At 41.6% G+C, this 63,795-nt stretch overlaps 1 protein-coding gene across 1 annotated transcript; it reads left to right on the top strand.

The window, feature by feature from the left end:
* The first annotated feature begins 16,483 nt into the window (after positions 1–16,483).
* On the top strand, positions 16,484–57,544 carry LOC129828771 (lutropin-choriogonadotropic hormone receptor-like). The gene is made up of 15 exons (XM_055889967.1): positions 16,484–16,852; positions 17,128–17,199; positions 29,632–29,706; positions 30,138–30,212; positions 30,406–30,463; positions 39,355–39,374; positions 40,646–40,723; positions 41,091–41,159; positions 42,925–42,999; positions 47,863–48,051; positions 50,406–50,471; positions 50,627–50,851; positions 51,180–51,291; positions 52,311–52,568; positions 55,511–57,544. Exons 1-15 carry the CDS (start codon positions 16,647–16,649, stop codon positions 56,069–56,071), a joined length of 2,139 nt encoding a protein of 712 aa, XP_055745942.1. The 5' UTR covers positions 16,484–16,646; the 3' UTR covers positions 56,072–57,544.
* The last annotated feature ends 6,251 nt before the right edge of the window (positions 57,545–63,795 follow it).

Genomic DNA, 63,795 nt, shown 5'->3' on the forward strand with positions numbered 1-63,795 from the left:
TAAAACCTTGAAATCAGCCCTTGACTTAACAGGAAGCCAGTGTAGGGAGGCTAGCACTGGAGTAATATGATACAATTTTTGGGTGCTAGTCAGGATTCTAGCAGCCGTATTTAGCACTAACTGAAGTTTATTTAGTGCTTTATCCGGGTAGCCGGAAAGTAGAGTATTGCAGTAGTCTAACCTAGAAGTAACAAAAGCATGGATTCATTTTTCTGCATCATTTTTGGACAGAAAATGTCTGATTTTTGCAATGTTACGTAGATGGAAAAAAGCTGTCCTTGAAACAGTCTTGATATGTTCGGCAAAAGAGAGATCAGGGTCCAGAGTAACGCCGAGGTCCTTCACAGTTTTATATGAGATGACGTTAAAACCATAAATATTAATTGTCAGATTTAACAGAAGATCTCTTTGTTTCTTGGGACCTAGAACAAGCATCTCTGTTTTGTCCGAGTATAAAAGTAGAACGTTTTCAGCCATCCACTTCCTTATGTCTGAAACACAGGCTTCTAGCGGGGGCAATTTTGGGGCTTCACCAAGTTTCATTGAAATGTACAGCTGTGTGTCATCCGCATAGCAGTGAAAGTTAACATTATGTTTTCGATTGACATCCCCAAGAGGTAAAATATATAGTGAAAACAATAGTGGTCCTAAAACGGAACCTTGAGGAACACCAAAATGTACAGTTGATTTGTCAGAGGACAAACCATTCACAGAGACAAACTGATATCTTTCCGACAGATAAGATCTAAACCAGGCCAGAACTTGTCCGTGTAGACCAATTTGTGTTTCCAATCTCTCCAAAAGAATGTGGTGATCGATGGTATCAAAGGCAGCACTAAGGTCTAGTAGCACGAGGACAGATGCAGAGCCTCGGTCTGACGCCATTAAAAGGTAATTTACCACCTTCACAAGTACAGTCTCAGTGCTATGATGGGGTCTAAAACCAGACTGAAGCATTTCGTATACATTGTTTGTCTTCAGCAAGGCAGTGAGTTGCTGCGCAACAGCTTTTTCAAAAAAAATTGAGAGGAATGGAAGATTCGATATAGGCCGATAGCTTTTTATATTTTCTGGGTCAAGGTTTGGCTTTTTCAAGAGAGGCTTTATTACTGCCACTTTTAGTGAGTTTGGTACACATCCGGTGGACAGAGAGCCGTTTATTATGTTCAACATAGGAGGGCCAAGCACATGAAGCAGCTCTTTAAGTAGTTTAGTTGGAATAGGGTCCAGTATGCAGCTTGAAGGTTTAGAGGCCATGATTATTTTCATCATTGTGTCAAGAGATATAGTACTAAAACACTTAAGTGTCTCACTTGATCCTAGGTCCTGGCAGAGTTGTGCAGACTCAGGACAGCTGAGCTTTGGAGGAAGAGGAGTCGATAATTTGCTTTCTAATGATCATGATATTTTCCTCAAAGAAGTTCATGAATTTATTACTGCTGAAGTTAAAGCTATCCTCACTTGGGGAATGCTGCTTTTTAGTTAGCTTTGCGACAGTATCAAAAAGAAATGTTGGATTGTTCTTATTTTCCTCAATTAAATTGAAAACACTCTGTTACATCTGCATCTACCTGCCCCTAGTAGGGGAGAGTGGGGTAAATTGACCCACCCCTTGTTTCTAGGAAACCATACACAAAATGAATAATGTGAAAGTGACAAAATATTTAGGAAGAGGTCATCATTTCAGTAAGAAGGAAGAAACCACATGGAAAAATTGTTAAGCAAGTTAGGTCGACCTTCTTAAGGCTTAACGGAAGTTGAAACTGGAGGGCGCGCAATTCAAATAAATAATCATACAAATTATGGATATTAAACATTTAGGTACATACAAGTGTCTTATATCGGTTGAAAGCTTAAATTCTTGTTAATCTAACTGCACTGTCCGATTTACAGTAGGCTTTACAGCGAAAGCATGCCATGCGATTGTTTGAGGACGGCACCCCAACTCAAAATATTTTTCCACCTGCACAGGTTTCATAAATTCACAAATAGCGATTAAATATTCACTTACTTTTTGAAAATCTTCCTCTGATTTGTCATCCAAAGGGTCCCAGCTATAACATGTAGTGTCGTTTTGTTAGATAAAATGATTCTTTATATCTAAAAAAGTCTGTTTAGTTGGCGCCATCGATTTGAGTAATCCACTCGTTCAACATGCCAAGATAGGAATCCTAAATCTATCCCTAAACTTTGTTTCAACAAGTCAAAATAAGTTTCTAAATAATCCTCAGATACCCTAAAATGTAATTAAACTATAATATTTCATACGGAAAGAAGTATGTTCAATAGGAAAATGATATTGGCAGGTGCGTGTCCTCTTCATCGTGCCCGCACACACAAATTTCCTAGACTGTGTCCCTGTAGTAAAACTCATTATTCTTACTCGTTTAGGAAGAAACAAGCCTGAAACCTTGAACAAAGACTACTGACACCCAGTGGAAGCCATGGGAATTGCATACTTGGAGCTAGATGTAATTATTTCCCTATTCCTTCCATTGTAAGGGCATGGGCTCTCAAAAAAAACTATTCCGGTTGTTTTTTCTTTGGATTTTATCCTACCATATTGATTGTGTTGTAGTCTCATACATTATTTAAACATTTCTACAAACTTCAGAGTGTTCATTTTCCAATGGTACCAATTATATGCATATCCTTCAGGGCCTGAGTAGCAGACAGTTTACTTTGGGCATGTCAGTCAGTTGAACTACATGTATTTCACTACTCCCCAACACTGTTGGTAGGTTAAGAAGTTACAGTTTAATTAATGGAATGGGGGAGTGATATATGATTTATTTTAAATGTATTCCTACATTTAGATATAGATCTCTCTATTCAATTTCACTTACCCTTCCATTTTTTGACCAGTTGTCTGGGAAGGGATGTTGTTTCGATGTGCCAATTTGTAGGCACGCTCTATGTAATGGAAGCTACGGTACTAAGCCATGGAATTGGTCCGCCAGATTCTTGATATGTTTAGCAAGGTCAAGCACAATGTCATTAGATAATACCTTGTGTGCATCTGCTACTATCATTTTCTCTCTTTCATCGTTGTTTTCTTTATGTCAATATATCTCTTCAGTGTCATTCAGTAAATGTTATCATTCCTTACTGCTGCTTAAATTGACTTCTTCCCTCCTCTCAATTCCTTGGCTGCTGGCTAACAATAAAATGCACTTGAGTTCATATGCTTGACACATTGCAAAAATACTATGCATATTATGCATAAAACTGACTAAATGTAATAATAATCTGTATGGGGTATGGTTGCCAATGGTTCAACTTACCCATGGTCATTGGCTCAATTTACCCCAAGGCAAACATTTGAACTATATTAGTCCACACAGCTACAAGGATGCACTTTCATGCCAGGTTTAGGATCTCATATTGTAGCTTATAGAGACCCCAACTGATGTATAGAACAATCTTAAAACGATCTACTTTGGTTTAAATACAAGCATCATGAAACCTACAACACCATGAATTGATTTGACTTCGTGAAAATATATATATTTTTAACTGTTCTTGCAATTTATAGTCTACGACATTTCAGATTTACATATGATCATTTTTCACCAAGTGGTTTGTAGGTAGTTAACTACTTTTTCAAAGTAACTTTAGTTATGTTAAACTATATTTTTCGTAGGGGTAGCTTTAGTGTAGCTTGACTTCTTTCAGTGTGAAGTAATTGGTAGCTTAGTAAACTATCTTCCCCAACACTGTCACAAGACACCATCACCCACTTACCATAAGGCGGCTCAAACCCTGACCCTATGCTCATTCTGATTATTTCCAGTGATACACAGCACCCTGAAATATATTTAGATATCTTTGTTAGAAAGAATACTATATTTCCATTGAAGTAGTAATGCTGAATGTAAAATATGGCTCAACTTACCCCTCTCTCCTACCAATCTCTGACACGGTATGTACGTGTTTGAATCTACCTGTCCCTGATATTGAGTAAGTATTATAAGCAAGTTACAGGTGGATTGCAGTCTCACCATTTGAACACACCTCCCCAGTCTCCATGAATTGAACACACAACCATGGTGTTGCTTATGCCACACTCTTAACAACTGAGCCACACAGGACCAAGCACTAAAAATGGTCTCCCTGCTCTCCACATGAGCACATGTCAGTCTTCCAAACACACACGCACACACACACAAACCACCTCGTGTAACACCCCTGGTGTCCTCTGATTATCAAACAGCAGGATACTGACATGTCAACAGCCATCCAGGGAGAGGTGCCAGAAAGCTCCCTAAAAAGCTACCTTTAGTGACATTAAAGAGTAAATGGCATGAGAAATCAGACCTGGGTTCAATTACTACTTGAAATCATTTAAAATGGATCAACCACCAAAAATAATCAAATCAAATGTTATTGGTCACATACACACAAAAATGCTTATGTTTCTAGCTCCAACAGTGCAGTATACCTAACAATAGAAAACAATACACACAAACCCAAAAAAGAAAAAGAAAGAACTAAGGTTCAGAGCACTGGGCCGGTTAGTAACAGTGACTAAGGTTCAGAGCAGGGTACTGGGCCGGCTAGTAACAGTGACTAAGGTTCAGAGCAGGGTACTGGGCCGGCTAGTAACAGTGACTAAGGTTCAGGGCAGGGTGCTGGGCCAGCTAGTAACAGTGACTAAGGTTCAGGGCAGGGTACTGGGCCGGCTAGTAACAGTGACTAAGGTTCAGAGCAGGGTACTGGGCCGGCTAGTAAAAATGACTAAGGTTCAGGGCAGGGTACTGGGCCGGTTAGTAACAGTGACTAAGGTTCAGGGCAGGGTACTGGGCCGGCTAGTAACAGTGACTAAGGTTCAGAGCAGGGTACTGGGCCGGCTAGTAACAATGACTAAGGTTCAGAGCAGGGTACTGGGGAAGTTGGTAAGGGTCTTAGGGGCCAAGACTAATTTCTTCAGCCTCCTGAGGTTTCTGTTGCACCTTCTTCACCACACTGTCTGTGAGGGTGGACTATTTTAGGTTGTCAGTGATGTGCACGCCGAGGAACTTGAAGCTTTTCATCCTCTCCACTGCGGTCCGTTGATGTGGATGGGGGCGTGTTCTCTCTGATGTCTCCTGAAGTCCATGATCAGCTCCTTCACTTTGTTGACATTGAGGGAGAATTTATTTTCCTGGCACCACCTCCTCCCTGGGGGTTGTCTCATCCTTGTTGGTAATCAGGACTAATACTGTTGTGTTGTAAGCAAACTTGATGATTTAGTTGGAGACGTGCGTGGCTATGCAGTCATGGGTGAACAGGGTGTACAGGAGGGGGCTGAGCATGCACCCCTGTGGAGCCCCCGTGTTGAGGAAGATTTTGAATAGTGTTTGAACCCAGGTCTTTATGGGAGAGAGCCCCAGTCAGAGACCCGGCCTGTGGAACATAATGAAGACGGCTGCTAACCATCAGGGTCTGCCTGGGGATGTCAGGATGTCTACTGAGGCAGTGCAACAACAGAATCACAATCACACACTGAATGACACTAACAAGAGAGAGAGAGCGAGCAGCTGGGTAAGTAGGAGAGGAGGGAGGAAATGCACAATCAACAATCTAGACAGGACAAGCAGAACAGCAACAGGAGAGCTCCTCCTAAAGTCATGTTTTCTCTCTAGCTCTCTTTGTATGAGATACAGATTCAATCTACAGTGCAAAATGAAAATGACCTTAAAAAGTACTGGCAAGCTGATTTAGCGCAGATTCAAAATGTACAGTTGAAGTCAGAAGTTTACATACACCTTAGCCAAATACATTTAAAGTCAGTTTTTCACAATTCCTGACATTTAATCCTTGTAAAAATTCCCTTTCTCAGGTTAGTTAGGATCACCACTATTTTAAGAATGTGAAATGTCAGAATATGAGTAGAAAGAATGATTTATTTCAGCTTTTATTTATTTCATCACATTCCCAGTGGGTCAGAAGTTTACATACACTCAATTAGTATTTGGTAGCATTTAGATTGTTTAACTTCGGTCAAACTTTTCGGGTAGCCTTCCACAAGCTTCCCACAAAAAGTTGGGTGAATTTTGGCCCATTCCTTCTGACAGAGCTGGTGTAACTGAGTCAGGTTTGTAGGCCTCCTTGCTTGCACACACTTTTTCAGTTCTGCCAACACATTTTCAATAGGATTGAGGTCAGGTCTTTGTGATGGCCACTCCAATACCTTGACTTTGCTGTCCTTAAGCCATTTTGCCACAACTTTGGAAGTACGCTTGGGGTCATTGTCCAGTTGGAAGACTCATTTGCGACCAAGCTTTGACTTCCTGACTGATGTCTTGAGATGTTGCTTCAATATATCCACATAATTTTCTTGCCTCTATGCCATCTATTTTGTGAAGTGCATCACTCCCTCCAGCAGCAAAGCACCCCCACAACATGATGCTGCCACCCCCATTTTTGTTTCATCAGACCAGAAGACGTTTCTCCAAAAAGTAAGATCTTTGTCCCCATGTGCAGTTGCAAACTGTAGTAAGGCTTTTTTATGGCTGTTTTGGAGCAGTGGCTTCTTCCTTGCTGAGCGGCCTTTCAGGTTATGTCGATATAGGACTCGTTTTACTGTGGATATAGATACTTTTGTACCTGTTTCTTCCAGCATCTTCACAAGGTCCTTTGCTGTTCTGGGATTGATTTGCACTTTTCGCACCAAAGTATGTTCATCTCTAGGAGACAGAACTCGTTTCCTTCCTGAGCGGTATGACGGCTGTGTTGTCCCATGGTGTTTATACTTGCGTACTATTGTTTGTACAGATAAACGTGGTACCTTCAGGCATTTGGAAATTGCTCCCAAGGATGAACCAGACTTGTGGAGGTCTACAATTTTTTCAAAGACATAAATGAAACAGGAACCCATTTTCCTTGATTTATGTGTACTGTAGATATACACATGTAAATGTGATATTTGAGGTTCTCTCACACTAATTGATTGTACAACGTATACACACAATATTATATTATGATTTCAGTTTGTGAGTGTGTGATATTGTCACGACTTCTACCGAAGATAACCCCTCTCCCGATTCGGGCTGCGCTCGGCGCTCGGCGTCGCCGGTTTACTAGCCGCCACCGATCCCTTTTTCCTTTTCTGTTTTTTTTGTCTGTGTTCATTTTCACACCTGGTTTCAATTGCGTTTATTTCTGTGTGTATATAGGGCCCTTGTTTCCTGCCTTATTTCGTGCGGGATTAAGCTTGTGGGGGTTTTGCGCTCGTTTATCGTTGATATTTCTTGTTCTAGTATTTACGCACGTGTAGTTTATTTTCGGAACTGAGTTTGTTCCTCCGTGCATTTGGCACGAGTTTCGGTTTTGTTTTCACTGATCTGCTCTATGAACTGTGAGACCTTATATAGAGGGATCTGTGCCAATTTTGTATTGGTGGACTATATATATATATAATTATTATATTAAACACGCTTCTCAGTTCCCTGCTCTCCTGCGCCTGACTCCTACACCTCTCACCGAGATGCACCTTATCACAGATATGGGGTTAGAAACATGTTTATTTCGACTTTAGAAAGAAAACCTTTTATAAACAATGGCAACACTGCCATGTTGATCTGCGGCTTGCTGTTGGAAAACCACATTAGTGTCCTACTTCTGGCTGTCACAGATGCACCTACCTCTACTTTACTCCTTGACTTTCATCTACAGTCGGTTGCATTAGCCTTACCACTCAAATGTGACCAATATCTGTAGTGATGCTCGTGGCATCTTGTCATCTTGCTGAGCCCCATTAGAAAAAAAGCCTGAACACCCCATTGAAAACCCCATTTCATTTTGATGGTTTTTATTTTAGTTCGTTTTGGAGTGAAAGATAATAGTTTCAGTATAGTTTTAGTTTTTCAAACAGTTTTGTTAATTATTTTATTTAAGTTGACTAAATTATTTTCTTATGATTAGTTTTAGTTTACTATAACAACCTTGGTGTGTAGCGACTCAAGGCATTATAACTGGATAATGAGAACTGGCATTATTGGTCAGTCATTTTAGATGAACCTATCAGAAGAACTAGGTGAACCTGCTCAGGTGAAGGCTGTGACTGCCTCGCTCTCTCTCCATCCCTCTCTCTCATCCACTCTTCACCTCTCAGATCCTCTCTCTCTCTCTCTCGTCCACTTTTCACCTCTCTTCACCTCTCTCTCTCTCTCTCTCTCTACATACTGACAGGCTCTTATCTTAGCATGATCGATGCCTTCTGACAGGATGAGAAGTAAGAACTTCCTGCTTTCTCCTTCCCGCCATCAATCCTCCCTTCCATCTCTCCTCCCTTCCATCTCTCCTCTCTTCAACCTCTCCTCTGCCATCTATCCTCCCCTTCACCTATCTTGCTTTTTCCAAATGGGTCTCAGCCATCTGATGCTCACTGCCTACAGTGCCTTGCAAAAGTATTCACCTCTTGGCGTTTTTTGTAATTTAAATAGATTTTTACTTGGATTTCATGTAATGGACATACACAAAATAGTCCAAATTAGTGAAGTGAAATGAAAAATATATATATTTTCATAAAATTCTAAAAAATAAAAAACAGAAAAGTGGTGCGTGCATATGTATTCACCCCGTTACTAAGAAGCCTCTAAATAAGATATGGTGCAACCAATTACCTTCAAAAGTCACATAATTTGTTAAAAAACATCCACCTGGTATGCAATCTAAGTGTCACATGATCTGTCACATGATCTCAGTAGAAATACACCTGTTCTGAAAGGCCCCAGAGTCTGCAACACCACAAAGCAAGGTGCACCACCAAGGAAGCAGCACCATGAAGACCAAGGAGCTCTCCTTACAGGTCAGGGACAAAGTTGTGGATAAGTACAGATCAAATCAAATCAAAGTTTATTTGTCACGTGCGCCGAATACAACAGGTGTAGATACAACCTTACAGTGAAATGCTTACTTACAGGCTCTAACCAATAGTGTAGAAAAGGCTATAAAAGTAGCGAGGCTACATACGGACACCGGGTTGGTCAGGCTGATTGAGGTAGTATGTACATGTAGATATGGTTAAAGTGACTATGCATATATGATGAACAGAGAGTAGCAGTAGCGTAAAGAAGTGTTGGCGGGTGGTGGGTGGCGGGACACAATGCAGATAGCCCAGTTAGCCAATGATCGGGAGCACTGGTTGGTCGGGCCAATTGAGGTAGTATGTACATAAATGTATAGTTAAAGTGACTGTGCATATATGATAAACAGAGAGTAGCAGCAGCGTAAAAGAGGGGTTGGGGGGGGGGCACACAATGCAAATAGTTTGGGTAGCCATTTGATTACCTGTTCAGGAGTCTTATGGCTTGGGGGTAAAAACTGTTGAGAAGCCTTTTTGTCCTAGACTTGGCACTCTGCTACCGCTTGCCATGCGGTAGTAGAGAGAACAGTCTATGACCGGGGTGGCAGGGGTCTTTGACAATTTTTAGGGCCTTCCTCTGACACCGCCTGGTGTAGAGGTCCTGGATGGCAAGCAGCTTAGCCCCAGTGATGTACTGGGCCGTACGCACTACCCTCTGTAGTGCCTTGCTGTCGTAGGCAGAGCAATTGCAGTACCAGGCAGTGATGCAACCAGTCAGGATGCTCACGATGTTGCAGCTGTAGAACCTTTTGAGGATCTCAGGACCCATGCCAAATGTTTTTAGTTTCCTGAGGAGGAATATACTTTGTCGTGCCCTCTTCACGACTGTCTTGGTGTGTTTGGACCATTCTAGTTTGTTGTTGATGTGGACACCAAGGAACTTTACGCTCTCAACATGCTCCACTACAGCCCTGTCGATGAGGATGGGGGCGGCGTACTCGGTCCTCCTTTTCATGTAGTCCACAATCATCTCCTTAGTCTTGGTTACGTTGAGGGAGAGGTTGTTACTCTGGCACCACCCGCCCAGGTCTCTGACCTCCTCCCTATAGGCTGTCGTCGTTATCAGTGATCAGGCCTACCACTGTTGTGTCATCTGCAAACTTAATGATGGTGTTGGAGTCGTGCCTGGCCATGCAGTTGTGGGTGAACAGGGAGTACAAGAGGGGACTGAGCACACACCCCTGGGGGGCTACACCGTTGAGGATCAGCGTGGCAGATGTGTTGCTACCTACCCTCACCACCTGGTGGCGCCCGTCAGGAAGTCCAGAATCTAGTTGCAGAGGGGGGTGTTTAGTCCCAGGAGCCTTAGCTTAGTGATGAGATTTGAGGGTACTATGGTGTTGAATGCTGAGCTGTAGTCAATGAATAGCGTTCTCACATAAGTGTTCCTTTTGTCCAGGTGGGAAAGGGCAGTGTGGAGTGCAATAGAGATTGCATCATCTGCGGATCTGTTTTGGCGGTATGCAAATTGGAGTGAGTCTAGGGTTTCTGGGATAATGGTGTTGATGTGAGCCATTACCAGCCTTTCAAAGCACTTCATGACTACGGACGTGAGTCCTACGGGTCTGTAGTCATTTAGGCAGGTTGCCTTTGTGTTCTTGGGCACAGGGACTATGGGGATCTGCTTGAAACGTGTTGGTATTACAGACTCAATCAGGGACATATTGAAAATGCCTGTGAAGACACCTGCCAGTTGGTCAGCACATGCCCGGAGCACACGTCCTGGTAATCCGTCTGGCCCTGCAGACTTGTGTATGTTGACCTGTTTAAAGGTCTTACTCACGTCGGCTACGGAGAGCGTGATCACACAGTCGTCCGGAACAGCTGATGCTCTCACGCATGCCTCAGTGTTACTTGCCTCGAAACGAGCATAGAAGTGATTTAGCTCGTCCGGTAGGCTCGTGTCACTGGGCCTACCAGACGGGCCACAGAGCACAATTAAATTCATTATTAAAAAATGGAATGGCACCACAAAAAACCTGCCAAGAGAGGGCTGCCCACCAAAACTCAGTTAACCTGTCTAGGATCAGCGTGCCGCTAGCGGCACCCCCCCCCCCCCCCCCCCCCACTGAAAAACCAGTGCCGCGAAATTCAAAAAAAATATTTTTTTTAAATATTTAACTTTCACACATTAAAGTCCAATACAGCTAATGAAAGACACAGATCTTGTGAATCCAGTCAACATGTCCGATTTTTAAAATGTTTTACAGGGAAGACACAATATGTAAAGATGTACATCTATTACCTAAAAACACATTAGCATAATCCACCATCTTTTATTTGTCCACCAACACCAGTAGCCATCACCAATTCGGCTAAACTAAGATATTTATAGCCCCTAACCAACAAAAAAACTCATCAGATGACAGTCTGATAACATATTTATGGTATGGGATAGGTTTTGTTAGAAAAAAGTGCATATTTCAGGTAGATGGCATAGGTTACAATTGCACCCACCGTCACAAATGGAATAGAAAAACTACTTAGAGCAACGTGTTTACCTACTTACTAATCATCAAACATTTCGTAAAAATACACAGCATACACGAATCGAAAGACACAGATCCTGTGAATACAGACAATATTTCAGATTTTCTAAGTGTCTTACAGCGAAAACACAATAAATCGTTATATTAGCATAGCACATAGCACATAGCAGCCCAGCATTGATTCTAGCCAAAGTGAGCGATAACGTCAACATCGCCAAAAATATATTAATTTTTTCACTAACCTTCTCAGAATTCTTCAGATGACACTCCTGTAACATCATATTACACAATCCATATAGAGTTTGATCGAAAACGTTTATATTTAGCCACCAAAATCATGGTTAGACAATGTGAAATGTAGCTCAGCTGGTCAGAAAATGTCCTTGCGCCACTTAGACAGTGATCTACTCTTATACATAAATACTCATAAACGTGACTAAAAAATATAGGGTGGACAGGGATTGATAGACAATTTAATTCTTAATACAATTGCGGAATTACATTTTTTAATTTATCCTTACTTTTCAATACAGTTTGCGCCAAGCGAAGCTACGTCAAAAAACATGGCGTCCTAAGCCACTAAAATGTTTCGACAGAAACACGATTTATCATAATAAAAATGTCCTACTATGAGCTGTTCTTCCATCAGTATCTTGGGCAAAGGATCCTTTCTTGGGAGTAATCGTCTTTTGGTGGAAAGCTGTCCTCTTGCCATGTGGAAATGCCAACTGCGTTCGGGATGAACTGAAAAGCGTGCCCAGCTATTCACATCGTTTCAAAAATAAATGTCCCAAAATCGCACTAAACGGATATAAATTGCTATAAAACGCTTTAAATTAACTACCTTATGATGTTTTTAACTCCTATAACGAGTGAAAAGATGACCGGAGAAATATAACAGGCTAAACTAACGCTTGGAACAGGAGCGGGTCGGTGTCTTCCACGCGCGTTACGCACCAAGAAAAGACTTGCTAGCTACAGGGTTTTTTCATTTGTAGTGCCTGTGAACGCGCAATCGACCCCATTGGAATCGTCATCACGTAAAGGCATCCAGGGGAAGACGTAAGAAGTGTCCGTATAGTCATAGCAATAACAGTGCCCTTTTAACTGACTTCAGAACAGTGGCCAACATTTCTCAAATCTGACTCCATGTCAGGGAAATTGCTGTAGAATGGGCTCTGTTCCACTTAGAGACAAAATTTCAACTCCTATAGAAACTATAGACTGTTTTCTATCCAATAATAATAATAATATGCATATTGTACGATCAAGGATTTTGTGGGAAGCCGTTTCAAAAATTACCCAATTAGCATAAATAGTCTCAACAGCGCCCCCATCCTCAACAGGTTATGGAGGGCATTAATCAGAGAGACAACAAAGAGACCAAAGATAACCCTGAGGGAGCTGCAAAGCTCCACAGCGGAGATTGGAGTATCTGTCCATAGGACCACTTTAACCCATACACTCCATAGAGCTGGGCTTTATGGAAGAGTAGCCAGAAAAAAGCCATTGCTTAAAGAAGAAAATAAGCAAACACGTTTGGTGTTCGCCAAAAGGCATGTGGGAGACTCCCCAAACATATGGAAGAAGGTACTCTGGTCAGATGAGACTACATTTGAGCTTTTTGGCCATCAAGGAAAACGCTATGTCTGGCGCAAACCCAACAACTCTCATCACCCCGAGAACACCATCCTCACAGTGAAGCATGGTGGTAGCAGCATTATGCTGTGGGGATGTTTTTCATCTGCAGGGACTGGTAAACTGGTCAAAATTGAAGGAATGATGGATGGTGCTAAATACTGGGAAATTCTTTAGGGAAACCTTTTTCAGTCTTCCAGAGATTTGAGACTGGGATGGAGGTTCACATTCCAGCAGGACAATGACCCTAAGCATACTGCTAAAGCAACACTTGAGTGGTTTAAGGGGAAACATTTAAATGTCTTGGAATGGCCTAGTCAAAGCTCAGACCTCAATCCAATTGAGAATCTGTGGTATGACTTAAAGATTGCTGTACACCAGCAGAACTCATCCAACTTGAAGGAGCTGGAGCAATTTTGCCTTGAAGAATTGGCAAAATCCCAGTGGCTAGATGTGCCAAGCTTATAGAGACATACCCCAAGAGACTTGCAGCTGTAATTGCTGCAAAGGGTGGATTTAAAGTATTGACTTTGGGGGTGTATTGACTTTGGGCGAGTGAATAGTTATGCACGCTAACAGTATCAGTTTTTTGTCTTATTTCTTGTTTGTTTCACAAAAAAAAATTATTTTGCATCTTCAAAGTGGTAGGCATGTTGTGTAAATCAAATGATACAAACCCCCCAAAAAATCTATTTTAATTCCAGGTTGTAAGGCAACAAAATAGGAAAAATGCCAAAGGACTTTCACAAGCCACTAAAGATGCTCACGATGGCACCATCCCTCTTTCCTGCAGCTCATTCTGTTTATTCTCTCATTTCTATTTCTCATTACTTCCTTATTTTTCCTTCTGTAAAAAAATGGATTGTTTAAGTTAAGTGCAATATGGTAAAGTGTATGAAGATAAATAAGATAATATAAATGTTATTTATATATACTATTATTTATATAACAAGTGCCCTTAAGCTTGGCTTAACCTGGAATGTTTGCCTTATTAAATCTTTGTTTTGTCATTTATATATCTGGCCTGCACATCTGTTCCAAACCATTAAACTGTTGTATTGCACAATAAAACTGCTCTCTTAACAGTGTAAATTAGGAATCATATTTTTTTTTTACTAAGTGTATGATCGCCTGTCTCTCTTCCCGCCACTCCATATCAAGTGAAGTGTATTTGCCATATGCACAGGATACACATGGTGTACACAGTACAATGAAATGCTTAAAACATGCTAGGTCTGAATAGTCAACGCTCAACAATCCACTCCCTATTGCAGAGAAGGTGACCAGAGATGACCAATTAAGGAAGAAGTCCACTGCTTGACAGGACTGTAGGCTAAATCCATTCACCAGTGAGGGTTATATAGCCGCACAGCTGCCTCTCCAAGGTTTCCTGCACCCCTCGTAAAATGACATTCATGTTCACATTATTTTATTTATTGTAGGCCAGTGCCGTGAATTGGGATTGGGGGGCTACACCATGTCGAATAGGCTTAAAATGCATACTTTTGAATAATAAATTAATTTAATGTGTATTACAAAGTAGTAGCTAAGGAAACAACTCAAAACTGCACAAAGCAGCGGCCTATAGGAACCACTAAATGGCATTTAACCAGGCTATTACAACATAAACTGAGTGACGTGCAGCCTAACCTACAGTGCTGCCTACACAAAAGATACTGCTTTAAAAACAACCCAGTGCTGGGTAAATATTGGACAGAACACACGTTTGGTTATTTTTGACCGAGCCAGTTGGGTCACTTACTTGGGTTATTGAGCCATGATCCACTGGGTCAGATCAGAAGACTGGAAGCGTGGCTTAGTAGGGGCCTGACTTTCAGCTCATTTTTGGCCACCCGTGAGAGTAAATTTCAATCATGTTCATAATTTTAAGTGTGTACTCTGCATATTTCAATTTTCATTCAATATTTTTGAAATTACATTTTAATATAAAATGTATATTTAAATATTATAAGAAAGTAGTAACTATCCCTACATTGGGATGTGCATAGGCTCTTAAGGAACTCATACTATTGTGTAAGCCCTATTAAAGCTACAAAAGTGTCAGTGCTCAACCATAACATGCATTGACAATGCAACAGAACAGATTAACCGGAATTACATTTACTCTCAAGTGGCCCAAAAATATACTATCTAAAAGCCACGCCCCTACTAAATAAAAAATAAATCAAATCAAATTTTATTTGTCACATACACATGGTTAGCAGATGTTAATGCGAGTGTAGCGAAATGCTTGTGCTTCTAGTTCCGACAATGCAGTAATAACCAACAAGTAATCTAACCTAACAATTCCACAACTACTACCTTATACACACAAGTGTAAAGGGATAAAGAATATGTACATAAAGATATATGAATGAGTGATGGTACAGAACGGCATAGGCAAGATGCAGTAGATGGTATAGAGTACAGTATATACATATGAGATGAGTAATGTAGGGTATGTAAACATAAAGTGGCATAGTTTAAAGTGGCTAGTGGTAAATTTTTACATAAAGATGGCAAGATGCAGTAGATGATATAGAGTACAGTATATACATATACATATGAGATGAGTAATGTAGGGTATGTAAACATTATATTAAGTGGCATTGTTTAAAGTGGCTAGTGGTACATTTTTACATAATTTCCATCAATTCCCATTATTAAAGTGGCTGGAGTTGAGTCAGTATGTTGGCAGCGGCCACTAAATGTTAGTGGTGGCTGTTTAACAGTCTGATGGCCTTGAGATAGAAGCTGTTTTTCAGTCTCTCGGTCCCTGCTTTGATGCACCTGTACTGACCTCGCCTTCTGGATGATAGCGGGGTGAACAGGCAGTGGCTTGGGTGGTTGTTGTCCTTGATGATCTTTATGGCCTTCCTGTGACATCGGGTGGTGTAGGTGTCCTGGAGGGCAGGTAGTTTGCCCCCGGTGATGCGTTGTGCAGACCTCACTACCCTCTGGCGAGCCTTACGGTTGTGGGCGGAGCAGTTGCCGTACCAGGCGGTGATACAGCCCGACGGGATGCTCTCGATTGTGCATCTGTAGAAGTTTGTGAGTGCTTTTGGTGACAAGCCGAATTTCTTCAGCCTCCTGAGGTTGAAGTCTTCACAACGCTGTCTGTGTGGGTGGACCAATTCAGTTTGTCCGTGATGTGATGTGTACACCGAGGAACTTAGTTCTACTAAGCCACGCCTCCAGTCTTCTGCTCTGACCCAGTGTATCATAGCTCAATAACCCAGCATCAACAACCCAATTTAAGGAAAACAATCTGTTGTTTGTGAACTAGCTGGGTCAAAATAACCCAAATAACCAAACATTTACCCAAATTGAGTTGTTTTTAACGCAGCATTTTTTTTCTTGTATAATTTGGCTTTTTAATGAGGAGAGAGTAGAGCGGTTATGTTGTGATCCTGTCAGGGCTGGGCTCTAACTGTAAACTTGTTGAATGCTGATTTACTGAGTGACGCACCCCAGGAAAATACAGGACTTTGCATTAGCGCAGGGCAGGTGGAAATTATAATGGTCCTCTCTTCTCCTCCGCTTCAATTTGCTTTGTTAGGTTGGCTACCTAGGTTCGTCTATCTGAGGTCGGTTTTATTTGAGTTCTCTTTAGAAAGTGGCAATTGGGGAGAAAGGGGAAGCGGTTAATCAATGCCCAGGTAGCCTACAGGATGGCACCAGCAAGGCGGACGGTGTGGGTTCTTCTCGCGCTGTCTGGTGTTCTGAATTTGCGCTCCTGCTGGACTTTCACTTGTCCGTCGATTTGCAAATGTTCATTGAAGAGCGATACATGTTACAAAGACACGGGAGAGAAACTCAGTTGCACGAGGGAAACGCAACTGAGGTCCCAAGCCGCTCCATCGTTTATTCGAAACTTGTAAGTACCCTAAAATGTCATTCCGTTTTGGTGGAGGGATTGTGCATATATTACATTATAGCGTCAATATCTACCCATTGTTTTTCATTTGCCCGACACTTAATTTGCCCGACACATACCATACCATATGAAACATAACATATCATACTAAATGGACTGTCACAGATTTACATACAGAATAATAAGAAATGCTCTGTGATCTGGTTGCCAGCAGCCAGCAATACCTTAGACTACATGTTTTTAAAACAAGTTTTTTCCTTGTGTATAATCTTTAGAAGACTAACTCATCTGCCGTTGAATGAAGTTCCAAGCAATGCCTTCAGAGGACTGATCAACGTTTCCAGAATGTAAGTTTCAATCAATCAATTAAATGTATTTATTAAGCCCTTTTCACCTGTGACATATAGCACTGTCAGTATTCCTTTAGCCCTATTACACATCTTCAGTTTAACTCTGGGTTTGCCTTTTCAATGTTATAGATCTGCAAAGCTTAATGAGGCTGTTTAAAACTTGACTAGTGCTCAGTTATAAACGTATTTGTTTTGTGGAAGATATACTGCTGGTAGTTTTTATGAAAGGTGTGATAATCTATCGTTATATAGTATGAAACATTTATCTAAATGCATGTTAAAGTGGCAGTACAGTCAACATTTTAAAATATTTCCACACTATGAGGTCAAAGTAACACTCAGATAATGGCCTTTTAGTGTAAGAGGTGTTTTTTTGTGTGAGGGGGCGCCCTGGAATTTCAGCCTGTTCAGGTGGGATGGTGCTTTTGGCCCAAAGCATGACATCGCAATCAGACCTAATTAGTCTGACCAATGACTTTTGGAAGCGGTAGGCTCTAGAGTCTAGAGACGATTTTTATCCACCAACCAGGGCTGTGTATTTAAATATTTACATTTTATCAACATGCCCACACTGTCAGACTGAGCATTTCAATGGCAAAAGGAGGCTCAGGGAAATATAAAAAATATGTTTGGAGTTATTTTCATTAAATAAACACACACTGTGATTCAATAGACATACAGTGAAAGACTGTATGGGGGCTTTAAGAAGAGGAAAGGAGATGTCCACTTTGGATGGGTATCTTTGGATGATGTTCTGTTAATTACTGATGTCCCCTTTAAGAATGGAGCACCCTTGATCATGCACAATGTTGTTCTATGTTATTCTGGTACTAACTCATTTTAGTAAATTTGAAGCTCCAGTTCATTTCCTTGTATTCGGAGTATTTCTTATTATATAAATAAGTAATAAGAACTAAGACAGTACAGAGTTGCCTACATACACACATCCTTTTAGAGGAAGTAGTTTGACCTACATTTATTTATGATGTATTACCTTTCACCCACTATTTAGGAGATCAAAAGCATGTCAATTCATATGAACAAATTGTTGGTTACTATTTGTGAAATAATGATAAGCGTGGTTGATGAACCAACTCACTGGCCTTATGTGTCCGCTGTGTTGTGTCTGTGACTACCATTAAATGTGAAGACTTATTTTATCAAATCAATTCTCTATGTACAATTATTATTGCGTGATTAAACTAATCATGTAAACTCTAATTAACTAGGAAGTCGGGGCACCACAGGAAAAAGTTTATATAGTCTCTATTTCCCGAATCAACACTTCAGATATTTTCATATGTTATCAAAACAGTCGCTTATTAATGAATTGTACCTCATCAGTTCTCATTACTGAACATCGCAAACCCTTGGATATCTGCACGAACCCTAGCATAAATTATGAATCAGTGATATACAAATTGGCTTAATTATTTATTTACTAACTAACTAATCAAATCACAGAAATACATGAAAACACACACAATTAGTTCATACATGATACAAAGAAAGTCCCTAGCGGACAAAACAGATATGATGACTTGTTTTTTTTTTACATTTCATAGGAACTAGGTTTTATACTCTGTGGAAGAAGGGGTGGTTCTATGACGCCTAATGTGATGTCTGGGCTCACGGGGGTGTGGCCACTGACTAGTTACAACTTTATATGAAAATCCATACTTTCATTTAGAAGGTTAACATCACATTACATCTTTTCACAAATAGTTTAATGTTTAATCACATACGTTTCACAATATTTAGATGTAAACCTGACTGAGATACAGTTATGTATGTTTCCTGTCCTTCATGAGATCTACAAATGAAACACACTCGACATGACTGTCCTTTAAGTGTCCATGGATCATTCTCATTCAAAATAGAAACATTGTTTAATTATTCAAACGTTTGATGTCCAAGGGTTTCTCTGTGTTCCACAGTTTACATTCCAATCTCGAACACTGCAGAGCATAGGGGCATTTTATGACCGACCATAAAACAGTCGACTTCCCGCTCTCCCCCCCAAGAGAGAGAGCACTCTGTAGAGTGGACCCCCCTGTAACCTGATCCTTCAGATCGTCACAGGAGAGTTATGACAGCCGGAAGGTTGGGAGTTTATTTCCTGGCCGAGTCATACCAAAGACTGAAAATGGGACCCAATGCGTCTCTGCTTGACACTCAGCATTTAGGAGATGGAGTGGGGGTAAGGCCCTCTGATAGACTAGCATCCTGTTCTGGGGGATTACTTATACATCAAGCTGCCTCATGCTACAGAAACAGGAAATAGTCTCCTGCTCCTATGAGTATTCTTATCTTGTATTATTTATTATAGTTGTTGTATTGTCGAGAAGGAACCTGCAAGTAAGCATTTCATTGGGCGTGTATACCATGTCTATCCCCACATACGACTAATAAAACTTTAAACTATGAGCCAAGGCTCGTGCAAGGCTATACTTAGGCCTACTCATGGTTGATGTTCTCCCACGGTCTATTTCTGAAGACAAAAAACTGTAGATAGTGTAAGGTAGTGTGCTGTTTAAAATAATCTGATACTGCATAAGTTTACAAAGATAAGTCAATAAGTCGATGGTGTAGTAGGGAGTCGATGGTGTAGTAGGGAGTCGATGGTGTAGTAGGGAGTCGATGGTTTTGTAGGGAAATAATTTGACCTTGATTACTGTTTAGATAGCTGGATGCTAGACTAATTTACCAATCTAAAACATTTTAGCTGACGTGGGATAATTGAGTGACTATTAGTGACAGACATAACAAGAGAAACTGTTGGTGCACAACCACATTTCGATATTGCACCTTGTGTATTCTACAATTCTACCTTGCAAAAGTTGAGACCCAGACTGAGTTCCCCCAAAAAACTACGTATTTAAAGTGCTGCCTGCTATCAAAATATAGAATTTGAATAATCATTATATTTCTATGATTCCAACAGTTCACCAATTAATTAGGCCTAGATTGTTGGCTCATATCATGCAGCCCTACGTGACAAAGTGGGGAAATTATAACATGAGTGCAGGAAATGCAGAATCATTTTGAAAATGCTGAAACATTTTTGGGGTTGAAGTTGGTTTGAACAGTATAAAACAATTAGAATGTAGAATGCCCCATTGAAATCACTTATAATTTATGTGTTGCCACCCTAGGGTCATGAACTACTCATAAAGCATATTTAGAACTTTAATTATTCCAAAACATCAAATACCATCAAAAACTTGAAAAATATTGTGAGATGATATTTTGTCCATATCGCCCAGCCTAGTTCATGCTTATTTTATTATAATTTATGGTCAGCTTGCTGCAAATAGTTATTGTAAAATACACAGTAACTTACTTTGGCTGATCTCTGTCACTCTTACTGACCTGATGGTGTGGCAGGAAGGTCAGTTTGCTGTCAACCAAGAGGTTGAGGCCAGGTGAGGCTGAATCCCAAGTATCCTCACCACAAAGAATACTTAGTACTTGTCAACTCATGTTAAGCTACAGTTGAAGTCGGAAGTCTACATACACGTTAGCCAAATACATTTAAACTCAGTTTACACAATTCCTGACATTTAATCCTAGTAAAAATTCCCCGTCTTAGGTCAGTTCGGATCATCTTTATTTTAAGAATGTGAAATGTAAGAATAATAGTAGAGAGAATGGTTTATTTCAGCTTTTATTTCTTTCATCACATTCCCAGTGGGTCTTAAGTTTACATACACTCAATTAGTATTTGGTAGCATTGCCTTTAAATTGTTTAACTTGGGTCAAACGTTTTGGGTAGCCTTCCACAAGCTTCCCACAAAAAGTTGGGTGAATTTTGGCCCATTCCTCCTGACAGAGATGGTGTAACTGAGTCAGGTTTGTAGGCCTCCTTGCTCGCACATGCTTTTTCAGTTATGCCAACAAATTTTCTATGGGATTGAGGACAGGGCTTTGTGATGGCCACTCCAATACCTTGACTTTGCTGTCCTTAAGCCATTTTGCCACAACTTTGGAAGTTTGCTCGGGGTTATTGTCCTTTTGCAAGACCCATTAGCGACCAAGCTTTAACTTCCTGACTGATGTCTTGAGATGTTATTTAAAAATATCCACAATTTTCCTTCTCATCATGCCATTTATTTTGTGAAGTGCACCAGTCCCTCCTGCAGCAAAGCACCCCCACAACATGATGCTGACACCCCCGTGCTTCATGGTTGGGATGGTGTTCTTCGGCTTGCAACCCTCCTGTCACGCCCTGACCTTAGAGAGCCTTTTTACTCTCTATTTTGGTTAGGTCAGGGTGTGACTATGGTGGGCATTCTAGTTTTGTTATTTCTATGTTGGCCCGGTATGGTTCCCAGTCAGAGGCAGCTGTCTATCGTTGTCTCTGATTGGGGATCATATTTAGGCATCCTTTTCCCACATGTTTGTTGTGGGATCTTGTTTTTGTAATGTTGCTTTTTAGCCCTACAAAGCTGAACGTTACGTTTGTTACTCTTTCTTGTTTTTTGCTGGTTATCATAAATAAAATATGATTAACCTACCCCACGCTGCATCTTGGTCCGACCATCATTCTTACAACAACGAGCGTTACACCTCTCCCTTTTTCTTGCAAGCCTCCCCCTTTTTCCTCCAAACACAACAATGGTCATTATGGCCAAACAGTTCTATTTTTGTTTCATCAGACCAGAGGACATTTCTCCAAAAAGTACAATCTTTGTTCCCATGTGCAGTTGCAAACCGTAGTCAGGCTTTTTTTATGGTGGTTTTGGAGCAGTGGCTTCTTTCTTCCTTGCTGAGCGGCCTTTCAGGTTTTGTCGATATAGGACTTGTTTTACTGTGGATATAGATACTTTTGTACCTGTTTTCTCCAGCATCTTCACAAGGTCCTTTGCTGTTGTTCTGGGATTGATTTGCACTTTTCGCATCAAAGTAGGTTCATCTCTAGGAGACAGAACGCGTCTCCTTCCTGAGCGATATGACGGCTGCGTGGTCCCATGGTGTTTATACTTGGGTACTATTGTTTGTACAGATGAACGTGGTATCTTCAGGCATTTGGAAATTGCTGCTAAGGATGAACCAGAATTGTGGAGGTCTACAATTTTTTTGCTGAGGTCTTGGCTGATTTCTTTTGATTTTCCCATGATGTAAAGCAAAGAGGCACTGAGTTTGAAGGTAGGCCTTGAAAGACATCCACAGGTACACCTCCAATTGACTCAAATGATGTCAATTAGCCTATCAGAAGCTTCTAAAGCCATGACATAATTTTCTGGAATTTTCCAAGCTGTTTAAAGGCACAGTCAACTTAGTGTATGTAAATTTCTGACCAACTGGAATTGTGATACTGTAATGTGTGCGTAGTTTGGTCAGGTATTCTGTAATGTGTGCGTACTGGCAGCAGAGAAGTCAGGCGCAGGAGAGCAAAGACTGCTACAACGGTGCAGTTTAATAATAAAATCACAGTGAACAACACAAATAAATCAATACAATGGGACAAAACCCTACGCACGCCAGACATAACGTGCACAAACTCTTACAATCAACATTACCGGACAAGGACATGAGGGGAACAGAGGTTTAAATACACAACATGTAATGGATTGAAACCAGGTGTGATGTAAGACAAGCCAAAACAAATGGAAAATGAAAGGTGGATTGGCGATGGCTAGAAGACCGGCGACGTCGACCACCGAACGTCGCCCGAACAAGGAGAGGGACCGACTTCGGAGGAAGTCGTGACAGATACAGTGAATGACAAGTGAAATAATCTGTCTGTAAACAATTGTTGGAAAAAATACTTGTCATGCACAAAGTAGATGTCCTAACTGACTTGCCAAAACTATAGTCTGTTAACAAGAAATTTGTGGAATGGTTGAAAAACGAGTTTTAATGACTCCAATCTAAGTGTATGTAAATGTAGGACTTCAACTTTATATCATCATATATATGATGAATGTACAGTCATTGCCAACAGTTTTGAGAATGACACAAATATTAATTTTCACAAAGTCTGCTGCCTCCGTTTGTATGATGGTAATTTGCATATACAGTAATCCCTCGTTTATCGCGGGGGTTACGTTCCGAAAATGACCCGCGATAAGTGAAATCCGAGAAATAGAAGAATTTTTTTTTTTTTTACAATTAGCAACTATTACATGTATACAAATACAGTGACTCACGTGTAGGCCGTTTCACTGCTCTTCAGACTGGGCCGCTGCATCCTGACTGCGCTCTGCAGTGTTCTCTTCTTCTGAAGCCCGCGGTGCAGGTGTGTTTGTTCGGGAGAAGAACATAGTGATAGGCAGCTGTTGTCGCTCTTTTTTCTTCTTTGCAAAAAGATCCTTGTACACCGACATGCCACCATCGATTACGTTGGAGAACTGTAATGAACGGCTCATCAAAGGGTCCCATTCCTCAGCTACTCGCTTAAGTTCAGTGGCCATTATGGGTTTAGGAGATGTTCGAAATTACAAGATAATTTGGCCAACTTAATGTAAATTTGCCAAGCTGTTTTATGTACGTACACATAACTGCACGAGACGACAAAATGATAGCACAATTCGTAGCATGTTTTGATACAAGAAGCGGGAGTGAGTTTTTAGCGAATCAGAATGCAGAGCACAATGCACCAAAAAAAAAAAAAAAATGCATTATGAAAATCCGCAAAATAGCGAATCCGCGATAAGTGAACCGCGAAGTGGCGAGGGATCACTGTACTCCAGAATGTTATGAAGAATGATCAGATGAATTGCAATTAATTGCAAAGTCCCTCTTTGCTATGCAAATGAACTGAATCCCCCAAAAACATTTACACTGCATTTCAGCCCTGCCACAATAGGACCAGCTGACAACATGTCAGTGATTCTCTCGTTAATACAGGTGTGAGTGTTGACGAGGACAAGGCTGGAGATCACTCTGTCATGCTGATTGAGTTTGAATAACAGACTGGAAGCTTCAAAAGGAGGGTGGTGCTTGGAATAATTGTTCTTCCTCTGTCCATGGTTACCTGCAAGGAAACACGTGCCGTCATCATTGCTTTGCACAAAAAGGGCTTCACAGGCAAGGATATTGCTGCCAGTAAGATTTCACCTAAATCTACCATTTATCGGATCATCAAGAACTTCAAGGAGAGCGGCTCAATTGTTGTGACGAAGGCTTCAGGGTTTCCAAGAAAGTCCAGCAAGCGCCAGGACGTCTCCTAAAGTTGATTCAGCTGCGGGATCGGGGCACCACCAGTACAGAGCTTGCTCAGGGATGTCAGCAGGCAGGTGTGAGTGCATCTGCATGCACAGTGAGGCAAAGACTTGGAGGATGGCCTGGTGTAAAGAAGGGCAGCAAAGAAGCCACTTCTCTCCAGGAAAAACATGAGGGACAGACTGATATTCTGCAAATGGTACAGGGATGGGACTGCTGAGGACTGGGGTAAAGTCATTTTCTCTGATGAATCCCCTTTCCGATTGTTTGGAGAATCCGGAAAAAAGCTTGTCCGAAGAAGACAAGGTGAGCGCTACCATCAGTCCTGTGTCATGCCAGCAGTAAAGCATCCTGAGACTATTCATGTGTGGGGTTGCTTCTCAGCCAAGGGAGTGGGCTCACTCACAATTTTGCCTAAGAACACAGCCATGAATAAAGAATGGTACCAACACATCCTCCGAGAGCAACTTCTCCCAACCATCCAGGAACAGTTTGGTGACGAACAATGCCTTTTCCAGCATGATGGAGCACCTTGCCATAAGGCAAAAGTGATAACTAAGTGGCTCGGGGAACAAAACATCGATATTTTGGGTCCATGGCCAGGAAATTCCCCAGACCTTAATCCCATTGAGAACTTGTGGTCAATCATATCACAATTTACAATTGGCTCATTCATCCCCCTCCTCTCCCCTGTAACTATTCCCCAGGTCGTTGCTGCAAATGAGAACGTGTTCTCAGTCAACTTACCTGGTAAAATAACGGTAAATAAATAAAAATCCTCAAGAGGCGGGTGGACAAACAAAAACCCACAAATTCTGACAAACTCCAAGCATTGATTATGCAAGAATGTGCTGCCATCAGTCAGGATGTGGCCCAGAAGTTAATTGACAGCATGCCAGGGCAGATTGCAGAGGTCTTGAAAAAGGGTCAACACTGCAAATATTGACTCTTTGCATCAACTTCATGTAATTGTCAATAAAAGCCTTTGACACTTATGAAATATTTGTAATTATACTTCAGTATTCCATAGTAACATCTGACAAAAATACCTAAAGACACTGAAGCAGCAAACTTTGTGGAAATTAATATTTGTGTCATTCTCAAAACTTTTTCTCACGATTGTACATCCAGATCCCATCTAACAAATACATTGCAGGTATAGCTGGGTGAATCCCTCATCTGGGCTGACAGCTTTACCCCAGCTTGGCTTTTGAGTCAAGGACCCCACACCACTTACAAGCCAATTGGCAAGACCCATATTATGTTATTCCATCAGGGGGGGGATGGCTTACTGTAGCCTGGTTCCAGATCTGTTTGTGCTGACTTGCTAACTCCTATGGCCAGGGGAACAAGCTTCCCCTGATCTGATCAGGATGCAGCTGTCTACTTACTGATACCTCAATTAGTGTCCGATTTTAGATTTTGGTTGAGGTTTATTGCAGCCCCCTAAGCTATCATTATCTCTTTATATGAGTTTAAGGACCAGCAATTGAAATGGGTTTAGAATATTTTTTGCAGAACTGGAATGGATGTAAGAATAAGGATTCAGGAGGGGAATGAGAATAGACCGGATGAAGCCAAGGACTGCAGATGAAGGGGTTTACTCTGTAGTTTTTGGCTTGGAGTTTCAGGTAGACATCACCGTCAGGCCGTGGTAGTTGGGCTGCTGTAAGGATGGCAATCCCCTAAGGAGATCCTTGAAGGAATGTAAGTAATACGAGATAGAAGGTGACAATGATTTTGAGGCTGGTAACTCACAGTGTCTTGAAATGCAGCACAGAGAGCATGCAACACAAAACAAAGAGGATGAATGACTGTTTGGTCAGGTTTAAACAGGGTGGTATTGGTGATTAAGGAGAGTGAGAACAGTTGGAGACTGGTTATCAGTTAGTAGCAGCTGGAGCTTGTTTGAGGAGCTACGTTCAAGGCAACTAGTTAAGTGTTGCCAACAGTAGTGGAGGCTGATTGTCAATGGTTAGCAGCTGATGATTGTTAAATTGGCAACTAGCTAAGTGTTACATTCAAGTGTGGTCCTTTCTCCTGAATTTTTGTTAATTCTTAACACCATTAATCAGTTAATGAAACATTGAGTAACACTTAACCAAATATTGTGTGTGTTATAGCTTGCTAACAGTATCATAATACACTGATCGTTGAGGAACAGGGCAGGACTACCTGTATTGATTTATTAAACACTCTCCAAGAGAGGTTCACCCCATGCTTATGAGGTCACAAAGTTAAGAACAGTCCAGACACCACATATATCCACCACATCTGCAAGGTTACCATTTACTATGTAGCTCAGTTACCACTTGGAATTGCGGTCCAGAAGTGGGCCAGGTCTGGCTCTCATCATGTTCTGATAATTTTTTTAATCCAAGCAGTAGTGCATCGATGGAGGCTTTGTTTTTTGTTTCCATTATGATGTGATGTCTCTGTCACTTCAATCTCCTATGCCCAAGTGGCAGTGACACTGTTAAAACTTCTTAGGGCTGAAATCCCATTAACGGGATCGATATGACAACAGCCAGTGAAAGTGCAGGGCGCCAAATTCAAACAGAAATCTCATAATTAAAATTCCTCAAGCATACATGTATTTCACACCATTTTAAAGATACACTTCTTGTTAATCCCACCACAGTGTCCGATTTCAAAAAGGCTTTACAGCGAAAGCACCACAAATTATTATGTTAGCTCACCGCAAAATCACAGAAAAACAGCCATTTTTCCAGCCAAAGACAGGAGTCACAAAAAGCAGAAATAGAGATAAAATGAATCACTAACCTTTGATGATCTTCATCAGAGGACACTCATAGGACTTCATGTTACACAATACATATATGTTTTGTTCGATAAAGTTCATATTTATATCCAAAAACCTCAGTTTACATTGGCACCATGTTCAGAAATGCCTCCAAAATATCCGGAGAAATTGCAGAGAGCCACATCAATTAACAGAAATACTCATCATAAACTTTGATGAAAGATACATGTTTCACATAGAATTAAAGATAAACTTGTTCTTAATGCAACCGCTGTGTCAGATTTCAAAAAAGCTTTACGGCAAAAGCACAATATTCAATAATCTGAGAACAGCGTTCAGCCACAAAAGGAAGCCATACAGTTACCCGCCAAATTGTGGAGTCAACAAAAGTCATAAATAGCATTATAAATCTTCACTTACCTTTGCTGATCTTCGTTGGAATGCACTCCCAGGACTCCCACAAGAAATGTTGGTTTTGTTCGGTAATGTCCATCATTTATGTCCAAATAGCTACTTTTGTTAGCGCGTTTGGTAAACAAATCCAAAGTTACGAAGCGCGTTCACTAAAAGCAGACGAAATGTCAAAAAGTTACGTAACAGTCAGTAGAAACATGTCAAATGATGTATTGAATCAATCTTTAGGATGTTTTTAACATAAATCTTCAATAATGTTCCAACCGGAGAATTTCATCGTCTTCAGAAGTGCGATGGAACAGAGCTCCCTCTCATGTGAACGCGCATGGTCAGAGCATGGTCAGCTCATGGCAGACCTTACTCATTCCCCTCTCCTTCGGCCCCACTTCACAGTAGAAGCATCAGACAAGGTTCTAAAGACTGTTGACATCTAGTGGAAGCCGTAGGAAGTGCAAACTGACCCATATCCCACGATAGGCGATGAGTTGAAAACCTACAAACCTCAGATTTCCCACTTCTTGGTTGGATTTTTTTCTCCGATTTCTGCCTGCCATATGAGTTCTGTTATACTCACAGACATCATTCAAACAGTTTTAGAAACTTCAGAGTGTTTTCCATCCAATATTAATAATAATATGCATATGTTAGCAACTGGGACTGAGGAGCAGGCAGTTTACTCTGGGCACCTTTTCATCCAAGCTACTCAATACTGGCCCTGCAGCCATAAGACATAGCCTACATGACCCCTGTGTAACTCATGTCTTCAAGTTCGGGGTGACACAGTAAATGTTTCTGTCCTGACTGACCCCATTCATGTTTCAGTGTTATGCACATAGTGGGTGTAACGATAAAGATCATTTTACACTTGAGTGGGACAATGTTATCTGATGCAGTGTTAAATCAACTCCTGAATCAAGACTTTGCAACTCTAGAAATGTTACACTGAAAAATCAACACTAGGGCATAGATTCAATCAGATCGAGTGTTAACCAGTGTTAACCAGCTTTGGGCAACATCCACATAGCAGATGTTTTGATGGTGTTGGAGGTGTTACCGTGGTTAAAAGTGACATATCGGTAAGCTGCTGCTCTTGTGTCACAAACCACTCACTTCCTTATTAACCCTACTGCGTTAAAGTTCAAAACGATGCTAGAAAGTGTATGCTGCATCTATGTGAGAAAGAATGACTCTCAAATGTCAAACCATTGATGTTAGGCCATTCCATGTGTTCATGTTAATTTGGATGTGGGATTTATAGCCTATCAGTCTAATTTGAGTGTTTGAACGGCTGCATGAATTTCTTACACAGCTGCATGGGATTTGTCGGATCATAGTAGGTTGCAACGAGCCGCTTGTGGATATGACAGCTTGAACGCACTTCCACCTTCCACATCACCAGAACAACCAATATGCCGATGTCAATCTGATTTAATCCAGTCCTAGGTCACACTGGCTAATTTGCTGTGGTGGAGTTCAGATGGTATTGTCTTGTCATGGATGACTCACATTGGTTGGAAATCATGGCTCAGCCTCTCCTGCATGTGGGAGGATGCTCTGAAATGAAATAGATTTTTAATCGTTTCACAAAAGTAACAGTAATTAAGATGTTATGCAACAACTTAAGAAGAGAGGTACAAACACACACACACAGGGCTGAGGGAAAATATAAGCAGAGTGGGTCGCTAGGTTTAATTATCTGGTTTAAGATGGAATCTTAAAGGCTATCTAAAGAAAAGTGTTGGTTAATTACATATCAGTGGGTGGTACGGTGGACTGGAAGGTTAAAACGTACGGAGGTCTATAAATAAAGTATAATTAACAATAGAAGAAAGGGGTTGAGAGGGTGTGGAAGGTTGATTTGGGATGGGGGATGGGTTGGAGGGTAGCAAGGGCATCATCAGTCAAGGGCATGTCACTAGAGCCTCTCTGATCCTATTCCCTTTGGCCTTATCAGAATACTTCTTATTTGACTTTGCGATCCATTTGCAGTTTACTCTCTGCATATTCTGTCTCTATTTTATGATTAAGGAGAATATTCCTTTATAATGTGAATTTACATTATGCTGTCTTTTTTTCTGCTACAGTGAGATATCTCAGAGTGACTGCACCAGGTACATAAGAAACCATGCACTCCTCTCTCTCCACAGCCTGACTGAGATGTAAGTGTCACACACACACACACACACCATATTACAGAATTTTCCTCTCCCAGTTTTAATTGGTGAGATAACGTTTTGTTCCATTGGAGGCTATGGATTTGACTGTGTTTACATTTTCATAGTATGTGTCTCCTACCCTAATAAGTTACTGTAATAGACTGTGGTTTATTTGAGGATTTTGTTGTGGGTCTTTGAACTTTTTTCTAAATCCATTTGTCTGGATTGAACACAACAATTCATGCAGAATATTACTTATTTACTTAATCCTCTTCATTCCTGGACAGAATATTCCTGTAACAAAAAAATGTACAAGTATGATTCACAAGTGCACTTATCATGAGTAAAAATATGTTACTTGATTGGGATATTGAAAATCAATGTTAAAATGTTCTAAATAAATGTTTATTGTGATGCTTTCTTTTATTCCTTAGACAGATACAGAACATCAGAAATCTAATCAGTATAGAGAAGGGGGCCTTCACTGATCTGCCCAAGCTGAGATACCTGTAAGCTTTAATGGCAATATTATTGTTAGTTACCATACTACTGTAATTCCAGCTACAACAACTCAGTTTGTCAATATTCCATTTTGGCATTTTATTTACTTGATGAAATGCTGTCACAGCTTTGTAACACACACATTTTCACCCACATTTTTTTTAAAACCTCTTTCCCCCTCTACTCTTTTCTCTCTTCCAGGAGTATCTGTAACACAGGAATAATACACTTTCCAGACTTCTCCACCATCTCCTCCCTGGTCATACTGGAGTACTTCTTCCTGTACGTATCCAGAACTTGACCAACCTAAAACTCGATTACATAATATTATAAACTGTGTGGTTCAAATAAAATAAAATGTTAAAAAAAAAAAATATTTGTCACATGCGCCGAATACAACAGGTGTAGACCTTACGGTGAAATACTTACTTACAAGCCCTTAACCAACAACGCAGTTAAGAAAATACCTTTAAAAAGTAAGAGATAAGAAAAACAAATAATTAAAGAGCAGTAGTAAATTACAATAGCAGGTGCTATATACAGGGGGTACCGGTACAGAGTCAATGTGTCAATATGCGGGGGCGCCGGTGTCGAGGTAATTATGTACATGCAGGTAGGGTTATTAAAGTGGCTATTCATAGATGATAACAGAGAGTAGCAGCAGTGTATCGGGGGTGCAAATAGTCTGGGTAGCCATTTGATTAGCTGTTCAGGAGGCTTCTGGCTTGGGGGTAGAAGCTGTTTAAAAGCCTCTTGGACCTAGACTTGACGCTCCGGTACCGCTTGCCGTGCGGTAGCAGAAATAACACTATGACTAGGGTGGCTGGAGTCTTTGACAATTTATAGGGCCTTCCTTTGACACTGCCTGGTATAGAGGTCCTGGATAGCAGGAAGCTTGGCCCCGGTGATGTACTGTACTGGGCCGTATGCACTACCCTCTGTAGATCCTTGCGGTCGGAGGCTGAGCAGTTGCCATACCAGGCAGTGATGCAACCCGTCAGGATGCTCTCGATGGTGCAGCTGTAAAACCTTTTGAGGATCTGAGGACCCATGCCAAATCTTTTCAGTCTCCTGAAGGGGAATAGGTTTTGTCGTGCCCTCTTCACAACTGTCTTGGTGTGCTTAGACCATGTTAGTTTGTTCATGATGTGGACGCCAAGGAACTTGAAGCTCTCAACCTGCTCCACTACAGTCCCGTCGATGAGAATAGGGGTGTGCTCGGTCCTCCTTTTCCTGTAGTCCACAATCATATCAGTTGTCTTGATCACTTTGAGGGAGAGGTTGTTGTCCTTGCACCACACGGCCAGGTCTCTGACCTCCTCCCTATAGGCTGTCTCATCGTTGTCAGTGATCAGGCCTACAGGACCACTGTTGTGTCATCAGCAAATTTAATGATGGTGTTTGAGTTGTGCCTGACCGTGCAGTCATGAGTGAACAGGGAGTACAGGAGGGGACTGAGCACGCACCCCTGAGGAGCCCCCGTGTTGAGGACCAGCGTGGCGGATGTGTTGTTACCTACCCTCACCACCTGGGGGCGGTCCGTCAGGAAGTCTAGGATCCAGTTGCAGAGGGAGGTGTTTAGTCCCAGGGTCCTTAGCTTAGTGAGGAGCTTTGAGGGCACTATGGGGTTGAACGCTGAGCTGTAGTCAATGAATAGCATTCTCACACAGGTGTTCCTTTTGTCCAGGTGGGAAAAGGCACGTCTGTGCTTGAAAAAAAGTCCTGTAGTTTAGCATCTGCTTCATCTGACCACTTTTTTATAGACCGAGTCACTGGTGCTTCCTGCTTTAATTTTAGCTTGTAATCAGGAGGATAGCGTTATGGTCAGATTTGCCAAATGGAGGGCAAGGGAGAGCTTTGTACGCATCTCGGTGTGTGGAGTAAAAGTGGTCTCGAATTTTTTGCCCCTCAGGTTGCCCATTTAACATGCTGATGGATATTCGGTAAAACTGATTTAAGTTTCCATGCATTGAAGTCACCGGCCACTAATAGCGCCGCCTCTGGGTGAGCGTTTTCCTGTTTGCTTATGGCGGAATACAGCTCATTGAGTGAGAAACTTTGAGACTTCCTTAGATATCGTGCACCAGCTGTTGTCTACATCTATGCATAGGCCCCCGCCCCGTGTCTTACCAGAGGCTGCTGTTCTGTCTTGCCGATAGTGTATAACCCGCCAGCTGTTTGTTCTTAATGTTCGAGCCCTGAATGCTGATTGGCTGGTATATCAGGCCGTGTACCACCTGTCTGACAAAACATGTATTTTTACTGCTGTAATTACGTTGGTAACCAGTTTATAATAGCAATAAGGCACCTCTGGGGTTTGTGATATACAGTATGTCCAATATACCATTGCTATGGGCTGTGTCCAGGCACTCCGTGGTGCGTCCTGCTTAAGAACAGTCCTTAGCCATGATATATTGGCCATATACCACACCTCCTCGGGCCTTATTGCTTAAATATACAATGATAATATAGCTATACCCATTTTAAGATAATATACACACCCAACCCCAGTTGTATGTGACTACTATTCTAATTATTTTCACTGAAAAGGAACTGACCCTGGTCTTTGATGACATCCTGTGGCCAGGGAATGATATTTGGTATCTCTTCTCTTCTATTCTCTTCTCTTCTTTCCACTCTTCTCTCTTCACTCGTCTCCTCTCCTCTTCTGCTCTCCTCTCCTTTTCTCTTCTCTTTATGACATGTCTCCTTATAATGCTGTTCACCACTGTAGAACCTCAAGAGTGGGAGGAGGAGTGTCCATTTTTGTTCATGAACATTTTCAATTATTTGTATTGTTGACCTCGCACTTGCATCTGATGACATTGATGTTGAATCTCTTTTCATAGAAATTCCCTCCTGTTCATTTTTTGGTTGATAAAAAAAGTGTTATTGGATGCATCTATCGGCCACACGATTCTGACAGTGATAGTGTCACGATCGTTGTTGGAATAAATGGACCAATGCGCAGGGTGCGTAGAGTTCCACATGTTTTAATAAATGAAACTCACCAAAAACGATACAGAACAACCGAAACGTGAAGTAAATGCAGTGTTCACAGGCACTTATACAAAAAAAAAAAAAGATCCCACAAACAACAGGTGGGAAAAGGCTGCCTAAATATGATCCCCAATCAGAGACAACGATAGACAGCTGCCTCTGATTGGGAACCATACCAGGCCAACATAGAAATGCAAAACTAGAGTACCCACCCTAGTCACACCCTGACCTAACCAAAATAGAGAATAAAAAGGATCTCTAAGGTCAGGGCGTGACAGGTAGTTTCATTAATATCTTTGCATCAACCTTGGATTTGATTATTCATGGAGATACAAATGTGTTTTCTATTGGGTGATTACAACATAAATGTATTTAAAAGTGAGAACCACTCACTAACATCTGACATTTCAAATACTTTATACTCCAGCTATCTGACCAGATCATCAGATAGCTGATAATATTTGAACAAATTCTTTAAATAATGTGGCTAATGCAGGTATGCTTTAAACTGACATTTCTGACCACTTTTAAAATGTCCACTTCTCATTGGTAGCTGGAAATTAACAGATGTGAATGATTAGTAGCATTCAATGTGGAATATGTAACAAAAGTCATTCAAATCAAATCAAATTGTATTTGTCACATGCACCGAATACAACAGGTGTAGGCCTTACAGTGAAATGCTTACTTACAAGCCCTTAACCAGCAATGCAATAATTGTGAGCGCTTTAAGATGTTGATTGAATATATTTAATGGGAAAATGTTTATAATCAGGCCGATGTGGAGTCTGCTTACCAGACTTTTCTCGTGTCTTTCAACTCTGTATTAAGTTGTATAAAACGTTTCTCTCAAATCCCTCTCCCCTGAATTCTGCAAATTACAAAAATTCTAAGAACAAATGTACTCACCTACTTCAGATATCCCCAAAAATATATTTTACTAACAAATTCCAAGAACCATTAAATAATATGAAGTCAACTTGGAAAATCATAAATCAGCTGTTGAATAAGAAAAAGTTATCTACAACTATTCCATCTCAATTTATTGTTGGAAATAAGACCTAGAGTGATCCTGGTGTTATTTCATGTGAATCAAAGAACTTTTTTTGTGAATGTGGGTTCCTCTGCATCACGCACTCCTATCATCCATTACACACAACTACCTTCCCTCGTCACGCGCATCAGCGATATTAGACTCACCTGGACTCACTAATCACCTGTTATTACCTCCCCTATATTTGTCACTTCCCCAGCTGTTCCCCGCTGCTGCATTGATTGTCTTTTGTTTGTGTTATTTGTTTGCTGACGCTGTTCCTGTCTCGGTCCATGTCCGTTATTTATTTAATGTGTTACTCCCCATACCTGCTTCGTCTCTCCAGCGTCAACTCATGTGACAGAATGCAGCAGCCAACACACAAAGCATCAGGGAGTACTGGCATTCCGGTTGGTATGGTGGCATCGGCTCTGGGTCGCCACCGATGGAACCGGGGGTGCCTAGCCATCTCGTCGGGCTTCCACACCCTAGCTGGCTCGAGAGGTTTCCTTGCCCCAGTTGGCTCGGATGGCGGCCATCCAACGTCGGGCCTCAGCCAGATCGTCAGTTCTTGTTCGCCCAACCCTCCAGGAGTTTTGTTGTATGTTTTTTGTTTTGTTGGTGACGTCGGGGTTGATTCTGCCGCCGATGGAACCGGGGGTGCCTAAGCCAGCCCATCAGGCTTTCACGCCCTGCCTGGCTCGAGAGGTTTCCTTGCCTCGGTTAGCTCGGCGACTTCCCATCCCACGTCACACTCCACCGGATCTTTTGGCTCCCTCTCTGCAGCAGAATCGCCAGGCGTCTTTCCTCAGCCGGATCGTCGGGCTTCCATGACTCAGCCGGCTCGCCAGGCTCTCATGCTCCTGCCAGTTCGTTGGGCTCCCACACCCCAAACGGCTTGCCCAGCGCCCACGTCTCCGCCGGTCCACCCAGGTGGGCGCCACAGGGGGGGATACTGTCACGTCTGCTCCCGCTCTCCCCCCCTGGCACTTGAGGATGCCAGGCTGCCCTGCATCACGCACACCTGCCTTCCCTCGTCACGCGCATCAGCGATATTGGACTCACCTGGACTCACTGATCACCTGTTATTACCTCCCCTATATTTGTCAGTTCCCCAGCTGTTCCCCGCTGCTGCATTGATTGTCTTTTGTTTGTGTTATTAGTTTGCTGACGCTGTTCCTGTCTCGGTCCATGTCCGTTATTTATTAAATGTTATACTCCCAATATCTGCTTCGTCTCTCCAGCGTCAACTCATGTGACACTGTCAAATAACATTTTGAAAACTGATGGAAATCCCTTGAAGTACATTAAGGGATATTTCCCTTCTCTGCTTCAGTTTGATCCTCCTGATGTAATGGAGGTGATGGAGGTAACTGGAAACTTAAAGATATCAGCAGCAAGTCATGATGAGATTGGTGCCTCTTTGGTGAAATCAGTGTCTTCCTCAATCACTAAGCCTCTAACTCAGGGGTGTCAAACTCATTTCGCATCGTGGGCCACATACGGCCTAGGGAGATGTCAAGTGGGCCGGACCATTAAAATTATACCATACTCTGCTATAAATAACCAAAATATCATGTCTTTCCTTTGTTTTGGTGTAAAGAAGCACAAGAACATTAGGAAAATATTGAAATTTAATGAACTATCCTTTTACAAAACATTTCATGAAACACCTCATATTTCCTTAGACAAATGTGCAATTTACTTTTATCATTCACAAATATGCATTGCAACTGATCCCACTGATTGTACAAAGGCACAAAACTTTAATTGGTACTGAAAAATATAGTAATGCACTTTAAGATTAAATGAGACTTTTAAAGAAAGGAATTTTTAAACCACTTACACATACGCATATAAAATCTAAATGTAATCCCTGCGTACACCTTACAAACTAAGGAGAGTGATTTTAAATGTGTAATGAAGAAAGTGTTCGCCTGTCCTGTAAGTCTGTAAACTTCATACATGAAACATACATACACATACAATACATACTGAAAATTTATGGAGTTGTATGAACAGTAGAATTCCATCACACAACTTTTGTTTTGAAGCTGCTGACTAACATTAAAGTGCACATTTTTTAAATCACCACAGTAAGGATTCATCTTCACAGAGCTGTATTCTTTCAATGCAAACAGTATCTAAGGCAGCATTTTAAAGGTGTTAGTCTAGTCTGGACTTGTATTTGTTCCTGAAACTTGGCATCTTTTGGCCTGTACAAGTGCATCAACGCCAGGTGTCATGTCCTGACTAGCTGTCACTTTCAGAATGTCATTTAAGTGCTTGTTTGTGAGCCTTGAACGCATTTTTGTTTTATTGATATTCATCACTGAGAAAATTTGTTCACAAAGGTAGGTTGTCCCAAACATGCACAAAATTTTAGCAGCCAGGGCTGTTAATTTGGGGTACCCTGGTAGTAGATACTGATAAAATCTGTCCAGACCTACAGAGGCAAATTTGCCCTTCAAATCTGCATCACACTGCAAATCAATTATCTCTAGCTGAATTTCGACCGGCAGATCAGAAGCTTTAACTGTGAAAGGTGAGCGAAAAACTGAAAATTCTGTCTCAAGTTCACCAAATACCTGAAAACGTTTCTCAAACTCTCGCAGTAGTCCTGCAATTTTGTCTTTGTACCGTTTCATGTCCGCATCAGGTCTGGTCACACACACATCTCTCAGACAGGGGAAATGAGCAGGGTTGCCATTTGCCAGTTGCATCTCCCACAAAGTCAGCTTCAACTTAAATGCATGTATGTTGTCAGAAAACTGTGTGACAACTTTTTTGCGGCCTTGCAACATTTTGTTCAGATTGTTCAAGTGTTCAGTAATATCAACCAAGAATGCAAGGTCCCGTAGCCATTCCTGAGATTGTAATTCCAACACCGGTTTTCCTTTTTTCTCCATGAACTGTCCGATTTCCTCTCGTAGATCAAAGAAATGCCTCAGCACAGCGCCTCGGCTTAACCATCTCACTTCAGTGTGGTATGGCAGGCTGTGGGTAATGTTGCTGTCGCTGAGAAGTTTGTCAAACTGACGATGGTTCAGACCTCTGGACCGGATGAAATTTACAGTGCGAACAACCACCTCCATGACGTGGTCCATTTTCAGCGACTTGCAACACAATGCCTCCTGGTGCAAAATACAGTGAAATGTCCAGAAACGATCTCCTCCATTAAGGGCTTGTACTTTGTCTTTGAACTTTGTCGCGACACCTGCTTTCTTTCCGACCATGGATGGCGCGCCGTCTGTAGCCAGGCTGACAGCGCGGGACCAGTCCACTCCAACTCTGTCCAATGCAGCAACGACAGAGCCGAAAATGTCCTCGGCTGTTGTGGTGTCCATCATTGGCACCAACTCAAGAAACTCTTCAGTAACAGTCAATGTCTCATCAACTCCTCGAATAAATATGGCCAGTTGGGCCACGTCTGTGATGTCAGTGCTCTCGTCAATTGCCACGGAAAATGCAATAAATGACTTGACTCTCTGTTTCAATTGACTGTCTAAATCTGCCGATAGTTCCGAAATCCTCTCTGCTATAGTATTCCTCGTCAGGCTAATACTGGCAAAAGCTTGTCGCTTCTCGGGACATACAAGTTCAGCCGCCTTCATCATGCATCGTTTAACAAAGTCACCGTCGGAATACGGCTTCGATGCTAATGCTATTTCGCTAGCAATTAGGTAGCTGGCTTTTACCGCTGCTTCACTGACTTCTCGGCTCTGGATGAAAGTTGACTGCTGTTTCCTCAGACCCGCCAGCAATTCGTTAATCTTATCTCTTCTCAGTTGTCCTTGCAAGCCGTCATATTTTTCGCTTTGATGAGTCTCGTAGTGGCGTCGAATATTATATTCCTTCAATACCGAAACTTGTTGCAAACACACCAAGCACAAAGGTTTTCCGTGCATCTCTGTAAATAAATAGGACGTGGTCCATTTTTCTTTGAAAATTCTACACTCCTTATCTACTTTTCTCCGTTTGGATAACGACATTTTGGCTAATGAGGGTGTAGCGGAGAGGTAGAGACCAAGGTATTAAAACCTGTTTGGGTTGCAAGCCCGAAATCGGACGAAAATGACAACAGCTGCAGGGCGCGAAATTCAAAATCTATTTTTTAAAAATATTTAACTTTTACACATTAACAAGTCCAATAGAGCATTTGAAAGATAAACATCTTGTCAATCCAGCCAACATGTCCGATTTTTTTAAATGTTTCACAGAGAAAACACCACATATATTTATGTTAGCTCACCACCAAATACAAAAGTGGACAGACACGTATGGATATGATTATGAAGTATGAATTATGATTCAAGTAGCATGCACAAGCCAACCGAAATAAACTAAAACCAACCTAAAGAGCCCAGAAAAAACTACCTCAGATGACAGTCATATAACATGTTACACAATAAATCTATGTTTTGTTCATAAAAAGTGCATATTTTAGCTATAAATCAGTTTTACATTGATGCTACCCAAAAATGCTAACACATAACTAGAGTCTGAATCCAGACGGGAGTAGCCAGAGAAAATACATACACCAACGTCGGCTACTAATTACACCTCATAAAACATTTCAGAAAAACATATGGTGGATAACTAATGAAAGACAGATATCGTGTGAATAAAGCCAACATTTCCGATTTTTGAAGTGTTTTACAGCGAAAACACAATATCTCGTTATATTAGCTAACAACATAAGCTAGCATAAGGCAGCATTGATTCTAGTCAAGCGCTAGCCTAGCACAGTTAGCACAGTTAGCATACAACAGTTCGACAGATATATGAAAAAGCATCCCAAATTGGGTCTTATCTTTGTTGGTATTCCATCAGAATGTTGTAACGGGGTCCAATGTCCAGTAGAGTCTTTAGTTGGGTTCCAGAACGAATTATTTCCCTCTTTGGTTAGCAAGCACAATAGCATTGGGGCTCTACACAGCGTTTCTTCAAAAAAAAAAAAAAATATTCCGTCGTATCACATCTAAGGGCGAGGAATAAATTGCAATAATATAATTAAAGTATATTGAAAAAACATACTTTAGAATGATTTTGTGACATGTATCAAATAATATCGTAGTCAGACATCATATTCAACGTTATCTACCTTCTTCCATAAGCCGAGTCCAAATTCTGTATCGTGCCCGGAATTTTTTTTTAACTGCGCAGGTCTCACAAGAAGGTGTGTTATTCAGTCCATGGACGAGATATTCGACTCCTTTCAATTCTCACTTCCGCATTACAGCCTGACGAACGCGTGTGACGTGTTTATATGGTCCCAAGTCAAAGGGCCTTTTATAGAGAAGGTCTTAAAGAGACACATCGCATTTTGGAAATCTCAATTCGGCTGGGAAAATGGCTGTAAAAATATTTCTGTTCGACTTAGAGAAACAATTCAAACCTTTTTAGAAACTATAGACTGTTATCTATCCAACAGTAGTAAATATATGCATATTGGAAAATAAAAACTTTCTTAGGAGGCCGTTTGAAAATGTGCACACATTTTCCAGTTTTTTCAATATTCAGCTTGCAGCCCAAACAGGTTAACAACGTCGTAACAAGCAGCAGATGGCGCATTGATACCGTCTGCTGTTTTCAGTCTGTCTCAATGATGCGGCTTGTCTTCTACTCTGATGGAAAGAGTGCGCCCCTTAGCGGATAATCCATGAATTGCAGCGAATTAAAAATATTAATTCCATGTCTTTTATGCATTTTTTCCACTTTCAAATTATCCTGCGGGCCTGATCAAACCTCCTTGGGGGCCGGTTCCGGCCCGCGGGCCGTATGTTTGACACCCCTGCTCTAACTTATATCTTCACCAAATCTAAGGAAGCTGGTATCGTTTCTAAAGATTTAAAAATTGCCAAAGTTATCCCCCACTATAAATCTGGGGATCCAAGATCATTTACAAATTATCTGTACTATGTTTTTCTGAAATCCGGGAAAAATTGGTGTATAATTTAAATCAGCACTGTATTCTATATGAACACCAATATTGTTTTCGTAAAAACTACTCCACAGATATGGCTTTTTGCAACTTGTAGATAAAATATTGACAGCCCTTAAAAACAATGAATACACTCTTGGCATCTTTTTAGATTTAACCAGAGCGTTTGACACGGTTGACCATGAAATATTACTTTCTAAACTGCATTAATACAGTTTTCATGATTATACATATAATTGGTTATATAGTTCATGATAGAGAATAATTTGTTCATGAGAACAATTTTGTTCATGATAGAGAACAATTTATCTTTATTTGTTTTCATCTGTATTGTTTATCACTTATTTTCTTTGGTGCAAATAAATTAAACCTTAAACCTATACTCTTCTCTGATTTTCTCTCCTCTCTGCTTCTCTCCTCTTCTGTCCTGTCCTATCCTCTGCTCTTCTCTCTTCTGTGTGCAGTGAGCTGGGAGACAACATGCAGCTCCACAGTGTACCTGCCAATGCCTTTCAAGGGATCACAGAGGAGAGTGTGTACATGTGAGTCCAATACTATTACTTATTTGGAGCCATACTCCAAACAGCCATACTATAGGATATCCAATTTTCGTGAGCAAATGAATACATTTCTTAGATTTCATTTTGTCTCACCACATGTTTAGATCAGTGATAAGAAAATGATCTCATCTGGGTGTTTAATGTAAGAATTGTTTCACAGCTGATTTCATTAAATCTCAACTAATTGATTGCGGTATCCATGATAATTTTCATCAAATCCAGGGTGTAGGACAGCACTTGTGAATTACGTTTTTCAATCCATTTCTGCTGTATGTAAGCAATTGTAAATCGGTCAAACTGATAATAACAACCAATTTAAATGAAATGTGTGAAAAAGTGTTTCTTTCAGGAAAATTATAAAAAATGGATTCAAGGAAATCAAGTCGCACGCTTTCAACGGAACAAAGCTGGATAAACTGTACGTATTCCCCTCAAACAATTCCCCTTTTCTTCCGCTTCCTGCTTAGTTCTTACAATGAAGTGCCTGAACACACACACACACGTGCAAGCACTCACACAACATCTAAACAGGAGCTGCTCTTGTGATTTTTGCTAAGCCTTTGTTACTGTTTTTTCAGAGATGTGTCAAAGGCTTGGTTAATCAAAGAAACTCGATGTACCAGTAAAATAACGTCTTGGAAGACACAACATTGAGTGGGTGCCATGTTGTTTACTTTACCCTGTGCCACACTGTGGCGGCGGGATGCAACATCTCAATCTCGCCAGAATCGCTTTCAATGAGTCTAAACATTCATTTACTGAACACAAATAGAAACGCAACATGCAACAATTTTGAAGATTTTACTGAGTTACAGTTCATAGAAGGAAAACGGTCAATTTAAATAAACAAATTAGGCCCTAATCTATGGATTTCGGTCATCAGCCCACCCACTTTTGAGCCAGGTCCACCCACTTTTGAGCCAGGTCCACCCACTGGGAGCCAGGTCCACCCACTGGGAGCCAGGTCCACCCACTTGGGAGCCAGGTCCACCCACTTGGGAGCCAGGTCCACCCACTTGGGAGCCAGGTCCACCCACTTGGGAGCCAGGTCCACCCACTTGGGAGCCAGGTCCACCCACTTGGGAGCCAGGTCCACCCACTTGGGAGCCAGGTCCACCCACTTGGGAGCCAGGTCCACCCACTTGGGAGCCAGGTCCACCCACTGGGAGCCAGGTCCACCCACTGGGAGCCAGCCCTGGCACTTCCTTTGCGTGCATAGAATGGTCTTACCATCCTATCCACAAATTATTTATTCATAGTAATACACAGGGACTAGTCTCTAAATTACATTCTCTGAAAATTATTCATAAACCAATCCCTACCCATGCATCGTGGAAAAAAGACCTCTCTGTGTGTAGTACTGTGACTAATTGGACAAGAGTTTTGTCCAACATATAATTTTCCTCAAGAAATGTTCACCATCTATTTTATTGTTAATTGATGACATGACTTTAGACCTATCTGTCAAACAGCAACGTATTTGGTTGGCTGGGTTAACAGCGGCCAAACAGATGATAGCCTCACATTGGCAGGCTCCTCATTCTTTAAGCAGACAGCAGTGGCTGTTATCATTCATGGACATTATAAACATGGAAATATCTGTAGGAAGCATGCATGGGGTGAGTGAAAGAAACATATTTTCTCTTTCATCAACTTATGACTCTGTAAAGATACTGCTATTGTAAACCACTAATCTAACTTTGGGTTGAGGAAATCCTGTGGGGTGGGGGGTAGGATGGGAACTGTTTGTCTTGTCACTTGTTTCCTTGTCCATGTGTACCTGTTTTGTGTACCTAATTGAAAATAATAAAAACATGTGATCACAAATAAATTAGTCTAAACAAACAAAGCTTAGTTAGTAGAGCTGAAGATCTGTTGGGCATCCATAGAAAAACGACTAGGTTTTAGAGAAGAGAAAACAAAAGGGTCAAACATCAGAATACAAAAGCAATTTTGCGGCTGCCGGTGGACTCTGTCTCTCCAGCTGCCCGTGTTACGCATGTGGTTCTCGGGGTAGCGCTCGGGTTTAGGTTTGGGCCGCGGAGCTCCGACCTCCGCCCTGAACCGAATTGAGAAGGTGAGCCCGGGCGACCGGCCACACACATTTATTGCAAGTATATAACTTCCATTGTGACAAACATGATTTAATACTATGTGTATGCTGTGATGGTTTTCTCATGTAGGATTCTGAAAGACAACAGGTATCTGAGGAACATTCATGAAGATGCCTTTGAGGGAGCGTCAGGGCCAACTGTGCTGTAAGTGAATACTTCCTTAGAGAACTCTTATGTAACATTCACCTTCAATACAGTCCATTCCTATAATATGATCAACCCACTGGGCACAGATGTCAACTCAACATCTATTCCACGTTGGTTCCACATCATTTCATTGAAATTACGTGGCCACGTAATTTCACTAAATCTGACTACTGAGACATGTTATCATAGAGACCTTGTCGTTTATGGTGTGTTATACAACGGGTGGGTCTAATCCTGACTGCTGATTGGGGAGGTTTCTTCATTATTATTAATTAAAAAGTTCAATAAAACAAGTTTGATGCTTGTTGACACAGGCATGCTGTAATCTATACTAAACAAAAATATAAACGCAACATGTAAAATGTTCATGTTTCATGAAATAAAAGATCCCAGAAAAGGCCAATCTGCAGGTCGCAAAATTGAGCTGGAAGAAATGGCAGCAGTTTTACGGTCTCCTAACCAATTGTGCTATTATGTGGTTTTTTGTAACTTATTTTTTACATAATGTTTCTGCAACCGTATCTTACGGCAGAAAAGAGCTTCTGATATCAGGACAGCGATCACTCACCTCGGATTAGACAAAGATTTTTTTCTTCAACAAGCAAGACACACAAGACATTCTCCAAATACCCGACAGGGCCAATATCCCCGTTATTTGCAAGAGGAAGCGACGCAGGTACAGAAGACAAAGAGCCGGATGCCTGTTCAGGACCCGGAAAAGGCGAGTGGGAAAGCTTCCGTTACCGTCAATACTACTCGCCAACGTGCAATCATTAGACAATAAACTAGACGAGGTACGATCACGAATATCCTACCAACGGGACATCAAAAACTGTAATATCCTATGTATCACGGAGTCGTGGCTGAATGACGACATGCATATTCAGCTAGCGGGATATACACCGCACCGGCAAGATAGAGCAGCACACCTGTTGTTTACGAAGCATGTGACAAATAAAAATGTATTTTATTTGTGTGTCCAGTGGGATTCTTCCTGCCACACTGATGTCTGTGCATATTTGTAAACAACAGCTGGTGCACGAAATCTAAGGAAGTCTCTAGATTTTGCTCCCCTGAAGTAGAGTATATTGTGATTGCAGGCCACACTACTTGTCTAGAGTTCATCTATACTTTCCGTGGCTGTTTATTTACCACCATTGACAGACGCTGGCATTAAGCCCACACTCAGTCAGCTGTATAAGCAAACAGGAAACCACTCACCCAGAGGCAGCGCTCCTAGTGGCCGGAGACTTTAATGCAGGGAAACTTAAATCAGTTCTACCAAATTTCTATCAACATGTTAAATGTGCAACCAGAGGAAAAAAATTATAGATCACCTGTACTCCACACACAGAGATGCACACGTACAAAGCTCTCCCTCGCCCTCCATTTGGTAAATCTGACCACAACTCTATCCTCCTGATTCCTGCTTACAAGCTAAAATTAAAGCAGGAAACACAAGTGACTCGGTCTCTAAAAAAGTTGTCAGATGAAGCAGATGCTAAACTACAGGACTGTTTTTCTATCACAGACTGGAACATGTTCCGTGATTCTTCCGATGGCATTGAGGAGTACACCACATCAGTCACTGGCTTTATCAATAAGTGCATCGAGGACGTCGTCCCCACAGTGACTGTACGTACATGTCGTCCCCACAGTGACTGTACGTACATACCCCAACCAGAAGCCATGGATTACAGGAAACATTCGCACTGAGCTAAAGGGTAGAGCTGCCTCTCAAGGTGCGGGACTCTAACCCGGAAGCTTACAAGAAATCCTGCTATGCCCTGCAACGAACCATCAAACAGGCAAAGCATCAATACAGGGCTAAGATTGAATCATTCTACACCGGCTCCGACGCTCGTCTTACGTGGCAGGGCTTGCAAACTATTACAGACTACAAAGGGAAGCACAGCCGCGAGCTGCCCAGTGACACGAGCCTACCAGATGAGCTAAATCACTTATATGTTCGCTTCGAGGCAAGCAAAACTGAGGCATGCATGAGAGCATCAGCTGTTCCGGACGAATGCATGATCACGCTCTCCGTAGCCGACGTCAGTAAGACATTTAAACAGGTCAACATACACAAGGCTGCGGGGCCAGACGGATTACCAGGACGTGTGCTCCGGGCATGTACTGACCAACTGGCAGGTGTCTTCACTGACATTTTCAATATGTCCTTGATTGAGTCTGTAATACCAACATGTTTCAAGCAGACCCCCATAGTCCCTGTGCCCAAGAACACAAAGGCAACCTGTCTAAATGACTACAGACATGTAGCACTCATGTCCGTAGCTATGAAGTGCTTTGAGAGGTTGGGAATGGCTCACATCAACACCATTATCACAGAAACCCTAGACCCACTCCATATTGCATACCGCCCAAACAGATCCGCAGATGATGCAATCTCTATTGCACTCCACACTACCCTTTCCCACCTGGTCAAAAGGAATACCTATGTGGGAATGCTATTAATTTACTACAGCTCGGAGTTCAACACCATAGTACCCTCAAAGCTCATCACTAAGCTAAGGATCCTGGGACTAAACACCTCCCTCTGCAACTGGACCCTGGACTTCCTGACGGGCCGCCCCCAGGTGGTGAGGGTAGGTAGCAACACATATGCCATGCTGATCCTCAACACTGGAGCTCCCCAGGGGTGCGTGCTCAGTCCCCTCCTGTACTCCCTGTTCACCCACAACTGCATGGCCAGGCACGACTCCAACACCATCATTAAGTTTGCAGACGACACAACAGTGGTAGGCCTGATCACCGACAATGACGAGACAGCCTATAGGGAGGAGACCTGGCTGGGTGGTGGCAGAATAACAACCTATCCCTCAACGTAACCAAGACTAAGGAGATGATTGTGGACTACAGGAAAAGGAGGACCGAGCACACCCCCATTCTCATCGACAGGGCTGTAGTGGAGCAGGTTGAGAGCTTAAAGTTCCTTGGTGTCCACATCAACAACAAACTAGAATGGTCCAAACACACCAAGACAGTCGTGAAAAGGGCACGACAAAGCCTATTCCCCCTCAGGAAACTAAAAAGATTTGGCATGGGTCCTGAGATCTTCAAAAGGTTCTACAGCTGCAACATCGAGAGTATCCTGACTGGTTGCATCACTGCCTGGTACGGCAATTGCTCGGCCTCTGACCGCAAGGCACTACAGAGGGTAGTGCATACGGCCCAGTACATCACTGGGGCTAAGCTGCTTGCCATCCAGGACCTCTACACCAGGCGGTGTCAGAGGAAGGCCCTAAAAATTGTCAAAGACCCCAGCCACAGACTGTTCTCTCTACTACCGCATGGCAAGCGGTACCGGAGTGCCAAGTCTAGAACAAAAAGGCTTCTCAACAGTTTTTACCCCCAAGCCATAAGACGCCTGAACAGGTAATCAAATGGCTACCCGGACTATTTGCATTGTGTGCCCCCCCAACCCCTCTTTTTACGCTGCTGCTACTCTCTGTTTATCATATATGCATAGTCACTTTAACTATACATTCATGTACATACTACCTCAATTGGGCCAACCAACCAGTGCTCCCGCACATTGGCTAACCGGGCTATCTGCATTGTGTCCCACCCACCACTGCCAACCCCTCTTTTACGCTACTGCTACTCTCTGTTCATCATATTTGCATAGTCACTTTAACCATACCTACATGTACATACTGCCTCAATAAGCCTGACTAACAGGTGTCTGTATGTAGCCTCGCTACTTTTATAGCCTGTCTTTTTACTGTTGTTTTATTTCTTTACCTACCTATTGTTCACCTAATACCTTTTTTGCACTATTGGTTAGAGCCTGTAAGTAAGCATTTCACTAAGGTCTACACCGGTTGTATTTGACGCACGTGACAAATAAACTTTTATTTGAATGATAACAAAAGGAACACAGCTGGCGCTGGGGAAATGTAACCACTCAAACTCCTGAACAGATCAGCTTTAATATTGCAGATATACTGAACACAAATATAAATGCAACATGTAAAGTGTTGGTCCCATGTTTCATGAGCTGAAATAAATGATCTCCGAATATTTTCCATATGCACAAAATGTCAGAAACCGTCTCAGGGAAGCTCATCTGCATGCTCATCATCCTCACCAGGATCTTGACCCGACTTCAGTGGGCAAATGGTCACTGTGACCAACAGATGCATATCTGTATTCCCAGTTATGTGAAATTCATAGGTTGGGGCCTAATGAATTTATTTCAATTGACAGATTTTCTCATATGAACTATAACTCTTTGAAATCGTTGCATGTTGCGTTTATATTTTTGTTCAGTGTATATACACAATTTGGAGGCCAGGTCTCCTTCTGTATTTGTTAGATTGTAATGGTATGTTGTCTAGTCTTGTTGTATTGTTTGTTTGCATCCTGCTTGACATTGTTAAAAACAAAAGAGTGTAAAAGTTTAAGGTGAAAGTTCAGGGTTAGGTCTCGGGGGTAGGTAGCCCGAGCGGGTAAGGAGTTGGGCCTGTAGCCGAAAGGTCGCCTTCTGGATTCCCGGGCTAGGCGCTTGGGAAAAAAGGGAGAAATTGATCTGGCAACTGGAGAGCTGCTGGGTTCATATCCTAATAATAATCCCCTACCATTGGGCTCTTGAGCAAGGCCTTTAACCACACAACATGCTCTCCATCCAGGGGTGCTGCACGGCAGCTTTACCCTGTGCAACTCTCAACTGTGTGTCTGTGAGATGTGTGGGAGGGGTTGAGAAATGAAGAGATCAGAAGATGATTTTCCATTGTTCACTGTAACTATGGACAATAAAGTTATATTGTAACAGGTAGGAAAAAATGTTTCAACATTTGACTTAGGTGTTTCCTGTATCTTCTTGTGTGTGTTGCCCAGTGACGTCTCCTCCACAGCTCTCGACACACTCCCCCGTCGAGGCTTGGAACATTTAAAGGTCCTGATTGCCCGTTCTACCCCGTACCTGAAGACTCTACCTCCTCTGGAAAGCCTCCTAGAGCTGGAGGTGGCAGAGATCACTTACCCCAGCCATTGCTGTGCCTTCCACACCTGGCGACGCAAAGACAAGTAGGTACACATGCATAAATATTTCTAAAACTAAAAGCATTGTATTTGGGACAAATCATTCACTAAACCCTAAACCTCAACTAAATATTGTAATAAATCATGTGAAAATTTAGCAAGTTGGGGTGACCAAACTGCTTGGAGTGTAAACTGTCATGGTCAAAACATGTTGATACACCAGTAGCTAAAATGGGGAGAAAGTGGAGGATGGATTGAGTTCATCACTACCAGTTATTGTAAGAAGTGTTGACATGCTGAATGCACCGAGGTGTCTGTCAAAACTACTAGCACACAGCTCAGACACCCATGCATACCCCACAAGACATGCCACCAAAGGTCTCTTCACAATCCCCAAGTCAAGAACGGACTATGGGAGGTGCACAGTACTACATAGAGCCATGGTTACATGGAACTCTTTTCAACATCAGCTAACTGATGCAAGCAGTAGAATCAGATTTTTAAAAACATTTTAAAAAACACCTTATGGAACAGTGGGGACTGAAGAGACACACACAGGCACACATACACATGATAAGACAGGCACGTACACATGGATGTTGTATTGTAATTACAGTGAAGTCGGAAGTTTACGTACACCTTAGCCAAATACATTTAAACTCAGTTTTTCACAATTCCTGACATTTAATACTAGTAAACATTCCCTGTCATAGGTCAGTTAGGATCACCAGTTTTTTTTAAGAAATGTCAGAATAATAGTAGAAAGAATGATTTATTTCAGCTTTTATTTATTTTGTCACATTCCCAGTGGGTCAGAAGTTTACATACACTCAATTAGTATTTGGTAGCATTGCCTGTATTTTTTTTAACTTGGGTAAAACGTTTTGGGTAGCCTTCCGTAAGCTTCCCACAATAAGTTGGGTGAATTTTGGCCCATTCCTCCTGACAGAGCTGGTGTAACTGAATCAGGTTTGTAGGCCTCCTTGCTCGCACACGCTTTTTCAGTTCTGCCAACAAATTTTCTATAGGATTGAGGTCAGGGCTTTGTGATGGCCACTCCAATACCTTGACTTTGTTGTCCTTAATCCATTTTGCCACAACTTTGGAAGTATGCTTGGGGTCATTGTCCATTTGGAAGACCCATTTGCGACCAAGCTTCAATTTCCTGACTGATGTCTTGAGATGTTGCTTCAATATATCCACATAACTTTGCCCCCTCATGATGCCATCTATTTTGTGAAGTGCACCAGTCCCTCCTGCAGCAAAGCACCCCCACAACATGATGCTGCCACCCCTGTGCTTCACGGTTGGGATGGTGTTCTTCGGCTTGCAAGCCTCCCCCTTTTTCCTCCAAACATAACGATGGTCATTATGGCTAAACAATTCTATTTTTGTTTCATCAGACCAGAGGACATTTCTCCAAAAAGTACGATCTTTGTCCCCATGTGCAGTTGCAAACCGTAGTCTGGCTTTTTTTATGGCAGTTTTGGAGCAGTGGCTTCTTCCTTTCTGAGCGGTATAGATACTTTTGTACCCGTTTCCTCCAGCATCTTCACAAGGTCCTTTGTCTCTAGGAGACAGAATGCGTCTCCTACCTGAGCGGTTTGACGGCTGCGTGGTCCCATGGTGTTTATACTTGCGTACTATTGTTTGTACAGATGAACGTGGTACCTTCAGGCGTTTGGAAATTGCTCCCAAGGATGAACCAGACTTGTGGAGGTCTACATTTTCTTTCTGAGGTCTCGGCTGATTTCTTTTGATTTTCCCATGATGTCAAGGAAAGAGGCACTGAGCTTGAAGGTTGGCCTTGGAATACATCCACAGGTACACCTCCAAATGACTCAAATTATGTCAATTAGCCTATCAGAAGCTTCTAAAGCCATGACATAATTTTCTGGAATTTTCCAAGTTGTTTAAAGGCACAGTCAACTTAGTGTATGTGAACTTCTGACCCACTGGAATTGTAAAACAGTGTATGATGCCTGAAATAATCTGTCTGTTAACAATTGTTGGAAAAAGTACCTGTGTCATGCACAAAGTAGATGTCCTAAAGGACTTGCCAAAACTATAGTTTGTTAACAAGAAATGTGTGGAGTGGTGGAAAAACGAGTTTTAATAAACTTCCGATTTCAACTGTATGTGATAGTGGAGTAGTGGCCTGAGGGAACACAATAAATGTATTGGGTAAAGTGGTAGGAAATGTAATGTCATGTAATATTTTAAATTGTATATAGCTGCCTTATTAATGTTGCTGGACCTCAGGAAGAGTAGCTGCTGCCGTGGCAGTAGCTAATGCGGATCCTTAATAAATACAAATACACATAGGTGCTCATCACAGGTACACACAAAGGTTGACACTCAATGGTCTACTCTAACCTTTTCTCTTTATCCATCCAAAGGGAAAAAGTTGTCCATGCACTCTCTCCGAACCTCAAAAGGTTGTGCGATGACGATGATGAAATCATGTAAGACAATATTTCCACTATGTATCAGGGGAAAGTTCTGTCATCAGGCTTTCAAAATGTTTTTCCCTTGATTGCCCATTTTCTTTTTGGGGGGGCGGTCTCTACCTCTACACCTAACGTTGAGAAAATCCATGTTGTCTTCCCCTTTTCTACAGGGACCACTCAGCAGACATTGTGACAGACCTGTACGACATCAACCTCCAATACCCAGACCTGCAGCTGAGCCTGTGTCCTGGACCCTTCCAGTGCACCCCGGAGTCCGACGCTTTCAACCCCTGTGAGGACCTGCTGGGGTACTCCTTCCTCCGCTCAGTCACCTGGCTCATCACTGTATTTGCTGTGGCCGGGAACATGGCCGTGCTGGTCGTACTGATCATCAGGTGAAGGGAGAGAAAGAGATTTAGGATTAACTAGAGTCATCAATGTCATAGACTTGCATGTCTCTGGACAAGTGTGCTGATAATGCCAACCATCTTTGTCAGGGATAGATTCCAAAACAATTGAATTGGAATGAATGGATCGTAATCGATTTAATTCTATAGGAAAGAATGTGCTCAACTCTTATCGTCTTGCTTAAACTGACAGTGTGTGGTCTACTAAGAAATGTTGCTTGAATAAGAAAAATATAATTAAAACAATGCTTTAGTTGCAACTTATATTCAAGTAATTGAATTTCTTTTTTACATTTTTGATCATTCTGCTCACCAGCCACCAGAAGCTCAATGTCTCTCGGTTCCTGATCTGTAACCTGGCCTTCGCAGACCTCTGCATGGGGATCTACCTCCTCCTCATTGCAGCCATGGACTACCACTCACGCAAGGTACGTAGCCCAAAGGCTTAGAGAGGTATATCATAAGGTCACTGGTTCAAGTCTCAAGTTGGGCTATGAAAAGGTGGAGACTGAACTGGCTTCTGTAGGGCTGCTCTTTTCAGTTCAGTACATTACTGCAAACGACCTACCAATGAACCCTTGAGCAAGGCACGACTTAACCCCTAAACTTCTCCAAGGGGGCTGCACTGCGACTGACCCTGTAATGCTTGCTTTCCAATGTTTTTATTTCTGTAATGACCCTTTCCTATTTGGACACTAAAGTTGTATTGTATTTTATTGTAGGAGTTCTAGTCTATATCCAATAATAAAGTTGCATTTTATTGTAGAAGTTCTAGTCCATATCTAATAATAAAGTTGTATTGTAGGAGTTCTAGTCCATATCCAATAATAAAGTTGTATTGTAGGAGTTCTAGTCCATATCCAATAATAAAGTTGTATTGTAGGAGTTCTAGTCCATATCCAATAATAAAGTTGTGTTGTAGGAGTTCTAGTCCATATCCAATAATAGTTGTATTTTATTGTAGGAGTTCTAGTCCATTTCCAATAATAAAAGTTGTATTGTAAGAGTTGTAATCCATATCCAATAATAAAGTTGTGTTGTAGGAGTTCTAGTCCATATCCAAAAACAAAGTTGTATTGTATTGTAGGAGTTCTAGTCTATATCCAATAATAAAGTTCTATTGTTTGTAGGAGTTGTAGTCCATATCCAATAATAAAGTTGTATTGTAGGAGTTCTAGTCCATATCCAATAATAAAGTTGTATTGTAGGAATTCTAGTCCATATCCAATAATAAAGTTGTATTGTAGGAGTTCTAGTCCATATCCAATAATAAAGTTGTATTGTAGGAGTTCTAGTCCATATCCAATAATAAAGTTGTATTGTAGGAGTTCTAGTCCATATCCAATAATAAAGTTGTATTGTAAGAGTTCTAGTCCATATCCAATAATAAAGTTGTATTGTAGGAGTTCTATTCCATATCTAATAATAAAGTTCTATTATATTGTAGGAATACTACAACCACGCCACGTTCTGGCAGACGGGTGCGGGCTGTGGCGTGGCGGGGTTCCTGACGGTGTTCGCCAGCGAGCTGTCCGTCTACACACTGACCATGATAACTTTAGAGCGGTGGCACACCATCACCAACGCCATGCACAAGAACAAGAGGCTGCGGCTGAGGCATGTGGTAGCCATGATGGCTGGGGGGTGGGGCTTCTCCCTATTGGCCGCTCTGCTTCCTGTCCTCGGGGTCAGCAGCTACACTAAGGTCAGCAGAATTTGTAAATATACGTTGAACAAAAATATAAACTCAACATGTAAAGTGTTGGTCCCATGTTTCATGAGCTGAAATAAAAGATCCCACACATTCTCCATATGCACAAGAAGCTTATTTCTCTCAAAATGTGTGCACAAATCTGTTTACATCACTGTTACTTCACATTTCTCCTTTGCCAAGATAATCCATCCACCTGACATGTGTGGCATATCAAGAAGCTGATTAAACAGCACGATCATTACACACTTTGTGCTGGGGACAATAAAAGGCCACTCTAAACTGTGCAGTTTTGTCATACAACACAATGCCACAGATGTGTCAAGTTTTGAGGGAGCATGCAATTGGCATGCTGACTGCAGGAATGTCCACCAGAGCTGTTTCCAGATAATTTTATGTTCATTTCTCTACCATAAGCCACCTCCATTTTCTCTACCACTTCCAACCGGGCTCACAACCGCAGACCATGCGTATTGCATCGTGTGGGCAAGAAGTTTGCTGTTGGCGGTGGGGTTATGGTATGGGAAGGCATAAGCTACGGACAACAAACACAATTGTGTTTTATCAATGGCAATTTGAATGCACAGAGATACTGTGACGAGATCCTGAGGCCCATTGTCCTGCCATTACCTCATGTTTCAGCATGATAATGCCTGGCCCAATGTCGCATGGATCTGTACATATAACATGGAATCTAAAAATGGCCTAGTTTTTCCATGGCTTGCATACTCACCAGACCCGTCCCCCATTGAGCATGTTTGGGATGCTCTCGTTCAACGTCTACGACAGCGTCTTCCAGTTCCGCCAATATCCAGCAACTCTGCACAGCCATTGAAGAGTGGGACAACATTGCACAGGCCACAATCAACAGCCTGATCAACTCTATGCAAAGGACATGTGTCGCGCTGCATGAGGCAAATGGTGTTCACACCAGATACTGACTGGTTTTCTGATCCACACCCCTAACTTTTTTTTAAGGTATCTGTGACCAACAGATGCATATTTGTATTCCCAGTCATGTGGAATCCCTAGATTAGGGAGTAATGATTTCATTTCAACTAACTGATTTCCTTATATGAACTGCAACTCAGTAAAATCTTAGAAATTGTTGCATGCTGCGTTTATAATTTTATATTAAGTTGCGTTTATGTTCAATATATATATATATATTTTTTTTTAAATATATATGTATTTTTTAATAAATATATATATATACACTGCTCAAAAAAATAAAGGGAACACTTAAACAACACAATGTAACTCCAAGTCAATCACACTTCTATGAAATCAAACTGTCCACTTAGGAAGCAACACTGATTGACAATACATTTCACATGCTGTTGTGCAAATGGAATAGACAAAAAGGTGGAAATTATAGGCAATTAGCAAGACACCCCCAAAAAAGGAGTGATTCTGCAGGTGGTGACCACAGACCACTTCTCAGTTCCTATGCTTCCTGGCTGATGTTTTGGTCACTTTTGAATGCTGGCGGTGCTCTCACTCTAGTGGTAGCATGAGACGGAGTCTACAACCCACACAGGTGGCTCAGGTAGTGCAGTTCATCCAGGATGCAAGGAGGTGCACTGCCAGAGCCCTGCAAAATGACCTCCAGCAGGCCACAAATGTGCATGTGTCAGCATATTGTCTCACAAGGGGTCTGAGGATCTCATCTCGGTACCTAATGGCAGTCAGGCTACCTCTGGCGAGCACATGGAGGGCTGTGCGGCCCCACAAAGAAATGCCACCACACACCATGACTGACCTACCGCCCAACCGGTCATGCTGGAGGATGTTGCAGGCAGCAGAACGTTCTCCACGGCATCTCCAGACTCCGTCATGTCTGTCACATGTGCTCATGTGCTCAGTGTGAACCTGCTTTCATCTGTGAAGAGCACAGGGCGCCAGTGGCGAATTTGCCAATATTGGTGTTCTCTGGCAAATGCCAAACGTCCTGCACAGTGCTGGGCTGTAAGCACAACTCCCACCTGTGGACGTCGGGCCCTCATACCACCCTCATGGAGTCTGTTTCTGACAGTTTGAGCAGACACATGCACATTTGTGGCCTGCTGGAGGTCATTTTGCAGGGCTCTGACAGTGCACCTCCTGGCACAAAGGCGGAGGTAGCGGTCCTGCTGCTGGGTTGTTGCCCTCCTACGGCCTCCTCCAAGTCTCCTGATGTACTGGCCTGTCTCCTGGTAGCGCCTCCATGCTCTGGACACTATGCTGACAGACACAGCAAACCTTTTTGCCACAGCTCGCATTGATGTGCCATCCTGGATGAAATGCACTACCTGAGCCACTTGTGTGGGTTGTAGACTCCGTCTCATGCTACCACTAGAGTGAGAGCACCGCCAGCATTCAAAAGTGACCAAAACATCAGCCAGGAAGCATAGGAACTGAGAAGTGGTCTGTGGTCACCACCTGCAGAATCACTCCTTTTTTGGGGGTGTCTTGCTAATTGCCTATAATTTCCACCTTTTTGTCTATTCCATTTGCACAACAGCATGTGAAATTTATTGTCAATCAGTGTTTTCACAGAAGTCAGTGATTTCACAGAAGTGTGATTGACTTGGAGTTACATTGTGTTGTTTAAGTGTTCCCTTTATTTTTTTGAGCAGTGTATATAACAATTTAGGGCCTGTATTAACAAAGGGCCGGTTACCAGAAACAGATTAAGCCTAGTCCTAGACTATACAGCACTTTCCGTCTCCATTGAACATGCTTTTTAGACCAGGACAAGGCTTAATCTGTGATGCTTTTTGTAAACCTGGACCCGTATTCAAACATTCACTTTACACAGAACATATACTGTAGTAGATGAACATTCACAGCCTTTTTATTTCTGCTGTAAAATAACTTCATGACAATTGCTGATGTAAAACGGGCTTTATACATTTACTTGATTGATTGACTTTCTTTGATATTTTATCCTCCAGGTGTCAATCTGCCTGCCCATGGACATCGAGTCCCTAGCCTCCCAGGTGTATGTTGTAGCACTCCTCCTCCTCAACGTCACTGCCTTTTTCATCATCTGCTACTGCTACGTACGCATCTACCTGTCCATCCACAACCCCGACCTAGCAATCCGTCACGGTGACTCCAAGATCGCCAAGCGCATGGCCGTCCTAATCTTCACCGACTTTATCTGCATGGCACCCATCTCCTTCTTCGGCATCTCGGCGGCCCTCCGCATGCCCCTCATCACCGTCTCCCACTCCAAGATCCTGCTCGTCCTCTTCTACCCAATCAACTCCCTCTGTAACCCCTTCCTCTACACCATATTTACTCGATCGTTTCGGAAGGATATACGTTTGTTGTTGAGTCGCTGTAGTTTTTGCCATGCCAGAGCGGAGTTCTACAGGGCTCAGAACCTGGAAGCACATAATATACCGCCTAAGGGTAGTACTACGTCCCCCAGAAAACAGCCTTTCAGGTTCTACACCTACCACATCAAGATGCAAGGATGCTCTCTCTGCAAGGGAGGAGGAGCAACATGACTAGTCTCAGTAAATCAGAACTGTGGGTAAAATCACATTTTAAGCCAATGGTTGAATGACAACGAAAACAATTGTCTGTAAAAAAATAAATATACAGAACCAGTCAAGTTTGGACAAACCTACTCATTCAAGGGTTTTTATTTTTTCTATTTTCCACATTGTAGAATAATATTGAAGACATCAAAACAATGAAATAACACTTATGGAATCACATAGTAACCCCAAAAGTAGCCACCCTTTGCCTTGATGACAGCTTTGAACACTCTTGGCATTCTTTCAACCAGCTTCATGAGGTAGTCACCTGGAATGCTTTTCCAACAGTCTTGAAGGAGTTCCCATATATGCTGAGCACTTGTTGGCTACTTTTCCTTTTGCGGTCCAACTTATCCCCAACCATCTCAATTGGGTTGAGGTCAAGTCATCTGATTCAGCACTCCATCACTCTCCTTCTTGGTCAAATAGTCCTTACACAGCCTGGAGGTGTGTTTTGGGTCATTGTCCTGTTGAAAAACAAGTAATAGTCCCACTAAGCGCAAACCAGATAGGATGGCGTATCGCTGCAGAATGCTGTGGTAACTATGCTGGTTAAGTGTGCCTTGAATTCTAAATAAATCACTGACAGTGTCAGCAGCAAAGCACCTCCACACCATCACACCCCCTCCGCACTGCTTCATGGTGGGAACCACACATACAGAGATAATCCTTTCACCTACTCTGCGTCTCACAAAGACACGGCGGTTGGAACTAAAAATCTCAAATTTGGACTGATCAGACCAAAGGACAGATTTCCACCAGTCTAATGTCCATTGCTCGTGTTTCTTGGCCCAAGCATGTCTCTTCTTCTTATTGGTGTCCTTTAGTAGTGGTTTCTTTTCAGCAATTCGACCATGAAGGCCTGATTCACACAGTCTCCTCTGAACAGTTGATGTTGAGATGTGTCTGTTACTTGAACTCTGAAGCATTTAACTGAGCTGTAATTTCTGAGGCTGGTAAACTCTAATGAACTTATGTTGATTTTTGCGACTGCACTTGAAGAAACTTTCAAAGTTCTTGAAATTTTCCATATTGACTGACCTTTATGTCTTCATGTAATGATGGACTGTCATTTCTCTTTGCTTATTTGAGCTGTTCTTGACATAATATAGACTCTAGTCTATTACCAAATAGGGTTATATTCTGTGTACCAATCTTACATTGTCACAACACAACTGATTGGCTCAAACGCAATTAAGGAAAGAAATTCCACAAATGAACCTAAGGGACACCTGTTAATTGAAATGCATTCCAAGTGACTACCTCATGAAGCTGGTTGAGAGAATGCCAAGCGTGTGCAAAGCTGTCAAAGGCAAAGGGTGGCTACTTTGAAGAATCTCAAATATATTTTGATTTGTTTAACACTTTTTTGGTTATTACATGATTCCATACGTTATTTCATAGTTGAGGTAGTCACTTATTATACAATGTAGAAAATAGTAAAAATAACAAACCCTACTTTTGACTGGTACTGGAAAGTATTCAGACCCCTTGACTTTTTCCAAATTTTGTAAAAATTTTATAAAATATAAATCCTCAGCAATCTATACACAATACCCCACAATTACAAAGTGAAAACATGTTAAGACATTTTTGCAAATTTATAAAACAGAAATACCTTATTTACATAAGTATTCAGACCCTTTGTTATGAGACTCAATTGAGCTCAGGTGCATTCTGTTTTCATTGATCATCCTTGAGATGTTTCTACAAGTTGATTGGAGTCTACCTGTGGTAAATTCTATTGATTGGATATGAGCAAGCAAACTTCCAAAGTTGTAGCAAAATGGATTAAGGACAACAAAGTCAGGGTATTGGAGTGGCCATCACAAAGCCCTGACCTCAATCTTATAGACAATTTGTTGGCAGAACTGAAAAAGCGTGTGCGAGCAAGGAGGCCTACAAACCTGACTCAGCTACACCAGCTCTGTCAGGAGGAATGGGCCAAAATTCACGCAACTTATTGTGGGAAGCTTGTGGAAGGCTACCCAAAACGTTTTACCCAAGTTAAACAATTTAAAGGCAATGCTACCAAATATTAATTGAGTGTATGTAAACTTCTGACCCACTGGGAATGTGACGAAATAAATCATTCTTTCTACTATTATTCTGACATTTCACATTCTTAAAATAAAGTGGTGATCCTAACTGACCTAAGACAGGGAATTTTGTCAGGAATTGTGAAAAACTGAGTTTAAATGTATTTGGCTAAGGTGTATGTAAACTTCTGACTTCTGACTATATAGCCATAGGGCAGACTGAGCATCTACCACTATCAGATTAGGGGCATTTTATATTTTTGTCCCCACTTTTGTCACTTGTCATATAGCAGATGAAAAATTGAGCTAGTAATATGTCAATATGTATCTTTAGAAATTAGCTATGACATACATAGCCAATTAATATAAGATACTGTAGATTGAATTTCACTCTCTAAAAGCGAATAGTTTTGACTGTTTTGAACTTTACTGAGGAGAGCTGATCTTCTCCTGTTCAGACCAGTGCGGCTCGTAAAACTTGTCCTTGTTATGAAATTACACATTTACACTATTTACGCAAAAACATGACTGACTGCACTGACCTTTTAAAGCAGAACTATCAAGAATAGTTGAACCAGGGACCCCTATCGGTGAATCGAAACATCCCTACTAGGTTCGGTTTGCTCCTAGCAGAACTCGGCTAGGCAAAGTGAATGTCTGTGCTTCACATAGCTGCTCCCTTAAAAGACTTGAAGCATTTGAAAAAAGCAGTAATATTATGGTTTGTCCCTCTTGGGACGCCATAGCAACAGCCATTATACACTTCCCCAAAATAGTCTGAATTAGGATAAAAATGTATTAGATTTCTTGATTTAAGATTTTTTTTTTAATTGCTTAGGTCTTAGTTGTGCAACTTTACTTCTAAATAAGATGTTTGGTGTAATATTTCAAGTGAAAACATTTGCATGAAAACTAGTCATCTCTCGATGACGACAATTACTTTATTGAAGGATCCCATCCATAGTAAATAAGAATTTAACAGACTTGCCTAGTTAAATTAACATTTTAACATTTAAAAAAATCAACTTGCCTGAAGAAAAGTGTGTATGAACAGCCGGGAAAAAAACTCCCGAACACCAAAACGTCCCAAAATTGTCATAACATATGCGCAAACTGTTTTGACTAGGAAGCATGCGACAGGCTTTATGCGCCTCTGAGGCCGTACCTTTAATCTCAGCTGTAAGAAGGTGATTGAGCGCCTGTGCCCATCCCTTTAACCACTAGGCTACCTGGCGCCACAGGTAGTGTTGGGCCAGTAACCCGAAAGATTGCTGGATCAAATCCCTGAGCTGACAAGAAAAAAAAATAATAATAATACTTGTTCTGCCTCTGAACAAGGCAGTTAATCCACTGTTCCCCAGTAGGCTGTCATTGTAAATAAGAATTTGTTCCTAACTGACTTGCCTAGTTAAATACAAGATAAGCACATGGCGTTATCTTGGCATACAAGCCAGATCAGAGTGAGGTAGCTGCTGCCAAAGTGTTTTAAAGTATTGTTGAGTGTATTGGTGAGTTGAGTAAAGTGCATTGTTTGTATTGTATTTTTGCTTGTGTACATTTTAAAAAGGGGAACGCCATTTTGTATTTGTCTTTAGCCTGATTCCTTGGTAGCTAGTAGCTTGTGTGGCTTCCTCAAGTGTGCTGTGCTTCACAATCACCTAACCTGAGTGCTGTGATTTATATATCTCTAATTTGAACATTTGGTGTGATATTCTATTTAGAAAACATTGTGATAAGTTAACTTGTGTGTAACTAAACTGTTACATTAACCAATAAAACCTTTATCATTCCCTTTGTTTCATTGAAACTAGTAATAAGCTATATATTTGTAATTTTGTGATGTTTGCTTGACTTTGTACCCAGTTGAAGTCTCCGTCTCCAGTATCCCAAGAGTCTGTTACATACAGTATTTAACCAGAATTAACTCCATTTCAATTATTTACTTTATTGGGAGTCATACAATACTGTACATAATGGAAATTGACTTTCTGCCATTAGCTACATTTTGACTGTTTGAGAACACAATCAAGCTAATGCATTTTTGATCACATGAACCTGTTTGCAAAGACATGGGCTACATCCCAAATGGCAACCTATTCCATATAAGGCTCTGGTAAAAGTAGTGCACTATATAGTGCCATTTGGGAGACACCCATGGTCGTATACACCAGGGTTTCCCAACCCTCTCCTTGCTAACCGGATTCAATTAGTCAAAAGGGTTGATGATTAGTCGACTAATTGAATCTAGTGTGCCAGTTCAGGGATAAAACTAAAATGTGAAACGTCTGGGGGGGCCTGAGGAGAGGGTTGGGAAACCCTGATGTAAAGCATCCATTTGCCCTAACTACATAACATGTCCTTTTCCATTTAGATTCTGTGTTCAGTATGTACATTCATAATTTGACAAAATAACAGCAGGGTTCATATTAATGCTTATATTTGATTGGCACTGAAAACATTTGAATTCACATTTCAGTCACTACCAAGGAATCAGAAAAGACCACCATGGCAGAAAAAAAACATTTTGTGGCATACTGTATACATTGTTTTGTAACATTGCTCAGAACAGAAAATCACATGGTGTATCTCTTAACATGAATGAATTTGATACATATAAACAAACAGAGCATCATTAAAAATTACTAAGCTCCGTTTGGACCTACTTGGCAAATGTGCTCATTATTGGCATTACATAACATAAGAGAATAATTTTAAATAGTTAAATAAAGGATGAAATCAACAATTCAGAAAACCCTTACTGCAATTAGATATTGGAGCATCCCAAATGGTACCCTATGCACCATATAGTGCACTACTTTTGACCAGAACCCTATGGAGCTTGATCAAAAGTAGTGCACTATATAGGGTGTGATTTGGGCCAGACTCATTACTTCTCATCCAGACATTTCCTTCACAGAAGTCTGTATAGATTCCAAATTGTTTTTTCTAGCTCACTGAACTGGTTTTCCCCAATAACTTCAAAATTATAATATTATTGTTTTACACACTTGTATTATACACCTCGTTGGACACATTTAAGACTAAGTCAAGGCTGTATCCACATGATTGAAATACAGACCAAGGTTCTGTTCTGATATTCACACTAGCATGCTACTTAGGATCTGATTGGCATTGCAGTGGAACATAACACATCACCCCATCCTTCAGATAGAACTTCCACCGGTTCTTAATGCGGTGAAGTAATATGTTCGGAAACATCCAATCGCAATACATATCGTATTGGCACCTAACACCATACCCAAACCGGACGACTGCGTGCGCCATCGTGTGCAAATAGATTTTGTCCTCCCACACCAAACGCAATCTCGACAAGCAGGTTGTAATATCAAAACAAACTCTGAACCAATTATATTAATTTGGAGGCAGGTCAAAAAGCATTAAACATGTATGGCAATTTAGCTAGCTAGCTTCCAGTTGCTAGCTAATTAGTCCTAGGATATAAATGTTGAGTTGGTATTTTACCTGAAATACACTATGTCCTCTACTCCGATAATTAATCCACACAAAAACGGTCAACCGAATCGTTTCTAGTCATCTCTTCTCCTTACAGGCTTTTTCTTCTTTGAACTTTATATTTCATAGGTGTATTACCACGACCGACCAACCTCAGTTCATCTTTCAATCACCCACGTGGGTATAACCAATGAGGAGATGGCACGTGGGTATCTGCTTCTATAAACCAATGAGGAGATGGGAGAGGCAAGAGTTGCACCGCGTTTAGCGACACAAATAGAACTGACTTCTATTTTAGCGCTTGGCAACGCAGACACTCGTTGGGGCGCGTGAGCAGTGTGGGTGCAATGATTGAATAACATGTATGTGTAAATGTATATGCAACGCGAGCGGTGTGGTCAGCATGTAAGTATCATGATCGTATCGTGAGGTCCCTGGCAATTCCCAGCTGTCGTGATGTGACTTTCATTCATGTGATGACTTATTTATCAAATCATGTTTAATTGTTACCCGATTAAATTAATCATGTAACAATTAACTTTAGGAATTTGGGGCACCACGGAATAAGTTGTTTATAGAGTTACCATCTCCCAAATTCAACTCTAAAAAGGTATATATACACACACTACCGTTCAAAAGTTTCTTACCCAAACGGGCGGTAAGGTATATGGTTACAGTGAGCATAGTTTCCAAATGTACGATAAATGTCCCATTCTCCCTCTCTTTTCCCCACCCCCTTCTCCATGTGTAACAAGCCGTCATATCTTGTCAGTCCACTAGGGACTTTTGTCTCATCTAAGTGTGTGTGTATTCTGTGTTATTATTTAGCTAGTTAGTAAATAAATGTGTGTAGTACTGAATAATCAGAAAAGGCTGGGGTTCTTGCAGATTCAAGAAGTCTGTAAAGTTCAGAATGAGACTGATGAGGTAATGATTAATAAGTGACTTATCGATATAACACACACACACAGTGGCAAGAAAAAGTATGTGAACCCTTGGAAATACTTGGATTTCTACATAAATTGGTCATACAATTTCATCTGATCTTCATCTAAGTCACAACAATAGACAAACAGTCCGCTTAAACTAATAACTCAAACAATTATACGTTTTCATGTCTTTATTGAACACACCGTGTAAACATTCACAGTGCAGGGTGGGAAAAGTATGTGAACCCTTGGATTTGATAACAGGTTGACCCTCCTTTTGCAGCAATAACCTCAACCAAACGTTTTCTGTAGTCGCGGATCAGACCTGCACAACGGTCTGATCCGCGACTACAGAAAACGGTCAGGAGGAATTTTGGACCATTCTTCTTTACAAAACTGTTTCAGTTCAGCAATATTCTTAGGATGTCTGGTGTGAACTGCTCTCTTGAGGTCATGCCACAGCATCTCAATCGGGTTGAGGTCAGGACTATGACTGGGCCACTCCAGAAGCGTATTTTCTTCTGTTGAAGCCATTCTGTTGTTGATTTACTCCGGTGTTTTGGGTCGTTGTCTTGTTGCATCACCCAACTTCTGTTGAGCTTCAATTGGCGGACAGATAGCCTAACATTCTCCTGCAAAATGTCTTGATAAACTTGGGATTTTTTTTTTTCCCCAATCGATGATAGCAAGCTGTCCAGGCCCTGAGGCAGAAAAGCAGCCCCAAACCATGATGCTCCCTCCATCATACGTTACAGTTGGGATGAGGTTTTGATGTTGTGTGCTGTACCTTTTTTTCTCCACACATAGTATTGTGTGTTCCTTCCAAACAACTCAACTGTAGTTTCATCTGGCCACAGACTATTTTGCCAGTAGCGCTGTGGAACATCCAGGTGCACTTCATACTTGCAGCAATGTTTTTTTTGGACAGCAGTGGCTTCTTCCATGGTGTCATCTCATGAACACCATTCTTGTTTAGTGTTTTACGTATCGTAGACTGACACTCTAGGATTCTTCCTAACCTCATTGAGCATTCTGTGCTGTGCTCTTGCAGTCATCTTTGCAGGATGGCCACTCCTAGGGAGAGTAGCAACAATGCTGAACTTTCTCAATTTATAGACAATTTGTCTTACTGTGGACTGATCAACATCAAGGCTTTCAGAGATACTTTGTAACCCTTTCCAGTTTTATGCAAGTCAACCATTCTTAGGTCTTCGGAGATCTCTTTTGTTCGAGGCATGGTTCACATCAG

This window comes from Salvelinus fontinalis, chromosome 30 (genome assembly GCF_029448725.1).
Source record: "Salvelinus fontinalis isolate EN_2023a chromosome 30, ASM2944872v1, whole genome shotgun sequence".
Taxonomy (NCBI): Eukaryota; Metazoa; Chordata; class Actinopteri; order Salmoniformes; family Salmonidae; genus Salvelinus; species Salvelinus fontinalis.

Excerpts from the sequence above, each read along its gene's own strand:
- LOC129828771 (XM_055889967.1), top strand. The coding sequence starts at position 16,647 with ATGGCACCAGCAAGGCGGACGGTGTGGGTTCTTCTCGCGCTGTCTGGT. Across the intron at positions 48,052-50,405 it reads ACCTGGCGACGCAAAGACAA|GGAAAAAGTTGTCCATGCAC; the intron begins GTAGGTACACAT and ends ATCCATCCAAAG. Across the intron at positions 50,472-50,626 it reads GATGACGATGATGAAATCAT|GGACCACTCAGCAGACATTG; the intron begins GTAAGACAATAT and ends CCTTTTCTACAG.